Raw genomic sequence first — 60,948 nt, 5'->3', positions numbered from 1 at the left:
GTGATCCCAGACCTTTGAAAAGTCCAGTCTTTGCTACTGAAATACTGCAGAACTAAGGTATTATGACCAGTTTAGGCTATACACTTTCATAAAAATGCTACTGTTGAAAAGCATTTTCCCGAATAATTTGAAAAATGTTTTAATAGCATCAGCAAGAGCAACAACCAAGAATAACCACGGCACGGGCCTACGCTACAAACAAAACCAACAGGCTGCTAGAGAGTGAGCAAGGCCAAGGAAGACCAGGCTGCATTCAAGATAAAGCTTTTTGCTTCTGTGTTGGCAAGTTACTGGTTATTTTCCCTGTGAAGAACTACTGTATGTATCAATGTCCTAAAATTATTCTCCCAATATCTCACTGTTCCAGGAATGTTCTAGCAAAACCTCCTAAGATGATGTGAAATGCACACTGGAAAAATGCAGTTTAAGATTAAAAACAAACCACATCTGGAAGTGAATGAACTATTAGGAGTGATTATACTTTCCAATAAACTTAAAGTAATGTATAAATCGAAAGATGAAGCATTTAAGCGAACTAGAAAAGGTACCTAAAAGACAGCATAGCTATTCAGATGTACAGAACAGTTTCTTCACAAGAAACCACTAAACAGATTGGGAACCCTCAGGCTTGAAACAGAGAGGTCTATAAAATCACGTGTAGCATGAGAGAGATGAAGATGGTATGATTATTCACTACTTGAGACTCACACAAGGAAATCATCAGATTTAAAATGCAAGCCAAAGGAAATACTTTTCCCAAACAAGGCACGGTTAAATTGTGTAACTTATTGAGTGTTGTGGATGCCAAGTATTTAAATGGGTTCAAGAGGGATTATACAAATGCATGTAGAATACTTCCATCGGTGGCTATAAAAAATAACAGAAGTTTTGATGCAACGAGGTGCTTCAGAAGTCCCTAAACTGATGACTGCCAGAAACTGGGTGGATGAAACAGCATGATACTTCTCTCAGTCTCACATCCCTTCCCTAGAGGGCCATGAAGACAGTGCAGCATGTGGTCTTCTGGGTTTGTCCAGAACAGCAGCTCTTTGCAAACAAGCCTTACAACTGTGGAGACAAGAAGTCTGCCAAGCTCCTCTGTAAGAGGAACCTCCAGGGTTAATCATGGTTTCTCTCACCTTTCATTGCAGCTCATTCTCATGACTTCACTGACCTGTGGGGCAGAGAAGGGGAAGAGGGGAAGGGGAAGAGCAGAGAGAGTCGAGAGAACCACTGCACCATTCATAACACATCTAGAAACTACACCAACATTTCCATCAGCTCCTGAAAAATTTTCCTCTAGAAAGCTTCAGAGAGTTTTCTTGACAGCACAGACAGTTTACAATGTCTGAAAGTTTTTTTATGGCATACTAGGAACAAAATTTAAATACCAGTGCCAAGAGTTAGAATGATTTACATCATTCTCTCCAGGGTGGAGCATATTCCATCCTCTATTCAGTTAGAGGTTCCTAATATCCCCCACGGTGCTGAGTGGAGTTTATTACTATAAATTAAAAGGTTTCAATTTCAAATCACCTAAGTTCTTGAAGCAGGGCAGACTTGGTGGTGGGGAAGTGGGGATACGTATTTAAATCCTGAGGGAATCAACTGCTTCCAGCACAACCATTGCTCCTGGCTCCTGATGCATTCCTGCAGGTCTTAGTGCAGCCATTCATCTCAAAAGCAATAGCCAGAGCAAGAAGAGAACGCTTGACGTTGTACCTTCTCAGTGTGAACACCGTAAGTCTTCTCACCCATTTCCAAATGCATTTCCAGAGATGTGAAACCACACAAAATGACTTTTTGCACACCATCTGTCTCAGAGGTCAGCATAGCAACACTGGTGATCAGGCCAGTCAGATACTCAACCTGGCGCCAGCAATTTAATGAATTACAAATCAAAGCACATTTACAGCTCATAACATGATTCAGCCATCTCTTTGCCATCTCTTACCAGGATTACCCAAATCCAGATGTTCAGGAAAATTTTGCCCAGACTCCACCAAAGTCTCAAGACATTCCTGAAGGAAAGCCATATTTCTTATTATTCTTCCAGAGCTGGATTACCCTGCACTGCAATGCTTTCCAGCAGCAAAAGCAATCCTAGTGGGGCCCAGAACAGGCAAAGCCAGTGCACCATGGTTTTCCTCTGGGCAGACTACGGTAAAATCACCCCGAAGACAAACAACAGAAATTAGGGTATCGCACACCATTTTCCTGTGTCCCCTCAAGCCTCTTTCTTCTGTGTAAAATGAGGCATACGCTAAAGGAGCGAGACATTTCATTATTGAAGGCAAAATCTATAAGCTGCAAATTTTAATTTATATTTTCTTAGAAGCTGCTTTAACTGCTGCACACAAAGTTTTCACACAGCTCCTACAGCTCCTAGAGACGTCCATAAGCAATGGTCTCACAAAATAAGGGTCTCCTGTTGACAGCTAAAAGCTGAGATCTCTTTTCTGTGCAGGAAACAGTTTTATAAACTCCTCTAACAATGTAAGAAATAAGTGGAAATACAAAGAGAAGGCTTTCTGTACTTCCCCTTATTCACCTCCAGGAGATTAAGCAAAGAAATCAGCATCTCCCACAGCTCTGCGTACTTGCCTACAAACCTGAACACAGCCAGGAGATGTAATCTGAGGCTTGCTTTCCATTCTCCAAACTGTTTTTAATCTAAGATGTTGCACTTTTGGACTAAGATAAAGCTTTAAAACTGAATGCCTGCTCTCTCAACCAGAAGCAAGGAAGTAGCTTCTGGCCAAACCAGGACACTGTCCAAGTCCTGCAGAACATAACATGGCTTTTATTACTGTGTCACCACTGAGATCCAAAACGACAAGGATTTGTGTCTAATTTAATTCGATGCTCTGTTTTATGAGTTCCAGCAGAGATGCTACTTAAAGGGAAACAAGTCGTTTTTGCTGAAAGTGCAGCAAAACCATGGGCCTCTATATTTATTTCTGCTGGCTACCAGACACACAGATTCAAACACAGCTGGCACAGACTGTGGTGGCCTCTAGTGGCTGTTTTTCCCACATCCCAATCTCATCACATGATTTGGCTCATGTACCTGTATTAGATAGATCATTCTGAAAGCGGCAGTAGAGTGAATTGGTATTCGGAGAGATGCAGCAGGGGAAAGATGAGGTGGGACTTGTCACAGTCCCCCTAGATGCCATTTACGTATCAGTATCTGCCTGTCCTCATCACCAATGGTTGCGTTAGTTCCCTGAGAGCCGTGGTCATCGCTAAGGTAGCTCTGGTTCTTAAAATGTGGCCAGTAGGTCGAGGGAGTTGATTCTGCCCCTCTACTCCGCTCTCGTGAGACCCCCACCTGGAGCAGTTTGTCCAGTTCTGGAATCCCCAACATAAGAAGGATATGAAACTGTTCAAACTGGTTCAGAGGAGGGCTATAAAGATAATCAGAGGGCTGGAGCACCTCTCATACGAGGACAGGCTGAGAGAGTTGGGCTCGTTCAGCCTGGAGAAGAGAAGGCTCTGAGGAGACCTTGTAGCCACTTTCCAGTACCTGAAGAGGGCCTACAAGAAAGGAGGGGAGGGACTTTTTACAAGGGCACATAGTGATAGCATAAGGGGTAATCACCATAAATTGGAGGGGGGAAGATTTCCATTAGTCATTAGGAAGAAATTCTTCACGATGAAGGTGGTGAGCCACTGTCATAAGTTGCCCAGGGAAGTTGTGGTTGTGATTGGCTGCCCCATCCCTGGAGGTGTTCAAGGCCAGGTTAGACAGGGCCTTGGGCAGCCTGGTCTAGGGGCAGGTGCCCCTGCCCATGGCAGGGCATGATCTTTAAGGTCGCTTCAACACAAACCATTCTACGATTCTATGATTTTCCATGGATTTTTTAACATAATTTCTTTATAAGCTACAGTTTGAACTAAATTGTCTAATAACAACAAGCCAAAAATCAGATGCATCTTCACGGAAGACTAATCTTCACTTAACATTTTCTTCCAATTAATTTGAGGATTTACAAGTAAGGAATTATTAAGTAGTACAAGAGTTCTTCAAAAGCAACAATCTGACGTATCCAGTGGTGAACTGAATACAGAGATCGTGGGGTCTGTAGTCAACCCTTCTGCTATGCAGCAAATAAAACCTATGGGAAGGTAATGTTCGCAGCAAAAGTTTCCTAGAAGCAGTGCAAGTCAGGTGACCTCAGTTCTCTACTACTTTGCCTATATCACCAATGGATCAATGCAGAGGTTCAATTTCAGGCAGAATAAAATTTTTCTCTTCTGTATCGGTGAAGTAGAAATCTATGAAGGCTTTAAAAGTTCCTTAGCTGAAGAGAGTGTGGACACTTGAATTTGAATACTAAGCTCCCAGACCACACTGGGCACTGTCTAGTGCAGTTCTCGGTATTCTCCAAGTTTGAGGTGGCTTCTCTTAGAAACTTGAAAGCACTACTTAAGGAAGAAAGCACTGCACGAGCACTACAGCAAACAAGACCCACCTAGCCGAAAGGGCCACTGCAGTTTCTCAAGTTGACAGAAGGTGAGACACTCAGAATTCCTGATAGTTTTGTGTGAGCTCCAGGTGGAGTTAGAAGGCATTGCTCTTCAGCCTAAGAACAGCTCTTGGAACGGGTCCAGAGGAGGGCTACAAAGATGATCAGAGGGGCTGGAGCACCTCTCATAGGAGGACAGGCTGAGAAAGTTGGGCTCGTTCAGCCTGGAGAAGAGAAGCCTCCGAGGAGACCTTATAGCAACTTTGCAGTATCTGAAGGGGGTGTGCAAGAAAGCTGGAGAGACTGTTTAAAGGCTTGTAGTGATAGGATGAGGGGCAATGGGTATAAACTGGAGAGGGGCAGATTTAGACTAGATATAAGGAGGAATTTCTTCATAACGAGAGTGGTGAGGCACTGGCACAGGTTGCCCAGGGAAGCTGTGGCTGCCCCATCCCTGGAGATGCAGGTTGGATGGGGCCTTGGGCAGCCTGATCCAGTGGGAGATGTCCCTGCCCATCACGGGGGGCTGGAACTGAATGATCTTTAAGGTCCCTTCCAACTCAAACTCTTCTATGGTTCTAAGATTTCCTGGCTCTGTGTTCATTGGTTTGAGTGAATACCCCCAAAGTGAATGCTGCATTTGTCTCTGACCAGTACCTCCCTGTCATTGATGCTGCTGTCCTGCGAGCAAGGCCAGATGCAATTTACATGCCTCCATTTTTTGTAACAGACTATTCAAGCACAGTTTAAATTTGATACTCTTTATTATGATATCCAGGAAAACAATAACAAGGTGATTGTTTATTACAGCTTCCACAGACTGGGGCTCCAGGCCTAATTGTCCTGGGTACACACACCCGCACGCGCGCGCACACACACACACACTAGACAACCCTTGCCACAAAGAACTTACAATCTAAATAAACGAAACAAAGATAATGATTACTCAAGAAACAAAGAGGAGGAATCACCTGCATGAGAACACAGGATAGTCTTGGCTTGGCTTCTAGTCTGGAGTTCAAGAGTTGAAATTCCTACCCCATTACAGTATTCTTATCACCATGGGCTGAATTTTTATCTGTTAATTACAACGCAAGATACATTCTTCAACATGTATAACTGACATAAGAAGACACAAAGCTCAAGTTCTAGACCATAATTTGTCAAGCTGTATACAGCATCTACAGTCTAGAGATTCAGAGATCTTAAGTGCCCAGTTTCCTAAATGAGAAAGGCAAGGATAGTGAACTGCAACATAGAAAACAAAACAATCTGGGAATACCAATTTCTGCCAAACCAGTCAAGACTTACTAATATATTTTTTCACTTCAGTATATCCAATTTCCTAACACTTTTGTGCTTGGAATGAGTAAGTAACAACTGTGTTGTGCTGCATGCCTGACTTGTAATGTTAATCACAATAAATAAGGAGAAAGAACAAACACTGAAAAGTTATCAAATTATGAAGCTACAGTTCAGCTGCTCTGATTATGCAAAAACTTTTGAACACAAAAAGAAGAAAAAGGAGTCGTCATTTCTGGCACTCATGTCACAAATTTGCCACCTTTGAGCTGGATAAAAGTAAAATATTTGCAGAAACTTAAAATAGAAGTGACAGGACAGAAAGAGATCAAGAGCAGGTGCACTGGATTCAAAACTAGGTAGCATGTTTTATTTTTTCTTAAACCTGATATAAGAGTTGTTGCCTTTCATAGTATCAACATCAAAAGAACTTCTCTAAAAGGCAGAAAGAAGCCTACTGCAGGTGCAGCCCAGCACTCTTCACCCATCGTTTACAGAAGGGAAACTGACAGTTGTGGATGCCAACAGCAGTTCCATTTCACTGACAGAAAGGCACTTGCTATCTGGGTGTGTGCTATATCCAAACACTACATTGCAATGCAAGTTGTACCGTAAAATATTCGTCCTAAAGAGTTTCAGTTCCCATGAAGCGGGTTCTGATAACACCCAGCATTATGGGTGTTCTGATAACACTCATAATTGATGGGCTTATTTCTTGCATGTCTGATCCAGAATCACTCCAGCACTGCTTCTATTTTAGTTCTGTGAAGCATTCCAAACTCCTTAACGCATACAGAACTAAGCTTATCAGATCTTAAATGGAATAGTTTAGGAAGTAGTAAAAGGGGATACCCACCAGACACCCACCACAACAACCTACAGTATATAAGTAAGACCCCAAGCATTGGTGAATCCAGTGCTTGAAAGATAATCCATAACTAACAATGTGAGAAATTCAAACACAACAAACAGATAACTGATGTCAGTCCTTTGAAGTCTTATTCTTTTTAAAGGATGTCCTAAATTTTCCACAAATATTTATTTTGTGGGACATTGTTATACCCTGCACAAGTAGTAATTCAAGTATTTGCATACCAAGACAACTATTACTACAGCCTCCAGGCATCAAACCACAGCCCCCTGGAATGCAAGATCTCCACACACAGGCTTTCACCATCCCGTATATGTTACAAATATCACGATTGCCTCTACTTCACGTTCATGTTCCTTCAATATTAACATTTTTCACAGAGAACCATTAGGACAGCAATGACCAACACTGCATAGGGAGCCTATTGAAGCTGCCAGTCTCTGTCTTCTACAACACAGACCCAACTAGCTGAGTCACAAATGGAACCAAACCAAAGTATGACCTAGGAATCAGCTGGTGAACTTCTTGAAAACAGGAAACAAAATGAGAGAAACTGATCCTCCCCCCTCATATACCTGGACAGGCATGCAGTGCAATTCTTTCCAAGCTCTCTGGAAGAGCTACTTCTATATATAAAGGGTTCACGTGGAGATAAACACAAAAACGCCACACCAAAAAAGCTGTAGTTTCCTGGCTGTTATGTAAGTAATGTTTTTCTAATCCAAGAAAAACTACGTTTTCAGAATTCCTATTTCTACACCACCAGTATCACCTTGCACTGCTTGGAAACCCCCAAACTGTAACAAATAAAATGTAATTCAGTACAATACAGCATATCGAGTATCTCCCTTTCACCTACAATATCTGACAAAAAGCAAATAACAGTTAAAACAATTTGGCATGTAGGAGCAACAAGACACACCAGATCCCTTCTGGTATTGATGACTAGAAGCCCTCCGATGAGATCTCCCAACTGCTACTGTCATCTAGAGTGATTTTCAACACACAAGTGAAAGGGGTAGCTGCCTTAGAGCTCGATTCAGCTTTTCTCTGCATCTTTGCTTTTTGCTTATATATAAATACTTGAGTACCTCCAGGATTACTATCAGGCAACTAGTCCAGTGGAAATACAACTAAGCATACAAGCCAGTTTTCTACCACACCAGCTCCCTCATCTAGCTCACCATGCAACCAAAAATGGTCTGTGCTAACCAAGGTAAGAGACAGAACCCCAATTTTGGCAGTGACCTACATTATTTTCAACTTAGCACGAACATGAAAACACTCCCTTCTCTCATCAGGTTTTGCCATCTACAAAATCAAGTGCAGCTAGTCAGAAATCTGCAAAGAGCAGGAGGACTGCTGATGTGTATTAACCCTTTTTATGGAAATTTGATTACTTGTACTGAAATACCATGCTGCTTATTACAATTCTGTATAACTAACACAACTAAAATTTTCAATTAAAAGAATATTTAGGAAAATTGACTGCTTACCAACAACTACTGATTTTCCAAATGCATTATCCCAACATACTTAGTTTAGTTTCAGCATATTCTAACATCAGCAGAAATAGCCTATGTCTTTCCTCTGCACGGCAAATCCCCTGATCTTTCCTAAGTTTGTGCATGGGATCACGCAAAAAGCAGTATTTCCAAAGAGCCCCATTCATGAATAATTCACACACAATAAATCAATCTTTGCAACTACGCAAGAGGAAAAAGTGTCCAGATAAAAGCAAAAACTTGGAAAATTAATTTCAGCTGCTCTGCATTCCTTGTTTGTACTTTGAAGTTAATAATTACTTGGTGAAGTACTGGTTTTGATAGTAGTTCCTGGCACGCAAACCAAACATACACGTGTGTTTGGGGGAAGATTTGGAATCATCTGCTCTAAGCCTTGGAAAGTTCTGACTAGATAGGGCAGGAAAGAGGAGGTTTAAGAAAAAAACCAAATCTAACAAGCCTTATCCACAGTTTGTATGAATTACTCAATTAAAATCCATCTACATGGACAAAGCCTTCTCTTTGCGGGACCTGGTAACTGACCAGGATAAATTACCACAGCCTAAAGAAAAATTATTTTATTAAGCATAGAAGTATAATAATGAGCTCTTCAGTCATTTCCATGTCTAATTTTCCTGATTCCATAATTAAGAAAACATGATTAGACAACTAATCTTCCTCGAACTTATGAATCCCAGATTACAAAGAAAGCCAAAATGCAGTCACATTTGAAAATCAGTTTTAAGCAATTCAAAAGAAGTCATCCAAGAAAACAATAATCTTATGCCAAAACAAGTAATGTCAAACTGGAAATAGAAGCCTGAAAATCTTCCAAATCCACAGGGGTTTCCACCCCAAGGTAGAAAATTAGAATTTATCGTTTCTGCCTCATCAAAATAATTAACGTATTTTTAGTTATGACACAAGAGACAAAAGAAACTGGTTTTCAATACTCTATCCAAATTCGAGACCAACTGAAATTATTCTCTATGACTTGGCAGAAAGCAAAAACTCCTATAAGGCAAGGATGAAGATTAAGTCATTGTGGAAACAAAAGTGCTTTTTTCAAAGTCGAAAGGCCGAGAATGTCCATAAGGCCAAAAGGAGACAAAAACCAACATCAGAATTAACAGCCAATAATACATTCTTTTGAAGTTTTTGAAAATGAACCTGGAGTTTACATTTCAAGACTCCTATGCCAAACAATGAAGTTTGCATGAAACATTTTGCCTTGGGGAAAAAACTAGTACAACCCTCAGACTCCATTAAGTCCTAAAGACCTTGAGAAGTACTTAAGCCTCCACTCATAATTAGTTTCTCCACCCTTCATCACTTTGACAGCCTCAGGACAACCAGATATTGCAAACAAACTGATTTAGAGTCAATGTACCAGACTAGAAACTTGAAAAGTTTGCCCCTTTCAGCTTAAGGTACAACTCGAGAGCAAGGCACACAGAATCTATGAAGGTAAAGCAACAGACATAAAACATGATGCAGGGAGTATTTAATGTACATAATTCCCTCAAAATATTCTGAGTTCAAATTTTCCAGTTTCATGGTCAGATGAGAGAGATTCATTTTCACCACCTGAGTCTTATTTCTTCAAATCAAGATATGGAGTAGCTATTTCCACTGAAGCAGACAGGGCGTATTACAGGGCACTCTGCCCCAGGATACTCAGGTTAAGCAAGTAACTGTCAAGTCTGTCAAGTCTACCTCAGGAGCTGTGAAGCAAGCACTTGGGAACGGTGACTGAAATTAGCCAAAACATGTAATAAATTACACTGCAATAAGTCTAAATAGCACTAAATGTTTGAAAATATGGGTAGTTACTTACAATCAAGATTTTGTAATAGAAATGTTTATTCCATATAGCAACTGAACTGTAGAAGACACAGAATGCAGATTTATTGTTTTGGTTGGTATGAACACCACTATAATGATAGGTTTTAATTAAAACTATTTAATCAGCTTGATTGCTCATAATTACTCCTCTCAATCAATAAGCAGTCCAACACTTGGTTTAACTTGGAAGACTAATTTAGCAACTTCTTAAGACTGAATTAAATCTCCAACTCATCCTCTCAAGTGAAATAGGTTGAACTATACCCACTACAAAAGGGTACAGAGGAAACACTAACTGCATATTAAACTGGAAAATTAACTGGACAAAGCTTCACATTTAATACAATTATGAAAGACGGATAATGGAAAAAATCTTAAATTAAGATTTTTCCAGTTGTAGCAAAGGGCATAATCAATAAATTTAAGAAGTTGTAGCTTTTAAATATTTTTCATAAAAATATATATAGGAGAAATCAAACTATTTTCTAACAGAGGTGAAACAAAGCAAAGCAGTTAGAATAAAGGAATGTTTCTTATGACTTGATCCATTTATCTAACACATTCCCTCTTCATGGAGCATTAAATGCCTCCTAAAACAATCACAACACATTGCAAGAACCTTCACCCTTCCAAAATCAGACACACAAGTTTTCAAAGAAGGTCCAACACACACTAATTTTCCAAGATATGTACACTTTTAAAAGCACAGACAGGAGTTAACAGTGCTACTCAAATCAACTCTTTCTATGACCATACACACCTCCTTCTAATTTTCAAGTGCTAAAGCTATATCTCAAAAACATTTTTTGTTTCTTGCAAGAGATTTCTAACCAACAAACAATAAGACTCTGCAACATTTCCAATTAGTTCAGTTTTGTTTTAATGATATGGGGCAATTCTTTGAGCAGACATTATGTAGCTAATAATCACAAAATAAAGAGGTTTATCGGTGTGGTCTTAGAATCCCATTTTGAACTGTAAATTTGAATCACGGTAATTAACCGAAAAGTCAGAGTATCTGAAAATGCATACTATGTTTTTACTTCAATTTCGTAATACTTCTTGAAGAACTTGGAAAACTCAAGTTGGTAGAACAGTATATATCACCCAGATTACAAAAACTGGAAGGAAATAATACATTGCAACAGCGTTCTTCATTAAGTGAAGTTATTTCATCACAATAAGTGTTTAAAAAAGTGTCAATGTTATCTAAAAAGTGTTGCACCCCCCCAATATTTGAAGACAGATAAACTTTTTTCCATAGTCAAAATGGCTTTTAAAAAAAGTTTCTCAAAACAACAGCAATAATCAAAAAGCATGAGTTGTATTTTCTTTAATCCATAACATTTCTACTGCTGCAGGGCCATCCATGTAAAAAGCAGATTCTTTGGGGACATTAGTCAATTAACTTAATAAAACCCAGTTTTACGAGGATTTATCCTTCCTGCTACGAGGCGAGTCTGCTCCATTTGAGGTCACTGTTCCATTTACTCCATTTTCTAGAAAAAAAGAAGAAAACATTTTTTCAAATACAATGAGATCCTTTCTATTTCATTAGTTTCGTAGATCCTATACAGTCTTTTAACTTCTTTTCTGAAGCATAATGATGAGGTTTAACAAAGATAATTCATAATGCAGCAGTATAATGGCTTCTTTACTAAACGCAAAATTTCAAGTTTACTATGATGAAGTCATTTCTTGACATACACAGACAGACACTGAGAAATGTGTGCATTGTATACACCTAGACTGAAAATCAAGACCAGCAGCTATATTTCAGAAGGTTTTCTCTTAAAAAGTTAAATAGTCAACCTGCAAATGAGACTGTCCTGAAATTCTGGATGCACACAGTATATACACAGTTCCCTGGTATATGTCTTTATTGTTATCCCACCTATTCCACATTTTAATTCCACACTCCTTCACTTAACCATACAAGTTTTTCAAGTATATAAGAAATCTTTATATACACATACACATTTTTAAGTATATACTTGAACATATAGTATTAATTTATGTTCTGATGAAGATATTTACATGGTAAGAGTGACAGAAGTAAAACATTAGTTAGACTGGAGATGAGTATGTGTACATGGAAAGAGTAAGAACAGAAGACCAACAAGCACCTATCTATGAATACAAAGCAACAACGTGTTACCAGCTGCAATTCTCTACTTCCATCCCACTTCTGGGACAACTTAAAGATCTCAAGAGCTTTAATCTCTTTAACTACCACAGAGACAATTTGATAGAAGTCTGCCCTAGAATAATGACCCACACTCTGTGGATTTATACTATTACGTACACAACTTATAATACTAAAATGATGCAACATAATACCACTGTGAATTAAACATATCCTCTTTATTCAGTGTCACCACAACCCAAGGAAGTAGAGATGTTGCCTAACAGTGACTATATTTATAAATCAGATCTGGACAGCAGAGTACATAGCCAGCTGCAATGATTGCTGCTTAACATCTCTGCTCCAACTTGCAGTACTGTTCATACTTCAAGGAACCATTGTGAGTTTCCTTCATAAAAACAACTGGGTAAGTTAATGTTTTCCACCTGCAGATGTGTTGCAGATCACCACAGACCACGGCCGATCCACAGAAACAACTGTTGATCTCCCCCATTACACTCAAATGGTCCCATTTATGCAAACAACTAAAAAAACCAATCAGAAACATACACAAGAAGGAGAGGAGACAGACGCCCAATCAGATACTAGGAACAGTAAAAGCTAACAACTAAATACACTGAATAAATGACACCACTATTTTAGGCCTACAAACAATGAGCCAGACTCAAACTAGCTAACTGAAATGATACACTCTTAAACAGTTAAGTCAAAACAAGTGAAAGTAAAACTAAGAACAAGAATCAGAGTGTGCCTGGGTCCCCACCTACATCACCAGCTGGATTTTTCTACTGTCATTTCTTGCTTACTGCATAGCCTAAAAGCAACACATTTTATTGTGCCTTGGCTCCCAAAAATCCATCCAACCAGAAAAAAAAATAAAGAAAAAAGAAAAATGGCTCTTTTAGAGAGCTTAATTGCATAAATTACTCTTCTAAAACCACTGTATCACTACATTCTTTGCAAGCCTTCTCAACAAATAACATTACAGGAATCTTCAAAACGGAAGAATTTGAAACAATATTAGCCTTTCAGATTTTAAAGTTATTTTCTTTCCATTTATAATTTCACACCTAAAACAAGCATTGCTCAGTTGTTTTGTGAAATAAACCATAATTCCAATTAACTGACTTTTTCACTATTCGTTTACCACTTATAAGCCTCCACTGAAGTTGGGTGAAAACCAGCAAATTCACCAAATTAAATGAAATTGTTGAGAGATTTTTAAAAGCTACTACATCTTTGACTCACTGATTTAAGTGCCACTGAAGTTTATGCTTTAAAAATATTTGTCATAACAGATTTAAATTAATTCCACAAAACCAAGTAAGATGCAATGAACGTGAAGCTCTAATTGAGTAGGACACCTACGTAGGAAGCTACCTTTACTCAATTAAAAGTCCAACTGGATTTTCTGACAAAAACAAAAATCCCCAACACCACAAAAGCCAAATGATGATAATTACGAATTATCAAAAGGGAGCACAGAAATATTCTAAAGCATGTGTTTCTTATAAGAGAAACTGAAGAAAAAAAAAAAAAAAATCACTGAATTGACCTCTGACTACAAATCTCAGTTCTCAGTGCACATGGTCTTCACATGTTACATTCAATATATCAAAAAGTAGAACAGGTTTGCAATACATGATTGGTAGCAAAGGATCACCCTGACTTAAGCAGTTTCATATAAGTGCATAAGTTAATCAACCTAGCAATGAACTACACAGAAAAGTAGTAGTTAGTACAACAGAAATACCTTATACCGAAGTATAGGGATTTATTTTAAATGGAGCACATAGTTTTCCTTGGAAGAAAAAGTATTGAGTTAATCTTTCATACTCTTTCAATAAAGAAAGCGTGACATAATCAAGAAGCCAAACCTGGAGTCATTATTTCATTTCCAAATGTTTCTACACAAATTTAGAGTGTAGGTAGTTATTACCTCTCCTTAAATGAATAATCAGAATTCTATATTTAGTTAAAGCAGTTCAGCATAAGCCTATTTATGGGATGGAACAAACCATTTCCTTGCCCTAAACCCTCAGAATTTAGTTGCAATGAACAACAAGCTTGAAATTCATTGCAAGAAAATTTTGAAGTAACTGCCTATGAGAACAGACCTAAAAATATGTCTGCTCCCCTTTTATAAGGGAACAAAACATAAGCACGACACATTTTGCTCAAGTAAAACAAATCGGACGGCACTAAAAACCTCATTCTGCATTAACTAAAGAGACGGTAATTCCTTCATTCAGTCAAGTAGAACAGAAAAAAACCCGAACAATTACTATACAGTGATTTTTTTTTAATATAAAAACCCCCACAATATTCACCAATGCTGTTTCTACATCACTATTCACTAGCAAGTTAAAATTTACTCAGCAACTGTATTAAAAAAGGCTCTTCATCACATAAAGTTGTTTTTGAGAAGTCAAGGCAATAGAAAAACTGAATATACAAACCTCTTTCTTTTCTGTTGGTCTTTCCTTTAGCTGTTACGAACTTCTTTTTCACTGACTGTGGCTGAGAAGAAGAATGCTCTCTCCACCTCCGAAGCTGGAAATTAATGAACTTCCACATCATAAATGCCTGAGCCATGCAGATGGAGGCCAGCACACTGATTCTAGAAACAAAACACAGGCAAAGGTTTATCACCAAGTTTATGTCACTATTCAAATAGAAAAGGAAAGTAGAACATCATAAACAGCCTTTTTACTTAGGTTCCTCAAACACCTTAGAGTGATTCCTTACAGACAACATGAATTTGTAACAGTTCAGTTTTGTTTGAGATATTTTTTCTGTGACTTCTATCCTTCCCAACAACACACATTTTTCTAAGCCATGCAAGAGTTAGCTCGCTCAGGGCATCTGAGCTTAGCACAGCTGAACAGAACTATATATATAGTGAGAACAAAGCCTTTGCCTCTCCATCAAAACTGGGAAGTACTAGATTTCTTTTCTGCGTTCTCAGTATTACTCTCAAGGTACCAGTAGTAATGGGTAAAAATGGTTTAAAGGAGTCTTTCAGTTCTAAGCATGAATTCTGCAGGGTAATGCTGACATTGTCAATGTTTTAATAACTTCCTTTTCTGGATTTAGTTCATAAAAAGCCCAGGTGGTTGGCTGAACAATCTTCAGAACACAGCAGCAATAGGAGCCATAATAAAGGCAGAGGTAGGAATCTTCTAACCAGGACTGAAGATGCTCTAGGCATAATGCCTTGACCTCTACAGATAAACTCACTGCAATTTTATCTAGAATTCAATTCACTAACTCTAAAACATTTGAAACTAATCTCTGTAATTGGATGTCCCTTTTAATTCTTTTCTTTTCTGGGGGGGGGGGGAAGTCACCAGTTACAGATTACACAGTTGAAGACTGTTAATTTCACTGTGCCTTACAAGTTTGTTACATAAGCTATTCCTGTTGATGCCATCAGTTCAGGAAAACACCTAAGCATTCAGAATTCTTAGCATTACTAGCGTATATAAATTACACCATTTAAATTCTGTATTTAACAGAGGTTTACAGCTCATGCTTAAGAATCACACCAAGTTTACTATACCTAACAGCCAGGATATTAAAGTTTCCAGTACTGAAATTCAGCTGCTGATCTTCTGCTCTTGCTAGTCCAAAGCCAAAAGTGAGGACTGAGAGAATCAACGTTAGAAGCCTCGCCAAAACAAAAAGAACTGCCCAGAGTGAAAATCTACAAAGAGAAAGACCACAAACACTGAATTAATTTACTGTTCAGAAGTATTAACAATGCAAATGTTTACTCTTCACCATGTGAATTCATTTGAAATTTAAGAACTTAAAGTCATTATTTTGCATCTATCCTAAACTTGTCTTGTATTTCTAGTATTCACAGAAGACAAAAAGTAAGAAAAGCCCTGCCTCACAATCTTTTTTTTTGTAACACACCAGAAGTATATTCTGTAAACTAACTACAACTCAACGGAAAGTTCTTTCCGTTACATTTAGGACATAAGCACATTATTAGTTCCTACAGAAGTGGCTGTATTAGCAACCTATGCTGTCCTTTTCTCTACAGAACTTTTTTATAAATAGTGTAAGTACACACCGTAAGACTTTATTTCATTTTATACCATAAATATTTTATAGGCCTATAAAGGTAAAACGTAGTTGTTTTAGAGATATAAATACTAAAACTAGTTTGGAGAACTGTGGCCTCTAAGGAAACAATGTGTGACTTCCTTGTATCTTTGGTTTCTGTGGTTAGTCAAAGCTTTGAGATGAAGGTTACATGAATGTAAAAGAAAGACTACTTACCCTTTCTGATATCTTTCATCACTGAAGTAGAAAAGACGAGATATGTGGAAAAGAAATTCAACGAAGTAATGCAATACCAGAAGAACAAGTCCAAGATGGGTCAGACTATCAAAACAAACAAAATAAACATTCAGACATTTTGTTACATGTTTTAGACAGAGAATGAAGCCAGCAAAAATTTACAGTTGACTTACTTCAAGAGATAGGCTCCAGCAATATGAAAGAGATAAAGTCCAATGTAGACAATCTGGCGAAAGATATCTTCCTATTGGGAAGAAAAAAGTAATTGTGCATTATAAATTATGTTATATGTAATTGTATAACTTTACATATTATTACAAACTACTCCCTCATCTTGGAAATTCTTGTCATGTTTATCAGCTGCCTTAATGTGGCCTGCTCTGGCACTGCATTATTCAGCCTAGATAAACTAATTCCACACATACCTAATACTATTGGTAAGTAAGCGGTAAGTTGTCTTACACATACGGTATTGTGAGAAAACACATCAAACATCAAAAAGACACTCTTCAAAAGGGTCCATTTTTATTTGACTTGACTATGATGGATTTGTACAAGCTATTACACAATTTATTTGGCATTAGTGTATTATCAGATAACTTCCTACATTTCTGTGTGTTTGCTGCCCATCAGATTCTGCCAGATTAGTACAGAAAAAAAGTAACAGTCTATGAACCAAAATAAAAAGTTTCCCAAGAGTTGACCGCCATTTTAAAAATTCAAGATCATATAAGATTCTGCCACACTGTTGCTGGCAAATACAGAGAATAATGCTATTAGCCAGGCATGCTAAGCCATGTGGTCACACTTCAAGTTAGGTTTTAGCCAGCCCCATTACATTAAACACTTCATGGAGACAAAATAATGAGAAAGAGACGTAACTTCAAATACAGACACACAGCACAGAAAGCAGAAGTTGCCATCTGTGAACAGAAGAATCACAAAAGGATGCTAGATCACAATAAAAAATCTGGCTTGTAGTGGTATGCGGAGTACATTCAGCTGTACTTAAGACTTCCTACTTTTTGGAAAGATTCCCTAAACTTCAAGCAAGTAGCTTCAGCTTTATCTTGTATACATGTTATTGCTTTTTAAAAAAAGGCATCTATCAGTCCATCCATCAATTCCATCTCTCTTCAGTTTAGAGGTAGGAATATTAGTGGGGATCATATAAAAAGCCTTAATGGTTTAGGCAGATGACATTAGTAGCTCTTCTCTCTTCTACTGATGCATTCACTCCACCATAGAAAGCCACTAATTAGTCAAGCCTGACTTACCCTTGGTCAAGCTATGCTGAAGAGCTTATAACAGAAAAGTTTAAAAAGGAAGCTTGCAAAATGAGCCTGAGCAGAAACATGCGAAGAGACTACTTAAATTGGTTCAGGAAGGCAAAATGCACGCTAATAAAAAATAATCTACAGAAAACTCTGTGTTTTACAAACCCCAGCAGAGAAAACTCTTAAGGGTAAAAGAACGCTGCTAGAAATTGAGTACTGAAAAAAATCTCAACATGTAACTAAACAGAACTTCTGCCGACAACAGCCATATTTAAATAAAATCCTAGAGTTTAATATTCCTCAGAATCATGAAATTATTCACTGCTTATGTTCTACACCTGTATCATGATTCATGAAGCAACTGTTATTTCAGCAAGACTATTGAGACTACTATTTACAAGAAACAAAATAAAAGAGCCTGAAAATAGTTTTAGTAGATGAGAAACGTTTGTCAATTTTTATTTAAACAACAGATATATAGCAATTTTACTGCAATTACAAATACAGCATTTAACTGAACGCAGAAAATCCCTACCTCCTCACATATAGTGCATATCAGTACCCAACATTCCATCAGGAAAAGTGCGTAACACAAATAAGAACACATTACTCTGGAAACACAGAAGTCCAAGTTCTTTCGATTTACACTTTGAACTTACTTTTTTAGTTTTCTGGAAGTACAATTCCGGAAAAGCATGAAACCAGTAAGCCAACTGTAAGATGTAGAAAAACTTCATTTGAAACCTGTACAATACAGCAAGAATTAAAGAATATTACTTTTTATCAATGAACTTAAAACATTTCAGAAGATTTCTAGTGAACACATTTAACCACAGTCTCTAAAGAAAGAAAACCATAGATCATTCCTGCCAACCAACTCAAAAGTAAAACCAAAATCACTAAGATAAATAAAGCCTGCAAAATCATAATTCTTTAAATACAGAAAGAGAACTCTGTATGCTAAAAATAGATAGTGAATCAAGTTCCTCTGTAAATATAAGCAAAAATATATTAGTGACTAATATAGCTTTACAGACTACTTATTCTACTCAGGTGATACGTGACCCTCCCCAAGTTGAAAACACACCCCCATATCCCCAACAATCCTCTAAAGAAGAGGCCTTACGGAATCAGCGTGTGTGGATAGTCCCTCCACAGAGAGGTTGGATCTGATATATAGTTCTCCTAAAAAAAAAAAAAACACAAACAGAAAACTCCAATAAACCCTCAAATGTGCTATTTCCTAGTCAGAAATAATGAATGAACACATATTTATGCGTATGTGCATGTGTACATTCAAACATGCACACCTTTACACACCCAAGTAAAAGCTGCAGATGAACAGACTTCCTTTAAAAAAAACCAAAACACTCTAAAAAAACAACAAAACACCCCTACAAAAAAAAACAATCAACCAAACAACCTCCAAACCCCCAAGCCCCAAAAATTCAGCTGCACTGGCTTAGAAAAATACCAAACAAACCAATCGCTCATTCAAGATAAGAGTGCCCTTACGAGACGCAGGATATTTCAGCATCACTACAGCCACAAATCTGCCTTTGTAAATCAAGCTTTCAGCTTGACTGAGAGCAGGAAATTTTTTTTCAGGAATCATTATGTTAATAAGGAAAAAAAGAATCACTATTCCCCTTTCCTAAAACTAAGCTCATATACATACAGCCACTAGCACAGCGTGCAGCATCTGAAAGCACACACTCACCTGAGCCTACTGCAATCTGCCTATACACCCACTCCCCAGGCTGCCAAAATGCTATGTATGATGCTTTCTTTAACCTTTATTTTACACTAATAAGTCAACACAGAAAAACTACAGAGAATGAAGCACTATAACACAGTTTAAAAGCTTTACCTTCAGTTGACAGTAAATCAACCCCAACTGAGCAACAGTAACACTACTGAGCTTTATACTCAGTTATGACTACCACCTACACAGAATCCCTAAGCTTGTTCCCACTTTAACATTAAAACCAGAAAAATAATCCAAAAACTTATTTACCATCATCGTAAGTGAAGGTTTTTAAATCTCATGATACAAACAGAAGAGAAAGCATACTTACAGAGACAAGAATACTTGTTCCCCAAACACAGGAGAAAAGGTAGAATGCACTAAGTTGCCCAGATTCATTGAACTTGCTGTGCTTTGTTTTTGAAAAGTGCATTTTCCTGTTGATTTTCTGAAATGAAAGTTCACTGTTATTTATGTGCCGTAGGTACTTAATATTTGACTGTTAACTGCATTAGAGCATCTAAAAATTTCAATGCTTGCTTTAAGACTTAAAAGCTTTAATGCAAAAATCTACTTTTAAGTTAATAGTCTTAAAGTCAAATTAAAATCTGGCAATTATCTTGATGAAAGGAATTAACAATCTTTACTTACATCCAGTACGTACTCCTGAATTATTGCATGTATGATTATTGCTACAAGCATGTAGAAGAAAATTGTAGCCAAGTCTTTGATGCCGTAGTGATAGAGAGAGATTGTTTCTGCAGATTGTTCTTCTACGAGACAAACAGAAATAAGCGTTAGGCACCAATACAGCCTAATGGTCAATAAGTTCATTTCTCAAAGTGAAAACATTTACACAGAAGCAGTTTGTAGTCAGCTGAACAAACAGAAGTCAAATTAAACTGCCACCCACAAGCTTGGTCACTGGACTGTTTACAGCCATCACATCGCAAACTTAATTTGATTCTGGAAAGAAGTTCTATAAAACGAAAACTTAAGTGCACTTAGGAAGGTTATCCAAATGCATTGAAAGTGCACTGTAAAATCATGTTAAACTATCACTCTGCTTTGACTAGTAAAGATTGTCACTCGCAAAAAAAGAGTAAGAATTAATGTGATATACCAGTTAGATGGTGGTGTAGTACCAATGATGAACCCAGCAGAACAGAAACATCATCCCTAACCTAATTAATTAAAATGGAGTTTTACTAAAAATAAAGTGAAGTCCTTGAAAATTGCATCTTCTATACTCCAGCTGACAAATTTACTTACCCTCAGCCTATAAAGTACAGCACATTAACAATATCTAAATACAGTGCCTCATAACTAACCTCCTGCAAGATACATACCTGTGGCAGGAATGGTAACATTATACTGAAGTGTAACAAAAATAACAGCTGCTTTTGCTGTGATCTGGAAGAAAAAAAAAAAGCTCTATAAGTTCTTACTGAAATAAACTATACTAAGCTCAAAACATTTCCCCATAGTTTTAAACATCCTTCCCAAGCATGTTTGGCCCCTCCCATAAAACTGATCAACTCACATTATCACACCACTTCACCTGATTTTTCAAAGGCAGAACATAGTGTGTTATCTCTGTAGGTTTCTTTACAGACTATTTAATCTCCTGAATGAAATGTCCTCAAAAATGCTACTTACAAATGGTCTTTTCTATGACATCCGAATAAAACCATATGCTGTAATCCCTCCTCCAGTCCATACTGTACTATTACATAAACAGAAAGTACAAAATCATGTAAGCCCTAGACCACAATGCATGTAGCAATGGCTGAGAATAAACTTCATTTAAAACTACCTTCTTTAATATTACAAAATTGGACTGTCAATATCATGTCCATAAATATGTGGGTGATTTGGAAAGCATGGACAGGAGAGGAGAAAAGGCATAAAGAATGGAGAATGCTCTCTGGTCAGCTGCATACCAACTCAACACAATTAGCATTCTTTTGACTCTAGGAATCCTCTGTCAAGTGTAAAATAAAAGAAATTAAATTTAGCAGTAGTGGTACTACCCTTTATGACAGACAGTGAGAAAAAACAGAATGAACAGAAGATGAGGGGTGAGGGGAAAATTTGTTCTAAAAGCTTTTTTTTGTGTGGGGTGTGTGTGGAGTGCGGTGATCCTATAAACCCCTAAATAAATAAACAGAAGCACAAGCTCTTATCTGTCAATGATGATAAATTAACTTGCAACTCTTAACATATCTTTGTTGAATCTCAACATGAATCAATGTCTTAGCAGAGAGGGAAAAATAACCACACTTTACAATACTTATGACCCGATCGTTTCTCATTGCTATAAAACCCTAACATCCTCGTTGCATTTACAGGACCGACAAAAAAACTCCTTTATGAATCCTGGAAGGATACTCTTGAGTACCTGAAGATACCAACTAGGTTACTACCAGCATTTATTATCATTCACAAGAATTAAGACTTACAAAGTGCTAGTTTAAAAATAAATAAACAAACCCTAGATTTTCTAGGAACCCTTGAACACACAGTGGGTCATTCACTCCACGTAACTTGCGGGAATCCAAGCAGTTTGCCTGAATTAGTGAGTTTGCATAGGGCTTCCTATTCATCCAGGGAGCCTTCAGAGGACGAGTCAAAATGTCACTCAATTCTGAACCACTCTTTGAAGGTTCTGTCAGCCACTCACAGTCCTAACTTAGCTACATGAGCAGTATAAACACCTTACTATACCAACATTAACCACAGCACTTGATTTCCTGTTTCGAAGACCTATATCAAAGCATTTAAAAAACGGCAACCAACTTTCCAGCTGTACCACATCTGCACCAACAGAGCATATGGCCACTCTGTGTTGGGGTAGAAAACATCTTAGATGAAAATAAAATGGAAACAAAAGACTTCAGCACATCTGATCCCCTCAAAACTCTCAACCTTACCAGTAATGCCGTAAATACAGTAAGCCAGAAGCAGATGTAAAAGGTAATGGTTTAAGTCCACCTCTTTAACCTTGATCCCCAGAAAACCACCATATAAGGGATGTCGTGGTGATTTTTGAGAGTAAACTATAACATAACGGCTTTCTTGGTCTGCTCTGTTTTTTCTTTCCACTTTTTTTTTTTCCCCCTCCTAGCTCCACCAGCTTTTAGTGCTGAGCAGTATCAACAGCTGGATAAAACTGTTCTGAAAACCAGGCGTATAATAAAAAGGCCTACAACTCCAAACAAACGGCTAAAATATCAAAAAGCCAGAAACATTTAGCCAACAAAGATGGAACTGTATTACTCTGAGGAGACACCACTGAGAATGTTTTGCAAGTTATACATGTAAAGTACCTTTTCAGTTCTCTCTGAAGGTAACTGAGAAAAGCCCCAAAGGGGCTGTTTTAGATCATCTGCATCCAACATGAGGGCTTAACGAGAGCACCTGGCCAGCCATCAAACCCGAGCAACAGGGCGGGGGGAGGCCGACCTTCAGCCAGGCCTGAGGCAGAAGCCAGAGCTCTCTTCAGCTACTGTCAAACTCGGCCCCATTTCCACCGGCACAGGAGGAGGTGGTGGTGGGGTAATTGTGGCACCAGCTGAGGCATCCGGGTGGAACCCTGCGAGCTGCTTGGAGTCCCGGGAGACTTGGCCCCAGGGGGTGGGGGTGTGTGTGGGTGGGGGTGTGTGTCTGTGTGTGTGTGTAGGAGGCAGGTTTAGTGAGGGGGGTGTGTGGTGGGGGGTTGTGTGCAGTGGGGAGGGTGTGCATGTTGGGTGCGCGGGTGTGTGGAGAGTGAATAGTGTGTGGAGGGTGTGAGTGTGAGGAGGGCGTGCATGTGTGCGTGGAGGCGGATGGTATCTGTAGGAAGGGGGGTTGTGTATAGGGGTGTATGGGTGGTGTGTATAGGGAGGGGAGTGTGTGTGTGAGGAAGGGGTGTAGTGGGGGAAGAGTGTGTAGGGGAGGAGGGAGCAGGTTTGGTGAGGGTGCGTGTGTGGCAGGGGATTGTGTGCGGTGGGGGGGGTGTTGGGACAGGGGTGAGTGGTATGTGTGTGGGTGTCGGGAGGGGGGTTGTGCGTGTGAGGTTTGGAAGGGGTGTGTGTGGGTGTATGGGTGGTGTATGTGGTGGGATGGAGGGATTGTGCGTGTATGGGTGATGGGTCGAGGATCCCGCCCAGCAGCGCGGGGGGGGTCGGTGCCCACGTCCCCCCTCCCCGCGAGCACAAAGCGCGGGCGGGCGAGCGGCCGGGCCTCCCCCCGCCGCCCCAGCAGCGCGGCCGCACACCCCGCCCCCGGCCGCCGCGCTCCGACTGCCACGTAACCCCACCGCCCGCAGCAACTCCTCCTCCTCCTCGAGAGGAAACGCGCCGCCCCGCTCCCTGGCCCCTCACGGCACCGGGGGAGACTGGGGGGGGCAGGGCGGCACGGCCTCCCCTCAGAGGCGGCGAGCGCGAACAGGAGCCGGGCGTTCCCCGGGGCGATCGCGCTGCTCCCCGGGCCTGTGGAGAAAGTGTGTGGGGGGGCGGCTCCTCTCCTCGCGCGCGGCGGGGAAAGAAGCGCGCGCTGGCGGGGGGTGGGGTGGGCGAGCAGCAGCGCGGGACCCCCGTCCCCCCTCCCCCGCCCGGCGGAGGAGGATAAGCGGGACGAAGCCCCCCCTTATCTCCGCCTCACCTCGAACATGAGCCCCAGCAGGAAGATCATGGCCATGCAGGACACGATGTCCGCGTGGTTCTGCACGATGAACTCGTGGCTCAGCACCGGCGGGTTCTTGTTGCTCTTCTTGCGGATCGCCATGGCAGGCAGGGAGCTGGGCGCCGCCGCCTCCCCGCTGCCAGCGCGGCTCCTCTCGCCGCGGCCAGGAAGAGGCGGAGGGGGAGGAGGCGGCCGCGCAGCCGAGCAATGGCAGCCGCCGCGCCTCGCCCCGCCCCGCCCGCGGGGAGCAGCGCCGCTGCCCGCAGCGCCCCTGCCGGCCGGCGGACCCCCGGCTGCCCTGCCTCCTTCCCTTTCGCTCTCCCTCCCTGCTTCTTCCTCTCTACGTCTTTCTTTTTCTTCTTTTTCTTTTCTTTCTTTCTTTCTTTCTTTCTTTCTTTCTTTCTTTCTTTCTTTCTTTCTTTCTTTCTTTCTTTCTTTCTTTCTTTCTTTCTTTCTTTCTTTCTTTCTCTCTTTCTCTCTCTTTCTCTCTCTTTCTCTCTCTTTCTCTCTCTTTCTCTCTCTTTCTCTCTCTTTCTCTCTCTTTCTCTCTCTTTCTCTCTCTCTCTCTCTCTCTTTCTCTCTCTCTCTCTCTTTCTCTCTCTCTTTCTCTCTCTCTTTCTCTCTCTCTTTCTCTCTCTCTTTCTCTCTCTCTTTCTCTCTCTCTTTCTCTCTCTCTTTCCTTCTCTCTTTCTCCCTTTTTCGCTCTTCCCCTTTTTTAGTTTCTCCCTTTTTCCTCTCTCTTTCCCTTTTTTCTCTATCCTTTTCTCTCCCCCTTTTTTCGCTCTCCATCTTCTGTCTCTCTCCATTTTTTATCTCTCCCCTCTTTCCTTCTCTCTCTCCCTTTCTCTCTCTCCCTTCTTTCTCTCTCTCCCTTTCTCTCTCTCCCTTCTTTCTCTCTCTCCCTTCTTTCTCTCTCTCCCTTTCTCTCTCCCTTTTTTCTCTCTCCTCTTTCCTTCTTTCTCTCCCTATTTTGTCTCTCTCCCCTCTTTCTCTCCTTCCCTTTTTTTCTCTCTCCCCTTTTCTTTTCTCTTCTCTTCTCTCTGCCTTTTTTTCTCTCTCCTTTTCTCTCCTTTTCTCTCCGTTTTTCTCCCTCTCCCCGCCCCAGCCCGCGCTCCTCCAGCCCCGGGATAGCGCCCGGCTGTTCAAACGAACCAAGGGCGGAGAGCCCCTCGCCCGGCGGGACACGAGTCGTGGCTGCAGCGCGAAGCCCGCGTTGGGCACCGGCTCAGCTTTCCCACCCCGCAGAAAACGCCGTGGGACGCCGAGGTCGCGGCCGAGCGGGGCGCGCAGAGCCGGGCCGGGCTCCGCGCCCCCGCGGCAGCCCCGCCGTCCCGCTAGAAAAGCTGGCCGAGAAGCAACGAAGGGAGAGTCATGAAATGCAGGCTGAAGACATCTAACCCCCAACCCGCTTCCAGAAACCTGGTTAAAACAGATGAGGGAAGAGGTGTGAAGAACCAGCTCTAGCGAGGAGCGCACTCAGCTGCTCTTCAACGCCCCGAAATTAATGCTATTTTTTATTAAAGCTGCTGATAGATACTCCCAATGGATGTATGGAGAAGAAAGATCAAGAAATAAGAGTAATTTATTTCTGAAGTTTAGCGTTGTCAGAATGGGTTTTGCTGCCAGCAGCTAACAAATACGGGGTAAGACTTTAAGATGCAGACATTTGATACGGCTTTGCCTTGCCAGAATTGAGTGCGCATAACATACATTGTATGAAGTCTTTTTGAACAGGCTGGTTTCTTCCTACTCTGTTGAGCGGTGAGTGAGTTATGGAGCAGACTGATCAGTGTAGGATCAGGTTTTTCAACTATGAAATGCCTTCATCAGCTGCAAACGTTCTGTATGAATTTATTAAATCAGGGCATGGTGATATTCGGTATCTGGAGATGATCTGGGGTACTTGAAAACACAGAAAAGGCTGCACATTTTTTTCCCTTCACAGTTGGGGAGATTTGCTTTTAAAAAATATAAAATAGAAGTTTGAACAGAACAAGCATCCCTGATGTCACTGGTGCAGTGATGGTATGCAGTACACTGTGTTGCATAAAAACTAGACTCCTTTTTGCAATGTCGTCTGCCATCTATTTCCCACCTCAGCCTTAAAAGAAATCAGGTCATCTCACCTCCACAGAACATAACAGGACTTAACTGGGACAAGACACCCTTTTCTCAAGCTACTGCCAGCAAGTGCCTTGGGTGTCTGGCTTATAACTCCTCTCACACAGGCACAGAGCTCCTCGATTTCAACTTGGCTTTTGTGTTTGAGGATATAGTGCAAACTGCTATTCTAAAATGGAAAACAAGGCAACTTTTTGCCTCATCTAAACTGTTCCCACACCTTCTTTTATTGGACTTCCCTCTTCTGCCACATGATGTTTCTTATGGCTTTTTAGGCAAAGTGTGATGATCTGAAACACCAAGACTGTCAGCCCTCCGTAGGCTTCTTGCCAGTGGGTTGCTGGTCTATGTTTGCTAGGTTTCTTTCCAGATGTCTGTATTTTGAAATATAAGGCTTCAAAATGATCACATCACTGAAGAAGGAAGTTCCCAACAGTTTGAATTAGGGGAAGTTTCTGGCATCTTCTCCCAGAAGCCATCCCTGTAGCTCCCCCCGCTACCAAAACCTCGCTACACAAACCCAACACACCATTTCAGGTGCCAGGACCGTGGAGGATTGGGATAAATGGTGCTGTCTCTCAGGACAGGATCTTAAAAACAACTGGCAGGAAGACTGGAAATGCAATTTGTGCTTCTTCCAGCTTCTGTCCCCAGCTTTTTAGAAATTTAATGCATCAGATGATATTTGCCCTTCTAGCATGATGAAACAGAAATTGACTCTTCTCCTGTTTTCATTCTTAAGTTTTAATGCATTCTGCACAGATGAATGTATGCAATACAACGGATGTAAATAGGCTAATCCTCATTTTTATACATATAAGACATACAGCTTACATTACCACTATTTTTAAATAAACAAACATTCCTTCTGACTTACCACCTCACAATCAACAAGGAGTCTTAAGACAACATGTCATAGCCATTATAAGCACCCTTTATTGCATAGACATTTTAGTAACAGTGCAATCTGCTTCTAATATTTCAGGACACCATACACAACTGTAAATGACAAATTTGGTTAAACTGCAATTTCCCTCACTTTTTTTGAGAATGCCACGTGTTTGCTGCAGCACAACATGGAACATGGAATTCTCTGAGTTGTAGCCTCTCGCTGCCTGCAAATTCCAATGATACTTTAACTGAACTCTAAAGGCATTTCTGTATTTAAAAATGAAATATAATAAAACAGAAGAAAAGGGTTCAGTGACATTTTGCCCACCAGTAGACTACCTCTTTAGCTCAGAAAGGTAATAAGCCATTTCCTCTTCATACCAGCTTCATGATATCAGCTCTAGCCTGCTGGCCTAGGTTCTCAGACTTTGTGAAAAAGACTGTGCCATTTCACTGCTCTTTCTGTTTTCCTGAAGCAAAATTCCTGTGCTCTGAATGATGTCATTATGTTTTAAAACAGAAACCACAGATGATTACCTTTTTAACCCTAACAATGGAAATGGTACCTATAAATTCATGAAATAGGTACAGGAAATGAATTATTATTAATAGCAAGAAGCCCACGTGAAAGCTTCTAAGTAATTATGAAGACAGAAAAAATCCTAGAGGAACTGAAAAAAACAAGGTTTGCGGGAGGAGGGAAGAAAAAGTGTCTGAAACGGAAAACTGCAAGTAAGCAGAAAATATAAAAGAAAGAAAAAAACAGGGGACCTGAAAAAGACCCCAGAATGGCACTGCACAGAAAGTTAAAAGCGAAAAAGAGTCATGATGTAGACAAAAGTCAGATCAATGAAGTTTGCAAAAAGCATCATTTTGTAGAGCAGAAAGTTATTATTTCCCCTCTTCAGGTGCCTGGTTACTACTTCAGAATACGATTTCATTTTTGGATTGCTGTTCCTGAGAATATTTTTGTATTGGATTTGGCTCAGTTGATCAGAACAAATGCCATCAACTTTATAAAATAATGCAAGTTATTAACTCATGCCTTAAATACCCAAGCATATGCATGTTTCACAAATGAAGGTGCAGGACTGAACAGTGAAAGGTTTTCAAGGACATATTTGTCTTCGGTACATTCAAACATCTCGTATCTGATTTTTTTGTTTAAGTTTTAACCAGCATTAAAAGAAGCATACCTATCATAAAAACGTTACACTTTGAATGCACAAAGTAATGCAAATATTTATACACTATTCTGAAAGTTTAGGCTATGTGGAGAATTGAACTGGCAGTTTAAATTAAACTTCAAACACCGCATTTTAATACGCTATCAAATACAACCTTTAGCTGAAATAGTTGTAGTTTAAATGGATTTAACTGCAAAACTTGAAGCTTATTATTATTTATAAAGTGACAAACATAACTTCCTATGGTGTGTAATGCATATCAATTTATACAATTTTTTTAATCACATTCTTGCAGAATCTTGTAAGATAAAGAATAATTTAAGAGTCTGCTCCAACTCTGCGTTTTTTTACATTAGTTAGACATTAGTTAAAATGTCAAAAATGAATGAATTCCACAGGAATGGTGTTTCCACTAGAAAATAGAAGTCTGGAATTACTTTCAGCGTTTGTTAAACCTATTTCAGTGAGCAAGCAGCAAAGGTGTGCAAAGGCAGCTAAATTAAAAAAAGAATACAGACCCCAGTATTTACATCTGTTAATAAAAATAAGTTGGTTTTTAGAATGTACAGATAACATAGTAGAAAAGCACTTTTTGAAAAGCATTTAAGAAAGTGAAACCAGGGTTAGAATAACATCTTTTCTATTCTTTTTACTGCAGATTTCTTTATATATATATATATATGATATATTAACTTTATAATATTGCTTTATAATATTGTAATATGAAGTTTGCCAGATCCTGATATTTGTCTTCTGGCCCCCAATGGCTTAAAATACCCAGGTACTTTATAACAGAAGTAACATTCGGTTCTTCACACTCATTCTGTTTCATTAACTCAGTGCCTATCAGCTTATTATTAAAATTCCTATAAAGTAGAATATGAAAAACATTACTTAACTGACTCTAAAATTGTTTATCTTAACTGCTTTAAAATTGTTATCACTTTTTTTTTAAAAGAAAGAATACTTATGTCTGATCTCGTAATTGTATTTTTTCATGCAGCAACCCTGAAGATTAAAAATACTCTTCAGCAATCTTGTGTAACTTATAAATTGCTTCTCCATTTTAATTCATCAGAATCCTCAGACACTGTTATGAAAAAAGACCAAATTAGTCACAAAGTAACACTTAGATGCTGTATATAAACATTAGATTACCTCAAACTTAAACTGTACATGCATATGTATGTCTGTACATGCCACTTTACATTAAAACTATTGGAATACTTTCCTTCAGGGCAGTGTGGAATTTTAATGGAAGGTCATAAACGTTAACTGTTTCACAATGTAACCTGGCAATATAAAGAATGACTAATAAAAAAAGGGTTTACTACTCCTACAGTTATTTAAAGTTCAGAATGTTAAAATTTCTAGATATTAAGAAATTTGAGGTAGTGAAGCACCTGTTGCATTTTCTGAAATTTATGAACTTTAAAGAAAAAAGCCCCTGTCCTGCTAAGTTAAGAACAGTGAAATTATTATTGTCTTCATCAGCTTTGTTTTAAAGATGTGAAAAAACAACCAAAGTATTTATATTTAAACATAGGAGAAAGCTTACATGCGTGTATTGTGCCACGCTCCTGTATACAAGACATTATTCTTCTTCTGTATTAATTGAGAAAAGCAAATCTGTAAAGGCACTATCACTCCTAACTGAAGTTATAGAAGCTATGTAGCAACATAAACTGCAATCCCTAGAATGAAGTAGTGAATTAATAACTGAAACAGACAACATATGGCCATAATTTGCATGGAGTAGCTCCTTTGTAACATTGTAATATGCCTGTCACATTCATTAATGGTAATGACAACATGCTTCTTTGGAAAAATATTTTGTGAAAATTAAGCAGGCAGTGTTATGACTGCAACTCTAGTCTTCCATAATGAGAACAAAACTTGAAATAGAGCAACTCAGACTATGTGGAAAGGACATACATCAAAATCAAATGAACAAGTAACACGAGTATGCAAACATTTGTATGCTACGTGCTCTGAACCAACAGAATCAATTTTCCTTAACAGACTTCCTTAATCTGAACTGAAAAACTGACAAAGGCCACATGACATTGTTTATCGTAGATCTGGGTCTGAGCTTGTATTTAAAAAATTAACAACTGTTTCCACACTGCAGATATCAACACAGAAAAACCCAAGAGTTCTGATGAGGCTCCTTTCCTGCCTTCCTCCCTCTCCAAGAGCAAAAATTGAAGATTAAAAACTCCACATCTGCAGTCTCTTCAAAATTCAAAGGTGATTTCTGAGGAGAGCTGAGCTAGTTTTGCTAAGCAAGCAGGAAAAGATTGTTCTGGGAAAAAAGTGCCAACCAACCAAACCCACCCTTGCTCCCCTGCCCCCAGTCTAAGAGAGGAAAGTCATTAGCTTACTCAGACAAAATAATTCCTGGACATTTAAGATGCATACACTCAGTCCGTGTAGGAAAGACTGCAAGTCTACCTTTAAAGAGAAAGCTAATTTATCCACTACTTCATCTAAACAGAAAACACTGTTGCTTGAGCTGCTTTGGCAGTGAAAGGAAGGGGTACATAGTCAACAGTGCCTGACAACCTAGAGGAATCTAGTGGAGCCAAACTGGAGAAATGTGTAGGTCAATAATATAAATTTCTAAACTTCAGTAATGACTGATTTTGTAGGATTAGTGTATTTTCTTTGAATAAAAGAGCAGGTTATTATTGTTACAAAAATTAAGTCTCAATTGTTCTAGTACCTCGTAGCCAATTTATGATTTAAACAAACAGAAGGTCTAAGTTGGAAAAAATACACTAATTTCATGCAGTTATTCAGGTTGGCATACACTGAAAATCTGAAAGAATTTTCATATTCATTTGATTATTGACTTAAAAGTAGACAGTTCTGGCTGCAGTTATGCAATGTGCAGAAAGATATTTTTTCCTTAGCTTCTGGCGGAATAACATTTCCAAACGCATATGCCACTACAGAAACAGAATGCCTCACCTTTTTCACTAAAAGTAAAGGCAAAATGTAAAACCAGTAAACTAAATACATTTGCTCTACTTAAGTAATGTATTAATCAGAAATGGTAAAAATTTATACTGAGTGATTTTAACCATCTCTAGAACACTTATATAAATGATACACATTTAGGAAAGGGAGAAACTTAAAAGGTAATCCTATGAAATGCTATGTACATGCATATGTAACTACGAATTTCAGAAAATACACAAAGGCATAAATAACAGCATCAGGAGTGTTTTCCAAGGTATGTTTTAAATGAAAATTTAAAGGTATATGCATTGCAGTAATCTCTGCTCTAAGCATGTCAAAAATACTTCTTAAAATATTTTCTACATTAACCACTTACTGTATATAATTCTACTTCAAATTGTCTGAAAAACAGCTGCTGCTACTAATTGCAAGACTTTTTCCCCAGGAAACAAAAAATATAATGCTCTAGAATAAAATGAGAAACATGGCACAGAAAATGAAAATGACCCTCCGGGTTCCACCCCTCTGTCTGCAACTTACACACTTTCTTTTCTTTTTCCAACTTCTTCATGTGGACTAGGAGGTTCATTGATGCTGCTGAAACTAAACTTTCAGGGATATCCTAATGGGAACACAAACATGCATTTTATATTTGTTTAAGTATATCCAAATTATTTGTTCAATATACAGAACTCATGGCTAATTAACATAGTTTCTTTTTCTGACTTGCTATGTTGAACACTCTTTTGGTTACATAATGGCAAACTGAAAGGAGTAAATCAATTTTATACCAGTTAAACTATAACACATTTTTGTTTACTTTGCTCATTTTTTGCATTTTGCATTTGTGTTATGCAAGCTTTTGCTAACACTAAGAAGACTGTGCTGGTCTGCACTGGGTTGTCAGTGTAGCTGAGCATTTTTAAAGACAAATTTAAAGATGCTTTTCTCCACAGATAGCTACCAGTTCTATTCCATTACAATATTTGCACAGCTTTAAATATCCTTTAACAATTAGCATCTGTAAATGAGTAAAGAATTTAAAAATCCAACAGCTTTGGGAGGACAAAATGTGTCTTTAAAATTTTTCCAGTACTCACCAGGAAAAACCCAATAACTTTTCTCAAAATGCCCCTCTCCAGTGCTGTCTTCCTAAAAGCAAAGCCTTCTCTTTGAAAATTACAAAGTTCTTCTCCAAATAACACAAATCTGGCAGGAAAATCTACTAGAACACTAGCTCAATAAAATGTGAATTTAAAAAAACTCTTTAGTTTAGTTGAAGAAATTCTTACCGTAAGTGACATGACAAGTGCTTTGTCATTTATACAAACACGTTAATGGCTGTATACTTAAAACCCATAGTTGTTCAGCAGGGAAACAGCAGGAGCTAAACAGCTAAACAGCCACAATGTACATCAGCATTGCAAAATGTTCAATGTGACGTAGTCATTCTTTTGGAAAGTTGGAATCAGCAGAAACATGAAAAATAGGCTGCAAAGCAGTTACAGACCTGCTCACAAAACACAGCCATTGGCAACTTCGACATCCTCCTCTGAAGCAAATGCTGTATCTTTTTTATCTGTACTTGCTAGGAGGAGTAACCTCCATACCACATATTACATATTACATGTTACTGTACAAGCTACCCAACTTCTGAGTGCAATATTCACCTCTGTGAAACTTCATCTGCACCCTCTTGCAGGCTGATAAATCAGGAACTAGAAGCTTTAACCAGTCTTTCAGACTCCAAATACACTTTGACAAATAAGAAAATTAACAGTCATCCCATACTTTTCACTTAGAACCAAGGACTACAAATCTTTTTTCGCTTGGTCCTATGAGACTGTGCTTAGGACCATCTAGACAGTGAAATAAGTTTCTAAGAATCATCTGGCCCTCATTCCAATGAAGTGCTCAAATACAATTTAAATGCACAGTCATATATGAATTCTGAAGAAACAGAATTTTTTTTTTTTTGCCTCTTTTTAAAAGCCACCCTGGTCACCATTCTAATATTTAAACTCTTACAGACAATTTTATGAGCATAACCTCAATTTTCTTTAGTTTGAGCTAAAAACTTTTATTCAACAATTACCTTGTATACTAAGTTTAGAAGCTCCGAGGATGTATATGATTTTCCAGCATTCTTCTGGAAAACATTTAGAATTTGCTGTTCACGTGCTTTTCGGTGAGAAATGTAAGTTTGGATTCTAGCACTTGCATCGTGTACTACTGGGCCGTGACCTAAATCAAAACACAGGTACCATAGCACTATTACTTACATTTGGAATTAAGTATGCTACTGAATAATTGAATCATTCTTATGTAAAGTCTGGTACACGTAACAGTTATAAGATGGGAACAACACCTGTATGTACCACCCTGTCAGAGTATCCTTGATGTTAAATTGTAAGACATCCTTTTTTGTTTTGAGTTGGGATTTTTTTTGCATATAAATAGCCCAAAATTAAGTTTGAATGTCTGCATCACAGTCTACAATCGAAATGCATTAAGATGGAAAGATGAATTAGGATCTGAAAAGTCTGAATGGGGAAAGGCAGTACTTCAGGTGGAATATGGAAAGAAAGCCGTTTAACACAAAAAAAGGAAAACAGAAGTTCACTGCTGAACAGATTCGTGAGATTCAGGTTATTATATTACCTGTGTCTGTCTGTCTCCCTCTCCCCAAAGACTATTGATACTGATGACTTTAACTGATACTGGTCTTTGAACAATAGTGGCTGATGCAAAGAAACAACTTATGTATTACTGCCTTGCTGTGGGGCTGGAAAGTTCGGTGGAGAGAAACCTAATGAAGTTCAACAAAGGTAAGTGTAGGGTTCTGCACCTTGGGAGGACCAGCCTCATGCAGCAGCACAGGTTAGGGGCTGACCCGCTGGAAAGCAGCTCTGAGGAGGACCTGGGTCATCAAAGTGTGGCCAGTACATCGGAGGAAGTTATCTGCCCTAGTGAGGCCCCATCTGGAGCACAGCATCCACTTCTAGGCTCCCAAGTTCAAGAAAGACAAAGAACTACTGGAGAGTCCAGCAGAGGGCCGTGAAGATGATTAGGAACTGATGCATCTCTTTTATGAGGAAAGGCTGAGTGAGCTTGGTCTGCTTAGCCTGGAAAAGATGACTGAAAGGGAACATTAACCTTATCAATGCTTGTAAATATCTAGGGGACATGTTTCAAGAGGAAGGGGCCAGACTCCTCTCAGCAGTGCCCAGTGACAGGACAAAGGGCATCAGGCACAAACTGGAACACAGGAAATTGTACTTTGACATGAGGAAAAGCTCCCCTGTGAGGGTGACAGAGCACTGGAACAGGGTGCCCAAGGAGGTTGTGGAATCTCCTTCTCTGGAGATATTCAAGACCTGCCTGAATACATTTCTGTGCAACCTGTAGGTGAACCTGCTTTAGCAGGGGGGTTGGACCAGCTGATCTCCAGAGGTCCCTTTCAACCCTGACCATTCTGTGATTTTGTGAAATGAAGATATTTTTCAGACATAAAAGTTACATGCACAGAAATTAAACTTAATCTTTTACTTATAGAGAAATTTATTTGCATGAATATTCTCCACGTGCTTTTTATAGCAAGGTTTCCTATTTCTTTGCCTGTATTCATCACCTGAAGTAGTGGCAGCAACTTTCAGCTCTGCCAGACTAAACTCCAAGCAATTTATAAAATGAGTAGAACAGGAACTACTTTCTGTATTTAAAAAAAAAAAATTACCATATTCTTCACTTGTACTTTTGGGTTAACTGACTAAATGGGTTTTTTGTTTTATGGCTTTTTAAATTAAAGCTTATTTTGCCTGTGGATAGACAGCTTATAGCAACCAGTTTTTCATGAATTATTTGTGAAATAAATAAGTGTCAAAGGAATCTATCCTTCAGCAAGTCAAATATTTATGCATATCTCAACTTATACATTCACTTCAGCAGCTTTGCAATAGCTAAATGCAGACAGAGGCTTACCTTGTATAAAGATAGTATTAGCAATAAAAGACATGTAACATGTAAATGTAAAACTATACAGTCATACACACATATATTTAATCTGAAGCTATTGTTCCTTACAAAATAAATTACATATTGTAATAAATTACATATATGTAATTTATTTTCTATATAATCTATATATGTTATAATAGTACATCTAGTAAACAAATTACTATTTATAAAAACAAAAGTTTAAATTTAGGAGAAAAACATATTAAGATATAGAGCAGAATCTATAATAGTAACTCTCCATCCTTTTGCATTCTTTAATGACAAAAGCCACATTGAAGTATTCAAAATTAAGGCTTGCAGATGGAATCACAAGGCAGTCTTAAAACCCATCCCTGCTCTTCCAAGTGGTTTAATTGACTTATACTAACAGACCGATGTCAATACCTGGAATGAAACCCATATTTTGCAAAGTTAAAGGCATTTCATATCCATTACATCATATGATCCATAGCCATTGTATATGCATACCTTAAAATTATGTCTGAAAGTTTGGAACTAAATACAAATGTAGATCTTTCCCACCCATAATTTTTCAAGGACAGCAACACAGTTAAATTCCCCAATAAATAAATATATAAATATCTGCACAAATGTGAAATGTTTCTGAGCATATGAAACACATCTCTTAAAATATGACCGTCTTTCCAGTAATTCAGACTTTATATCAGACAGCTTCACACTATTTCAGACCTACGTATAGCCCGGATGACCAGAAACAGTAAGTTTTAATTCTCTTAACACTCTGTGAAGTAATATAGATTCTCTTACTTCACACAAAATTTAAGCACAAAGGATAAAATTTAATAAAATAATTGGCTCATGAAATCTTGCAGAGACACTTTAGTACCTTTTTTTTACCCCGTTTACCAAGGAACGTCTTTATTACAGAGTGGGGAGCCCTCTGCTGGCTAAGACGCCCTTTTCTGCCACCAAAGATCCTTATCAACTACCGGTTGTAAACAGACTGTGATGAGTATTCTGTCTGAAGTCATTTCCACATTAAAGTAATAAAAGAAACACCGAAGGGGAAGGATTGGCAAAATTCAGCTACTCACACTCAGCCAGCAGTCAACTTGTTACAAAAAAACCATGCTCCCCTAACATCTAATTCCGAGTCTGCAACGTAAGTGCGGAAGCATGTATGGGAACAGAGAAACAGTTCATGAATAATGAAGACCTAAAACTGCAATAAAGTCAAAGAACTGAGCTTATATAGAATGTACTGGTAAGGCAAACTACTTTCTGCTATCGTTACCATTTTACTGTAGCACATACCAATAACAAATAATTGTTCTGACTGGGCAATAGTTAGTTTATCTTTTACACAACTGCACATGCATTTTGTGATGCACGAATAGAAAGAAGTTAATTCCAAATCATTCCAATGCTTAGCTACTCATCACTAAAAATGCATAACACCCTAACTGCTTCCTAATAGCAAGTACAGCATGAACATACTTACAACAGTGTAATAAACAGTTACAGATATATGGCACAAATATTCAGCCTTGGTGATGTGTAATTTAGATAATGATTAAGGAGAGAGCAAAATACAACAGATAAGATTGATAAACTCAGTAGAATTTGGCATATATGGGATTTTGGAAGGCATAAATTCGATTAGAAGAACAGTTTGTGTTTTGTAGGTATTTAACAAAAGAAAGTAGAACATTCGATTGATTCTGGAGGCTAAAATGTATTTAGTTTTACCAGTAGTTAAGTCAATAACTATGAGCAAGTAACTTTCCACATCAGCCTCTAACGTCAATGGAATATCTATAATGACATTTTTCTTAAATAGCATTTTTATGCTCAGATCTGAAAGGCATTGAAAGAACACTTACTTCAAAAGAAATGTATTTTAAGGATGAACGCAAAAGAGATTTGGTTATGTAGACTAAATATAGATGGTTAATGAAGGAAGACAGAACTGAGAAGATACAGTTGCTCAGAATGCTAAGCTGAAGAAGATGAAACAGAAAAATTCAGGAAAAATGGTGAGATGTACCTCTGAAAGAGCAAATGAGGAGCTTAAACCTTAGTTACATAATAAATTCTTACAATCCAGTCTTGTCAAATAGACATGGTTTACATGAAAAGTAAAAGCATTCCCAAAGTTTGGGGGAGATATAGGAAAAAAAAAAAATCAAAGCAAAGTCACATATTGAACGAATCGGCCATTTAGTTTTAGAACATGATGTTTGGCCTCTTGGCTTTTGTTCAAATTTAAGCTAAGGCATTAACTAAGATAACCATTTCACAGTCCTACAGCTTTTCAAGAAGAATTTGTGATTAATCAGTGCTGCAAAGGACAGATATATCTCTAAAAAACATTACTACGTTACTCAAATGGGCAGTGTATGTGGGGATGCAAAGGACCAAAAGAACAACTGTTATTTTTTCTTCCAGGTTAACATTAAGGTGCACAGATAGAATAATATAACAAAAAAAAAAATTGCTGCATGATTCCCACATTAAAAATTCTGGCCTTCGTAAGCTTTGGGCACAGAAGCATAAGATTAACCCTCAAATGGAGAAATCTTAGGAAGGAAAGATCTCTATTACCGTAAGATTTTCGAGTCTTGCAAACCACCGTGCCATAAAGTCATCTTAGGTCAGCACTGAACATAATATTAAGTAATAAACTTGAATTGTTACATCAGTATTGGTGTTCGATTGTAATAAGAGATCTCAAACTCACGGAGGAGATATTTAAAAATTACACGATAAAACAGAGCAACTAAAAATAGAACTACTTACCTGGATATATTAAATCTAGTTTCATTTCTAACAAACTTTTCAAAGTCTTCATGTATTCAGACAGGTCTTCAATTATTGCTGTTCCTTCCCCTAAAATACAGTCACCGGAAAACAAAGCATTTTCTTCTTCTAGGTGTAAAGCCATATGGTCATCAGTATGCCCAGGTGTATATAAAACTCTGTTTAAAGAACAACAGCAGAAAAGCATTTTTCATACAGAATATATGCCTCATTTTCAGAAGCTAGAAACAAATAATGATAAAATCACACACTTAAAAAGTAGCCCACAACAACGAGAAAAAAAATAGACCAAAAAAAGCCTGAAATGCCGATGAAAACTTATTTTTAATTCCAGTCCATCTTCCTATACCACGCAGAGAACACAGATCATCATCTCTAACATGCATTTACTTACATGACAAACCATTATAAAAGTGCATTAAGGGAGCTGGCTAGCCTTGTAGAATTTTCATTACAGAGGGATTTACTCTGAAGGTTTAAAAAAGAAAAATCAATATGTTATTTGCAGATTGAAATGGGTGAAGTTCTTGACATACACCTTGAACTTAGCCAAAGAGGATAAGGATGATGTTATCAATTCTTCTAGAAATTAACTATGAAGTTCTGTCTTCCAAAATTTATTTTTTCCTGAAAGCCCCATGACAGTGGAGTGGAGCTGTCAAACGCTGCAAGGAATCATGGTCTTTTAGCTGTTCTACATGCAGCTCATTAAACACCTGAATGGTAAGGATTTAGGACCCCACAGCCTGAATGAGTACCTCATTAGAATGTAGCAAAGGGTAAACAGGCAATTGACATGCGTACATTAACCTGAGCTACTAAAAGCTGCACTGCAACATCCTTTCACTATGATTTTCCAAAGGCAGAAGGCCTCACGCTGAAGCTGATTCAAACTGGAAGTAACACAACTCAGCCCAGCATCATTGCTGAAATTCACCGGAATCGCCTAGCTAATGGCAGATGTGTCAAAGCAGTGATCAGGAACCCACAGAGCTGATGCCAGGCATGATGTACAGGCCAATGCTAAACAGCACTCAGCCACATCAGCACAGGGCTGGCAGTCCAGAAGCACAGCACCACCTGATACAATGATTTTTCACTCTTACTGAATACTTAGTTCAGCAGAAAGCAGGTGAGCCATTGCCCTGTGGAAGCAACATAAAAATCAAGCTGCTGTGTTGCATCTTGCCTTTGTAGAATGCGGTCCCCTCCAGTTCTTGACAAAACTTTTCCAGGAAAAATAAAGGAAAAAAGAACCATACCTGTCTGGCACACCTTGAAAATTTGAAAGGTCCTAAGTAAAATTTAACATGCAGATACTACTATTTTGGAAACAGTGCTGTCAGACTGTCCTTGAATTGCTTACTGAATTAACCAGGCAAGAATACATGCTTTTAACGAAGCATAAAGTTTGGCCGCATTACTCCAAACTTCAAAATGTGCCACCCCATCTTACTTGGATTCAAATTTAACAAGTTGTTTCCCATTTCTAAATTGATTTTGTCTAAACATGGGCCACTTAAGGCAGTGACAGGTCTTCTATATTCAACATAATATTATCCATGCTTTTTTTTTTTTTTTACTCCAACGAAGTATAATGCTTTTGGTCAAATACAACCTTCATTTTCACATCTTTTTCTTCCAATCACGATAGCTGGCATATTCTACAAGTGGGATGTAAAAAACATCCAAAAAACAAGCAAAATTTATCCTTAGAAGATTAACAAGTAAAGCCTTGTTAATGAAAGAACTCTGGAAACAGGACAGGTCTTTTTAGCATGCTTATGTGAGGCAGAGTGGCTTTCTGTTTCAGACTCATTCAGGCTAACATGACAGACAATATGCTTTCTGGGAAGAAGCTCTCCCAAACTGGTACCCTAGAACCTGACAGGTTATGTGTTTAAAACTTAACATAGTAGGTATTAAATATAATACCATCTCCCTGGAAAATATTTTTAAAGTAAAAAGAAAGGCATGCTAAATAATCCATCCAGACTACCATAAACTTCCCCAAAAGTATCAATTTTAATAATAACTACTTATCTAAGAGTGATGAGAAATCTAGTAAAATCCTTTTTGATTTTCCCAGAAGAAATATTTTTCAAAAGGAAATATTCTTAATTTCTCTACTGAGGCTAAAAATCAGAGGCTAGTTCCTAATAATCCTCATTCATCAAAATAATTTCTTTGTATAAATATACCCTGATGGATTATGGTAAGAAGTCTACATGCATAAGCCCTGAAGTGAATGGATATATGGATTGCCAATCACTAGAAGTTAGGATTCTAAAGAAAAAAGCAATCCAGCAAACTTGCAGAAATTGGTGTTTACCTCAGTGTGGCTCCCTCAGTCTCTATCACATCTCCCTCTTTAAGATAAAAATATTTATATCCTCCTTCTATTGTTTCATCACGGTGAGGGACACGAGGAAGCTTAGAGATGCGATATTCACGGTCTATTTAAAGAAAGCAAAGAAACAAATGTTTTGAATTTGTCACCAGTAAGCTAATTCCACAGAAAATCTACTTTTTGAACAAGTACTATTAATTATTACATAGAGTGAATAAGAAACTAGAAAAAAGAAATTCTGTACAGTTACTTTATGTTTGTAAAGCCACATTATTCCAGGGTCACAAACACTACACAGTGAAAGCCACTGATTTTGAATACTGTACTTTATACCAGCAGCGATTCTGAAGACCAAAAAACACAGGTGAAATCAATAAAGAAATGTCAAGAATTATCAAATTATACAAATGTTCCTTCTTGACTATCCAAGAGACAGAACCCTCAAGTTTCTACAATAACATTAAGATTTCTGTGCTTATGTTCTGCATTACGATTCATAGAAGCACCATTCAATATTTGCCTGACACTGGGTGAAGGCTTTTTAACCTGCAGCTTCCCTCAGCATCTATCATTCTGAAAGGTATTTATATCTCTTGCTAGTCCTTATAATCATGCTCATGGGTTGACAAGACCAAAATCCTCCCAGAGGCACCAATGTTGTTTTCAGTAGTGCCTAGGCTTCTTTCAGAAAAGCAACTGGTAACTTTATAAAATCTGACAGGGCGTGTGACGAGGCTTTTGACGAAGTCCAGTGATGCTAAGAAGAACCGCGTTATCCATATTCGCTATTCTCTTCCCAGATACTAAAGCAGAAACATCTCTTAATGTTTATCAACATGAAATATACATTCTTAAATCAGAATTTACCTGCAGACTGCCTTACCCTCTTTCCCCTCATGATCTGAGGCTTTTGTATTTATCAGCAATTATCAATGGTCTGGAGTAAGGAACCTCAACGTTATGCATGTTTATTTTTCAGACGTTATTTATTGTTTTTACACAAGCAAAAGTAATTGTCAAATTGTCATTACTGTCAATGTAGAAAGGAACAAGGATCAAGTTTTTCCCGCATCTCTTGGTATCATGTAAACTGCCACTGGTGATCTAGTGTTAAAGAGTATTAATCTTTATTACTATTCTATTTTACAATGAAATATGCTAAGTTGGACACAAAAGCCCCAAGACTAACCCTAAAGCTCTGGAACCAAGAGTAGGAGAGACAAAAGGATGGTTACAGAACATGTTCTAATCTGTCACAGTGAGACAAGGCTCAACTCTACTGCTTCACTCAATATGAGTGGACATGTGTTCAAAAATAAACACTTTCTTACCTTCAGTCAGAAAATGGTCAGTGTGGAAGAGTGAAGAGCAAGTTAACACCAAGTTTCTTATGAAACTGAAGAAATTCTGGAGGGAAACTTTTCAGTTATTGACTGAGGCTTACGGTGAAGAGATCCCAAAGACTGAGCCAGTGTTCAAAGAAACTCATTTTTAGTCCCTAGATATGAAAGCAAAAGCCCTCAGCAGCCTTTCAGAAAATGATCTGTGGAATTGCTTTGAACTTTGGCAACATTGCATGCAGCTGCGCATCAAGTCAGTAGGGAACTATTTTGAAGGTGATTGTAGTTGACTTTCTTAGTTTGTTAAATAAACAGAGTTACAGGCACAGTCTCTTTTTTTTTTTTTTTTGTGTCAGACCTCGTAATCAATCCAGCCTTTTAGATCCAGTTACCCAGCATTAGGCTGTAAAAATGCACTATATATGAAGCCTCTTGAAACTGCAGAGAAGCATGACACAGCAGAACTTGCTTAGCATTAGTAGCTGAATTTGTGAAGCCTTAGATTGCAAGCTGTGAACTTTCACCCAGATAAAGCTGAACTTAGGTTCAACTTTCACCGAGTAATACAAAAGAATTGGCTCTAGAGCTGGTTCAAGCCAAAACATAAGGAAGCTACAACCAGTTGCAAACCTTGGAATATAAGAAGACTTGGCTTGCCTAGAAATAAGAAAAGCACACAATAAAGAAGACCCCAGCCCCTAAAGCACCGTTGGACCAGCTGTTGTGTGGACAAGCATGTGAAGAGCGCATGGCAGGTGGGAACTTAGATTGTACTGTCCTGCTTCGCTTAACAACATCCCAACTAAGACACCCTGCTTAAACAATGGAGCTTCCATGGAGATGTAAGCAACACAGAGTCCGTAAACAAATGTGGATTGATAACATTCTCTTGAAAGTGCTCTTATATATACACCTTATTTTCATTCAATATGGTCTCTAAAAGACATCAATCACTTCTACAAGCAGTCCTAAGAAGCAAAGGAAGTGTTATTAAAATTGTCTGCAATCTAGGTTCAGTGCACTTGATGAGAAAAGAAATTGTGCCACATAATGTAGTACAGTACAGTATTAAATTTATATAAATTATTTTGAAGACACCCTGCATTCTGATGGCATTGAGTTGTCTTAAACATTTCACAAGAAAAGATAGAAAACTTCAGCTCCATAATGCAGTTGGTAAGTACAGTATGTTACACTATTATCACAGTATTATTACAACTGTATTTCAATAATAATTATTAACTTACATGATATATGTATTATGCTAATGTTAGCTTGGGTAATTTGTGGTTAGGTTAGCTTAGGGTAGGTTATGTCACGTTGGGTGTACGCATCATCTCACTAAATGATAAAATCTACTAACAATGCTCTGGTCAGATCCACATACCGCTGTTAAGCAAGGCAGGACAGTAAGAGTCTAACTGCCCAGGGCTTTCTTTGTTCTTGGTCCTTCTCCAGAGGCACCCAGTTCCAGCTGTAACCTGACAATGCACCATCAATGACTTAGTCTGAAGTACTTTGCATATGGGACTTTCCCTTGAGAAACCTAGCACTGAGCAAATAATTTTTCACTTTAACACTAGGTTCTCATTATTCACGCATAAGAAAAACTCACTATCAAGGTATGAACAGGTATGGAAGAAAAACTGTATTATAATTATCCAACTGCAATATTCAGATTATTCATTGCTCTCATTTTACACACACAGTATCAGGAAATTGCATGTAGTTTATATGGAGATTCCAGGAAAATAATCCTGCTGATTTGCACAGAAGCACTCAGTACAAGCTTTTTCTTGCCACATATCTAACATTTTCAACAATATTTGAAATTTCTGGCCTACCACTAGGGATGGATTTGCAGATATCAGGTATTCCACCAGTATGATCACCATGCCAGTGTGTCACTACAACTTCTTGAATTGCGATGTTGAACTCTGACAGTGCCTGCTTTAAACAGCGAATATATTCAGGAATACTTGGTTCTCCAGTGTCAATAAGGACTCTCCTACACAAAAAAAAAAAAATACAGAGAGAAAAAAACCCCAGAGGATTTAGAGCGCTCATATGACAGCTGAGTAATGTTAAAAAATAGAACCCAACACTCACTGCCTCCTCCAAGGCCTGCGTCAGTCTGCCCTCACAAAGAGCTGACCTGAAGTAGCTCTTCTATAGATACAGGGCCTCAGCAATGGCAATGGAGTACCAGGCTTCTTCCAAGGAGAACAGGGATGTTCAAAGATGATGTTCAAGGCCAGGCTGGACAGGGCTTCGAACAACCTGATCCAGTGGAACATGTCTCTGCCCATGGCAGGGGGATGGGAACTGAATGACCTTTAAGGTCCCTTCCAACCTAAATCATTCTATGATTCTATGATTGCATGGAAATACATTAATAATGGATGTCCAAATTCCAGACGCCATCTCTTCCCTCCGTGTATTCCCCCTCCTTATAGAGGAGGACAACTAATAAACTCAGCGCACATGCTCCCAACTCCTGGCCAAGCAGCCACCAGGGAGCAGCGAGGACCAAGGCAAGGCTCCCTCACAGATACCCTGTCCATCCCCACCCGCTCAAGCCCCCTATGGGTGTCACCAAAATCGGGAACAGAAACTTCTGAACACTAACTGGGGAGGCTTAAGAAGCAGGCATTCTCTTTTACTCGGTACTGTATGCACGGGGGAGATCGATCATCCTACCATATATGCTGGTGAATACAAGTAGCAATTTTTATGCACTGATTTCATACATATGCGTTATATTTCTCATTAAAATCATGCATATGAATCACATTTCCCAATACTAATTGCAATAGGTGCCTCCCCCTCACGCACGCTCCCTGCAGCCCCTAGTACTGAGTCTGATTCTGCACAGCAGCATCTGCCCCACTGTCAACTTTTCACAGAGGGCTCGAAATAAGGGTTACCTTGACCTCCCCACTTTTTTTTTTTTTTTTTTTTTCCCCCGATGAAATGCTGGCTAGATGTCGCTCTTCTGCAGCCTTCGTTGATTTTATTCCTTAAATATCAAAATACGAGGATTTACTGTGATTTCTATAAACTGGAGAGGGGCAGATTTAGACTAGACACGAGGAGGAATTTCTTCACTATGAGGAGGGTGAGGCACTGGCACAGGTTGCCCAGGGAAGCTGTGGCTGCCCCATTCCTGGGGGTGTTCAAGGCCAGGTTGGATGGGGCCTTGGGCAGCCTGATCTGGTGGGAGGTGTCCCTGCCCACGGCAGAGGGGTTGGAACTGGATGATATTTAAGGTCCCCACAGCAGCTCACACCGATTTGCTTGGGAGCACAACTCGCCCCCTCGTCCCGAAAACTCTTTCCCCCCCCACCCCTTTTCCTTCTCCACGGGGCTCCGCACCCGCTCCCCAGCGCTCACCTGGCCCCGGTGCCCACCAGGTAGGTGTTGGTGCCCTGCAGGGTCATGGGCCCCGGGTTGCAGCCCAGCACCCGCACCACCCGCGACGAAAGCCTCTCGATGCGTGGCAGCAGCGACATGGTGGCACCTCGCAAAACCTCCGCCTCCCCCTCCCCGGCTCCGCTCTCCTCATACCAGCGCGGCCACCGCCGCGGGGCAAAGGAGCGGGGGGGGAGGAGGGGGGGAGAGGAAGACGCCCGTCCCACAGCTCCGCCCGCCCCTCCCGCGCCGCGCACGCGCGCCGCGCCGTTGACCCGCGTCACCAGGGGGGGTGGTTCCGCGCGGCTCTGCGCCCGGGGGTCTGCGCTGGGGCGGCTTCGAGCCGGGTGCGGCCCAGGCTTCGGCTCCGTGCTGGGTCCAGCTCTGTGCAATGTCGTTGTCGATGGCCCGGATGAAAGGATTGAACGTCCCCTGAGTAAAATTCATATGTGATGCTAAGCTGGGAGGAAGTGGATAAGAAACTGGTTGGATGGTCGTATTCAGAGAGTAGTGGTCAATAGCTCGATGTCCAGATGGAGATCTCTGACAAGTGGTGTCAGCTTCACCTCTGTGCCTGGGAAGGTCGTGGAAGAGATCTTCCTAAAAGCTATGCTAATGCACATGGAGGACAGGGAGGTGGTTAGGGACGGACAGCATGGCTTCACCAGGGGCAAGCCCTACATGACCAACTGAGTGCCTTTCTGTGATGGAGTAACCACAGCAGTGGACATGGGAAAAGCAACTATGTGATCTGCGTAGGCTTCTGTAAAGCCTTGGACACGGTCCCCCACAACATCCTTCTCTCTAAATTGGAGAGAGATGGATTCGATGTGTGGACTGTTCGGTGGATAAGGAATTAGTTGGGTGGTCACATTCAGAGAGTAGTGGTCAATGGCTCGATGTCCAGGTAGACATCATTGACAAGTGGTGTCCTTCAGGGGTCTGTACTGCGACTGGCGCTGTTTAATATCTTGATCAATGATATAGACTGCGAGATTGAGTTGCACCCTCAGAAAGCTTGCAGATGACACTAAGCTGAGTGGTGCAGTTGCCACACTGGAAGGATGGGACATCATCCAGAGGGACCTGGACAGGCTGGAGAAGTGGGCCTGAGTGAACCTCATGAGGTGCAACAAGGCCAAGTGCAAGGTCGTGCACTTGGGTCGGGACAGTCCCCGATTTCAATACAGAATGGGGGATGATGTGATTGAGAACAGCCCTGTGGAGGACTTAGGGATGATGACTGACGAAAAGCTTGATATGAGCTAGCAATGTATACTTGCAGCCCAGAAGGCAAACCATATCCTGGGCTGCATCAAAAGAAGCGTGGCCAGCAGGTCGAGGGAGATGGTTCTGCCGCTCTATTCCTCTCTTGTGAGACCTCATATTGAAGACTGTGTCCGGTTCTGGAACCTTCAGCATAAGAAGGATATAGAACTGTTGGAACAGGTCCAGAGGAGGGCTACAAAGATGATCAGAGGGCTGGAGCACCTCCCATACAAGGACAAGCTGAGAGAGTTGGGCTTGTTCAGCCTGGAGAAGAGAAAGTTCAGAGGAGATCTTATAGCGACCTTCCAGTACCTGAAGGGGGCCACGAGAAAGCTGGGGAGGGACTGTTTACAAAGGCTTGTAGGGATAGGATGAGGGGCAGTGGGTATAAACTGGAGAGGGGCAGACCTAATGGAAGATGTCCTTGCCCATGGCAGGGGGATTGGGACTAGATGATCTTTAAGGTATCTTCCAGCCCAAACCATTCTATGATTCTGTGAATTTGTTGTTGTTACAAATGCATATCCTGTATCTTCTGAGAACATGCTCACAGTGTGTATAGGAGCTATATATCCTGTCTGGCATTAAGGAGCTATCTAGGATTCTGCATTTTTAAGGAAACTGGGGAGGGAGTCCAGCAGATGGCCACTAAGGTGATGAAGGGACTGAAACATCTCTCCTGTGAGGAACAGCTGAGAGAGCTGGGACTGTCAACCAGGAGAAGGCTCAGGGAGATCTTATCAATGTCTATAAGTACCTGAAAGAAGATGGAGCAGACACTGGGCTGCTGTCACAGGGCCCAGTGACAGGACCAGAGGCAATGGGCACACACTGAAACATAGGAGGTTCCCTCTGAACATCAGGGAACACTTTTCAACTTTGAGGCACTGGCACAGGTTACCCTGAGAGGTGGTAGTGTCTCCATCCTTAGAGATATTCAAAAGCTATCTGGATGTGGTGCTTGGCAGCCTGCTCTGGGTGCTCTTGCTTGAGCCAGGACCAGATGACCTCCAGAAGTCCGTTCCAGCCTCAGCTGTTCTGTGACTTGTGAAATTTTGTCACTGTCATCCAAGTAGTAATCCTGTGTTTGGAAACAGCATTAATTCTAGATCTTGCGTGGTGCTGAAACTCACCTGTTTGCCTTTGCAGTGTCCCCTGTGAAACCCCTGATTAATCACCTTTCAGCTTGCATTGTTAGGGAAATTACAGTAGAATTCTTCTCTCCTTAAAATACCAGTAAATGACGAATAAAGATAAATTAGGCTGAAATTAGAGCAGGTAATATTACTATGGGCAACTTTACCCATATTAGAATTTCAAATATCTGGTTTATATCTATGTAAGACTGTATTAATTACCTGTAACAAATAAACATAAATTTATAAGGTTATCATAGCAATAAAAAGCACAAAAAAGTGTAGCATAGTAGTAGCATATTCTTTTGCTTAAATGATTTTTCATTGCATGAAAACAGAGTTGCAACCCTTATATGTGATTTGGGGCTATTTCTAGGATTTGCATGGGCAAGCACAATGGATTCCCAGTGTTTTCTAAAGGGGCAGAATCCCTGAACATGATTTTAAGCGGCAAACTTCCGAAAGACTTATTAGATTAAAACAACTCAGAGTGTGGAACTGAAAAACAAAACTTCATGGCTTCAACAGAATTTTGTAACTTCATGAAACCTTGAAGGTTTTTTTGTTCGTTTGTTTGATTAAACTCTAATGTATACAAGTAATATGTGCAATACCTTCCAGGAGATGAGCTGTTAAAGACTTCAGCATAGTGTCAAAGGTCTACATCTTGCCGTGCATGACGAAGTGGTGTTTCCCTCTCTAGCACTGTGTCCCTTTCCTCCGTTCCCCATTGCTAGTTCTCAGTCTGCCACAGATCCACCCAATGCCTTTGGCTTCCCGGGCAGTGCGAGGCAGAGGACGGCACGAGGCTGGGAGGCAGCTCTGACATTGGCCCTGGCAGCCGCCTAACCACACTGCTTTTGCTTGTGTCGTCTCATAACTCTAGATTTTCAGCTGGCCTCCAAGTTCAGAGAACAAAGCAGTGCCTTTCAGCTGCCTGGTCAGACAGGAGCACTGATTTTTCACACTGTCCGGGGACTAACAGCATGGTCTTGCCTCTAAGCTGTTTCATCAGGGCTAATTTAGCAACGGTTGGTACACTTGAAGTGCTGCTAACCCTTCAGAAATGCAAACGGGTTGCATTACCTTGCAGACACCCGTTCAGCCGAGCAGTTTGCTCTGTGATACCCAAGAGGCTTGCTGACAGTACCTTGTGCAGTAGCAATTATGTATTATGTAGCAATTAAAAAAATCTACTCTTGGGCAAGGAACTTTGATTGCAGCTGTTAATTGCCAGGCATCACAGAAGCCACAGGCAGAAACTGTGCCATAGTACAGGTACTGGCCATCCCTATCTCTTTACGCCTACAAGCCAATCTCTTTTATTTAGCTGATAAAACTAAACTTTATTTATTTGATATATGAGCCCATTACATTTAATTTTTATTTCAAGCTCATCAAAGCAGGAAATACAGACAACAGAAAGGATGTTTCAGGTCAAAGGAAAGAAGCCTTTTTGTGTACAGGTATGTTGCTCCAGTAAACAAGAGGTCCCTATACACAATATTCCAGCCTCTTCCCATATAATTTTCCTGTCTATTGTTTTATAAGACACTGTGACTAGACCTGAACTTACTTACCTAATCATAAAGTATCATAATGTCCCCTGTGATTTTGTAGCTGATTTTGTAGCATGTGTGTATACCTATTTGGTGGTACCTATTTTCAGTCCTTAGATAAAGTTTAGTTACTGTGTCGTTAGAAGAAGGTACTGCTTAAACAAAGGCAAATTGTGTATTTTAGTGGTTTCCCAGTTCTAAGAAAATTCTGAAAGTTTAGAGATATCTGAAATGGATTCCCTAAGAAAAGTTTTACATCATTGGTAACTCAGAAGTAGTGAGGTACCAGCTGTTTTTGACACCACAAGACTTTTTTTTTTTTTCCTAAATTAAGAATTGTTTGAGGAACTGTAAACTTATTCCTCGGGAATACTTTTTACTGCTAGTACTGTCCTGTGAATCAGTTTGGTCTGTAGGTGGCAGCAGTGGGTGTTTGCGGAGAGCGAAGGGCAGGTTCTCTCTTCTGCTGTCTATCTTAATTCCCTGTGCAAACCTATCGATTTGAGAAGTCTGTTATTTCTCGTGTAATACAAGGGTTATAGACACGTAGTGAAAGTCTTGCTCTTACGCTCTTTAATGCAGTACAAGCAAATATGAGTGTATAGCCTCAAGTTCTTTTGGTTCACTGACTGGTTTATGTTGTCAAGATAAAATTTTGAGGCAAAAAAAAATTCCGAAGCAGGGAATATTAGAATACAAGTAACACAAAACAAAACAACCTCTCTGAGTTTCATTAAAGTGAAGTTGTTGGTAATATACAATGGGATTTTTGATGGAGTATTAATTTTCTACAACTCTGAGCTACATAAAATGCAATTTGCTATTTTTTAAAATCCCACAAGGTCACTGTTTGCATTTTTAGAAACCTTTGAGTATTAGCACTTAGCTTTCTTCCCCATTTTAAGCAAAACTGTTGAGGACAGATGCCTCCCCGCTGTGGCCGTGTAATAGCTTAATAGATGTAAGTGCAAGCATGTAATTTTGTGATAATTAGAATCAGTTCACTAGTAGATAGAAAATTTCTTGAGATATTTATCTTTGTAGACATTGGTACATCTTGTTGAGAGGATTTTTGGTTGATAGGTTTTCATGTTGTCTTAATACAATTCTTGTTGCTATTTATAAAACATTTTTAAAGTAAGATATGTATATATTTCTTGGTACTTCCAGAATTTCTCTTACTGTGTTTTTATGCTTGTTGCCTGTTACAGGGATCAGTAAGGAATCCTTAAACAAAAAAGATGTGAAGCAGATTTCACAGAGGGAATGTAGACTGCAAGATTCCTACATTAAGAGGCAGTATTGCGTAGAAAATGTAGAAAGCCAGATCAGTTCATTTGCAGATGGTTTCAGGAGGATGATGAAGGGACTGGGGCATATCTTCCACGAGGAAAGCCTGAGAGAGCTGGGACTGTCTGTCCTAGAGAAGATCCAGGGAGATCTCATCAATGTCTATAAATACCTGAAGGGACATGCATAGAGGGTGGAGCCAGGTTTGTTTCAGTGGCGTCCAGTGACAGGACCAGAGGCAACGGGTACAAACTGCTACACAGGAGGTTCCCTCTGAATGTCAGGAAACACTTTTTCACTGTGAAATATGCAACTACATTTTTGATTAGTGCAATCATGGTGCTCACAGCCATTAGGAAGGGCTCGTTGGACATGCTTGCAGTAGTCCTGCTGTCTTTGAACCATAAGCAAGATGATTCTGCACGGGCAGAAAGGCCTCTGCTGCACCTGCTCAGAAGGCTGTTATGAGTAATGCATTGCTGCACTGGTTCTAAGTGTTCTCCCAATGTGTTGTCTCGCAGGAATGAACCACTTACAACTGAAACAGGAATTCTTTAGCACGATTCAGAAACTATAATTTTAGCTTTGGAAAATTAACTTCATCCATTGTTTCTGTTCTACAAGTGATGATATTAAAATAATAGTATTTCATGCGCTGCAAGAACCACTTAGGATTAGGGTGTTTCTAACCTCTAAGGGAGAAGCAGGAAGGAGCACAAGAAAAGGCAAACACTGATACTGTGTTCACTCTGAAGACACCAATAGAATTATATCTCCTGTCCTAAGAGCTAGGAAAGCTACAGGCTGCTGTGGCTGAGGGCACGCATCATCCTGTGCAGCACAGTCATAGAGGCTGAATCACAGCACTTGCTCCTTGTACCTTGCAATAAAACACGCATAAAAATTGTGTTTTGAGTGCCGATAGCTCATCTGGAGCAGACTCTCACAAACACCCGTAGTTTTACCAGGGGAAAACAACTTTTATCACTTATCCCTGGACACATGCAGTCTCTTTGGGTATCATTGCATAGAAAAACTTTCTGTACATATTTTAAAGTGTGTTGTACTACAGGTTTCAACTCTAGCCAAACCAGTAAATAAATGAATATATATATAAGAACAAACATACACATATAAGCACAAACATATAAACGTGTATGTTTCCACAAATAGATATTTGATTTACTGAACAAGTCAAACAAACTGAAGTCAAAGTGTGAACACGCGTACACAGATATATAAACATAATATGTATTCATAAGAATGACAGTTCTTGACAGCTAGCAGATCATTAACTGCGTCACATGGTTTCTGTATGATTGTACTTTCAGTTTGTGTTATTTTAGTAAGCCCTTTAACTTGTCTTGGGTTGCATGTCTTGTAAAGGTATGGCTGGGAAACTCCGAACATGCAAATCTACAATTTTTTAAAGTGAAACATTTCTGTCTATGGTCAGTATTAAGGTAAGTCTGCATTTTATAATAGCATTTTAAAAGCATTGTGAGAACTGAAGGCCTTGCTGATCACGTTTTATTGTTTCTGGTTTATCACGAAATGATTCCGTAAAAGTTTTTTAGCTTTTAGAGCAAGCTTATAATATTTATGTTTTCTGACAGACACTTCACTCTTCTTGCTCCTGTCATGTTAGATTATCATATGGTTAATAAGACTAGGGACAATATAATTATGAGTGATACAAGACATTCAACTGTGGTACTTGTTGTCCCTCACCTGGTACATGAGACCATGGTGCTCTTTGGAGTGCCATCATGTATAAAATATAGGGGATATTAAGGATCCTTAACAGAGATTTCATGTACACCTGTGAGCAGGCATTTGTGCTTGTGCTTGGAATAAAGACATTGGATATTCAGGGATACAGATTTGTGAGCGTCTGATAGATCTTTTTTTTTTAGGTTACCGTGAAAATCCTGTGTCTTACGAGCCATTCCAAGGCTTTTTCAAGACTAGATTCCTGGTTCAAGACAGTTATTAGTCTGTGAGCAAGCTGACATGCTTGGTAATGTGTGGTTCCTCATTTATCTCGGCTTACCCCATGGCTTCATATACAACCAAGATGTCCAGACAGGTCTGCAGGCTGCTGGCATGGCAGCAGTTTGGACAGAATGCACGTCAGAAGTAGAAATTATGTGGCTCACAGCTACTCTTTGTGCTATTGTTTCAATGAAGTCTGGGTATAAATTGTAAAGCTTCCTCTTTTATTAGGGATAATATGATGATGAGATAATTCCTCTTTGTGAAGTGCTCTGCTACAACAGGATAGGGAGGTTGTAAAGAGAGAGGAATCCAGTTACCATGTTTATTCATTTCAGGTAGAAAATCAGAGGCTACTCCTTGACACTCAAATGCCTAGTACAGTATTACTCATTAAATGTGAACCTTAGTATACCGTCAACTTTGGCCATAGATTGCCTTTCCAAAGAACTTTCTGTTTGGATTCAGTTATTGACTTGCCTTTAACTTTTGTGTTTCCTGCAACCATCAAATAGTGAATCTGTTCTTTTTTTTTTTTTGCATCATGTTTTTCTCACAAAATGTTACATTGACAAAGGTGCTGTATCCAGCTGCAGAATGACAGGATGTTCTTGTATAGAGTAAATACAGATTCCTTTGGAATTTTTTTTGAATGTACCCTAGTAATAATCTCCTAGTCTAGGAGACTCATAGAGTGCATTGAAGGTAACTACTTAATGCAGGTAATGGACACCTCTACCCGAGGGGGTGCAATACTGGACCTGATGGTCACCAATGTAAGTGAGCTCATCAGTGACATCAAGATTGGAGGCAGCTGGGGCTGCAGTGGAGTTCAAGGTCCTGAGAGATATAGGACAGGTGAGGAGTATAGTCAGGACCCTAAATATTAGGAAAGAAAACTTTCAGCTCTTCAAGGAGTTAGTCAGTAGGACCCACTGGGATACAGTCCTCAGAGACAAGGAAGCTATCAAATATTTAAGGATGCTTTCCATAAAGTGCAAGAGCCCTCAGTCCTCAGATGCAGGAAATTGGGCAGGGAAGGAAAGAGACCAGCATGGCTGAGTTGACTAGACATTAGGAAGAACTTCTTCATGATGAGGGTCGTGAGGCACCGGCACAGGTTGCCCAGGGAAATTGTGGCTGCCCCATCCATGGAAGTGTTCAAGGTCAGGTTGGATGGGGCCTTGGGCAACCTGGTCTAGTGAGATGTCCCTGCCCACAGCAACGGAGGTTGGAACTGGATAATCTTTAAGGTCCCTTCTAACCCAACCCAAAGCATTCTATGAGTCTATGATAATAAAATCTTAAGTTGGTTCATACATTATTTTTCAGATATGAAACATTTGTAAACACAGAGTATGGTTTATGCTGCACTTTGTACCAAGATCCACTTCTCCGAATCTGACTGCGAACTGTATATAAATTGCATTCGTGATTTGAAAGAGATTAGTGGTATTTTATTGGAAAGGATAGGAAAGAACTGTGAAATATTCCAGCTCTCCTAGCTGTAAGATCACTTGATCGTTCTTTCCTCTTCTGAGCCAGCATATGAAACATAATAGGAAACAGAACAAGAGGCTAGAAATAGTTAAGGCCTAAAATAATAATAAAAAAAAATGTGTTTAGGCACCCAGCACCATTTTTAGGCTGTTATTTTCCCACTTGTCTTCATTAGGAAATTAAAAGCTTAAGTTGTCATTTTTGCTTTTGTACCTGGGTCACAGCAGAGACTGGCCTAGCCAACACAAGCAAAGAATAGTCATTACTATACAAAAGCTTTGTTTATTTGATATTACCCAATTGTCTCATTTCATTCCCTTGTGGCAGCGTGCTTAAATTCACAAAAATCTAAAGAAGACCTGCCTCCATGTGCCCTTCCCCTGCCATGACTTCCCTGGTGCAGCTCTTCCCTATGTACTCTGTGCTGCTGTTTGGCACTGGCATCACCTCAACCCCAGTGCTTTGGCATGTCTTGGATGCTGTCCTTTGGGGTTGTTACCAGCAGCTTTTTCTTAAGTTTTGCAAATGAAATAATGGATTTTGTAGTTTTTATGTTTGTAAATTTGCACAGATGTGAATGAATGAGACAAAGAATGTACTGCCTTATATCTTTTCTGTTTCAACCTGGCTAAGTGTGTAAGGACTACTCAAAGAGGTCATACGAATCCTTGCAATGTTAGGTAATGTAAATGTAGTTTGGACTAGGAATTAATTCTATTTGTAGTAGACAATGTGGTTAGGTAATTTGTGTGTGGCTTGGGAGACATTTCCCAAAGAGGTATAGACTGATGCAGGTCTGGCTCCTTACAAGTCTCTCTAACAGGAAAACTGAAATCCTATTGACCACTTCCTTGCTGCATATGGAAAAACAAGCACAAATGATAAAACCACTAGATGCAAGCACATAAATGGATTAACACAGTTGGAAATTGTATGTGTACTCTGTTACAATGTTGTGTACTCAAGACAGGAGTTTTCTCAGTTCTTTGTGTTATGCACAGTAAGGGAGAATAACTCAAAAGTTAAGAAAGTTCTGGGAAAAAAATCTAATATTTTTCTCCATAAACTGGTTTTAAAAACTAGTAGAGGTAACCTTGTTTCTTAGTATTTTGCAAGTACTAGGAATTATTTTAACAGCTGCTTGGTAAGTGGAGAGTCACTGTGTTTGGGAGAGTGGGTGACTGCAGCAGGCTCAGAGGTGCAGCTCCTCTTGGGCTGATTGTTCACAGATATCTCAGTACTTTCTGCATTTTGTACATGCTTATTTAAATGGTCATATGAATTGCTGTATGAGTCTTTAAATCAGAATATTTTTACTGCTAATCTTCGTTTTTTCTTCTTCTCTTCAGGAACCAGTAATGAAGGACAACTCCACCAATTAAAAAGACAATTTGCGTTTCTCTTTTCCAGAGAATTGGTGTGGTTAATTTAATATTTAAATCAAGAATCCAGAAAAATACCAGCTCCTGTGCCATAATAAAAATGCATAAACCAGCTTTCCTTTGTATAAAGCACTATGAGCAGGTGCTATCCTCAGGAAAAAGGCTGCACTGTAGGAAAGATTTAGCGTTTAGATTATTTCTGACTTTCCTTTACATGAAATGAGGATGGAATGACAACAGTGATAGCCTTATGCATGATGAAATTTAGTAAGCAGAACTTTATTTTTTTAGCTGGTGGAATTTTAATTTATGTAGTTGATGTTGGAGTGGACTTCTGGGTGGCTTGTAAATATTTCTGCCAAGGACACTATTGTTGGGGTATATTGATACTGTGTTTTAGAGGTCTTTCATCATTAGTAATTCAGATATTCAGTTATGAATGGTTTAAAAATGACTGGGAAGGTACTGATACTGGGAAGCTGAAATGGATTTTTCTAGTTCATCTCTTCCAGTGTGGAATTTTTATAAGGTAAGCACATTTTAAAATTTCTTTTAAAATGAGCAGTCATGTTTCTTTAAGATAGTTTATTAAGAAATGCTTAATACGGCTTCAGGAACAAAACTACTTCTGGCCTTATTGCTCCATGAAAGCAAACGAATTTTTATCTGCCTATGCCAGGGGTAAATTAAGTCAGGTTTTGATGGAAATGTAGATATGTTTTTCATTTTACCTGTAGGGAATATTTTTTGTCATTCATAGCCTAATTTTATTTGATTCATCAGCCTTTTGATAAGGCATATTTAATAAAAATGCTTGCTTTACAGAGTAGTACTGTTGTACCTGTTAAATATAAGTCTTTAAAGTGATGTTAAGAAGGGAATTAATTTGATTACACTAAGTAGGTGAGACAGTTGGAGTAAGAGGTAATTTTTGAACCTGAGAGTTTAACCATGTGTAGAAAACCCACCAGGATTCAGTAGAGAAATGAATAGTTGAATAGTTAGTAAGAATACTCAGCAGTACTTCTCACAGGAAGTGAGATAATGGTGGCGGAAACCTTTGTTTTTTGAAAGAAACATGTCCAGGAACAGTTTAAGATACCACATGCTTAACATTCTGTGGTGGCCTTGCTATAAAATTATCATTATAATTTTACTTCCATTTTAAAACTGAGATGAAAGATATTGGCAAAACCCCACAAATTTTAATTATTTTGGGTATGTGAGGTGCAAGAAATGTAAGTGAATATAGACTTATTGGAGGCACTTAATAAAATACTTATTTAAAATGCCTCCTTTAACTTCCTGTACTATTCTACGAACCGTGATTAAAGATATATTTAGGCCTATGTAAGTATTCCCCTGAAACACATTTTATTCACTTGAAGTTATCATGGATTAAGGAAAATGATGGAGCTTTTAGGTGTCACTATTAACTTTTGTCTCTCAATATTCTTTTTCCTTTCGTCTGTCAGCTTTAATTTCCTGTTTTTCCTTCCCTTACAGTTTTGAAGTTTTAGACTTCACAGAGGAGTATTTATTGGAGGAGGTTTAATTTTTCTAGTGTCAGGTATTAGAAAAACACAGAAATACTACATTTTGAAGAAAAAGAAAATCCCTCTTCAATTTCTCTGTACAGTTTCTTGTTCACTAACCAGATCCATGGACATGGGTTGGTTGACGTGAAATGTACCTGCCCCTCGTCACAGGGGCTTTACCAGGTTCTGGCTTTTAGAGGCGATGTCTTGGGACCCACTGTGGCACTCTCCTTTTTGTCTGCCCTCAACGCTTTTCATTCTTGTGCTTGTGACTTACAAACCTGCCCCTCGGAGTTTGTTTCTTCCAAAGGAAATAAAAGTCATGACCTCTCTTTCTGGTAACTGATGATAAATGTTAAGCCAGTAACTATGGTGTAGAATGGTAAAAGCTGCTCTTTTAATTTCTGGCTGAAAACCTCCCTTCTTCCCCTTTCTCTTCTGTGACCTCATTCTCTTTAAGAGTGTAATTCTGATTTCATTTTTGGCTTGGTTTTACACTCCCAGGTTGCCCCTAAATTTCTCTGCTGATTAATGCCTGTCTCTATGATCTCACCTTTCAATGGACATTCAGAATTCAGATTTAAGCTCCAATTGTCTGCAACTGTAGGTACCGTAATCTTTACTTAGCGCTTATATCTATTCAAAATGCTGCTTTTATGGGCAAATCTTAATGGATTACTTTAACTCTAAGGTAGTCCACAAAACTCATGGATTTACCTGAACTCATAGCCTTTCCAATGAATACTTCTCACCTTGAATTTCTATAATTTTGAAGCTTCCTTCCTGGAATTAGTCTCATCTTCTCTGAGTGGCATATTATCTACTAAAACCAGTTTTGCTCTTTGCACTGACAGGGTTGTCAACTTGGTCATTTATTCTCTATTGCATATCTGATATTTTCTCCTATGCTGCCACTTATACTAGGAAAATTTCCAAGTTGTTATATATAAATTACAAAGTTCTTTCAGCCACTCCTCAAAATTAAGCAATGTGATGGTGCATACTCTAAAGTATGAACTGATAACAGCAAGCTGACATCTCTGCTTGTACCTTTGTAATCAAATATTATGTACTTCCTATTATATGTGTTTTCTTAGTTGTACCCATGTACAACTCCTTCCTGCCCTTCCTCTTAGTCATCTGGTTTGTTCAGTTAATTTAGATAATGAGCCTCTCAGGTTTATCTGTACAGTCAATGGGTAAAAATAGATTTTGTCAGGAGTCAGGTCATTCTTGGTAATATGAGCTTCTCCAGAAGGTCATTTGAAGCAGGAACCTGTATTCTCCAGTCACTACTGAGGAAAATAGGGGCTTATCCAATAAATACAACTTGGCCAGTGAGTTTAGGATGCCTGAAATTATAAGATGTGAATACACTGTACCAAATTATCTTCCTTAATTTCTTCCTTTCTTTCTTCCCTTCTTCCCTCTCTCATATGTCTTTTATACCTCTTGTTCCATCTTTGAAATGGGAAAGTCCATTATGTTATGTTTGTACAGTGCACAACACAATGGGCATCAGTCTGGTTATGTTATCACACTGCCAATGCTAAGTGATAAACAGGGAAATCATATGTACATATATATATTAAAATATTAATATTATTTCACATCTAATAAGCCTTTAGTTTCTTTTAATGGAAAGAATGTAGACCTGAAATTATATTTCATATGAATAGTTATTCTCTGCAAGGAGGCAAAATTAAGTATATATCGGCTATGCTGACTACAAGTATTTTCAGCCTGACCTATTTAAATGGGTCACACAGATGTTTCTAGAATTAAGAACAGACTGGAACATAACAGCCAACATTAAGAAAACAACACAGTCAATGAATGTGGAAAAAGGAGACATTTCTCTGGGGCATGATATGAATTCTGGAGTCCATTGATGTGATGCAGTTTGCAGCATCAGTCAAAGACACCTGCAGAAGACTAAATTTTAGCAATTAATAACCTTCACTGTCAGAATAGAAGACAGTGAAGACACAATGGGCAGCACCCATTGTAATATTGGCAGTTGCTATTGTGTCACTTGATGCTTAAATGCAGGCTCAAGATGCCCTGCATCTATGAAAGGGAGCAGATGAAAAAGGGTTTTTTGGTAGTTGTAGTGCATAAATCCAGGAGACATCAGAGGAAATGTGAGCGTTTTGCTGAACCTGGGATTATTTTATTACACATTTTAAAAGGCAATGAGAAAAATTCAGGGATAAGATAGGTGATGTTCAGTTTATACTGGTACAGATTCAGCACGTAGTGAGTCACACCTAAACCAAGAGTGGATTAAAAGTGAAGACTGAAGCTGATAACATGCCTCTAGCAATTTATGTGTGTAATGAGATGTTCCACAGGACAAAATAAATAGAAATGTATTTAAAAACCAAGTCAGTGAGGTACATAGAGTCAGTTAAAATGAAAGGTTTGTAATGTTACCGTAAGCGCGTTAGAGGTTACATAATAAGACTTACATGATTACATTTTCTTAATATATATTTACTGACCTAAGTATTTAGTTAGTTGCAGCAGTTTGATGCATTTAATCCAAGTCTTTTGATATTTAGAAGATTAAGTTTAACATGCAACAGAGAATAATTTTCTTTTGATTAAGGATTTATACGATGATACAAACTGTGACTGTGTGACCATAACTTAGACAGAACAATCACTGTTGCTAAGTCTCTCATACCCTGCATGAACTTCTAAATGGCACACAAATCTTTATCAGTGTAGTTTGATGAGATGGGATGTGCAGTGTAATACTGGGATAGTGGTGGAATGTCCTCAGTAGAAATCTGAGGGAAAGCAGCAGATATGGAAACACTGGCAAGGCAGCTTGTCTGTGATGTGAAGGCTGTGAAGCTGTGAAGCAACAAAAACAAATAGCTGTCACCTCTGTGAATTCCCAGTCAGAGCCAAAGATTTCCTAATTTTACAGGAGGGCAGGAGCAAACGTCATCCCTTATGAAATGTTGATGAAAATGTAGGAGTATTTCAAGAACAAAGAAACAGCTGTATTTCAATAAGTGCCTATGAAAAGTAGGAGTCCTATCAACTGCATTCTTCACAAAGCAACACTACAAGGGCAGAAACCTTTTTTTCTAATTGAAATGAATGTGATATTTGGAAACATGAATCATTCTTTACTGTTCACATATGACAATTTCAGTTTTAAAGAAATTGTGATTGTTTACTCTCTTGTCTTCCAGGTATCTTATATATTTTGGATTAATGAAAAAAGGATCCTCTTTAATGAGTTTAGAGTGACAAAAAGTAAACCTTAAATTTGTCTGTATTAATGACATACTCATTCACCTTCAATTTGAGTTGTACTTCTACTTAGAATACATAACCAATCCAATAATTTTAATTAATGTAATTAATATAATTTTATTCCAGTTGAAGTAACTTTTTAAAAACCTTTTTTTTCAGTTTATGAAGGTTGGAACATATAATTTCTATAGCAATATGTATTTTCTAGGAAAATAGACTATAGGAATATAATTATGATGTGTTCAGAGCAGGCACGGTGCTTAGGTGGAACCTGACCTACCCTGTAGTATAGACTGAACTTTGCCTTTGCCTGTGAATGCAATCGTCCAACACTGGGCCTAAAAGTTGACTATGGGCCCTTCCTAAAAAGTCCTATTATTACTTGCCAAATGGGCAGATGGGAATGGTAGTCTAAGCTCAAAATACTCTTAAAAGTTGAAAAATTTGTCACAGTGCACTACAGTAAGTGATAGAGGCATGTGGAGCTCACAGTACATAGTCAAAAAGCAATTAAAGTATTTGGACTTTATTAGAAAAAACAAAGTATTCTACACAGTATTCAAAGTCAGAAGTGGGCTAATTGAAATAGCTACAACTAGTGGAAAACACTATAGCATACCGTCTTATAACAATATAACCTTAGTATACCATTCTCAGTTTAGAAGGAATATGCTTCCAAAAACTGGCGAGTGATTTCAGGCGTGCATCCAACTGAAATATTCCTTTTACAACACGTTTTGTTCTTGCCTTCCATATCTTCTGCCATTGCAGTTGTGGGTTCTGCAGCTCAAGATTTGTGCAGC

General features: G+C 39.2%; 3 protein-coding genes across 4 annotated transcripts in view; 1 reads left to right on the top strand and 2 right to left on the bottom strand.

Annotated features, from left to right (window-relative positions):
* Positions 1–5,228: 5,228 nt before the first annotated feature.
* TRAM1 (translocation associated membrane protein 1) lies at positions 5,229–24,373 on the bottom strand. Its single transcript, XM_009570895.2, has 11 exons — positions 24,121–24,373; positions 20,826–20,889; positions 20,128–20,249; positions 19,808–19,924; positions 18,856–18,914; positions 18,389–18,473; positions 16,626–16,696; positions 16,432–16,536; positions 15,704–15,847; positions 14,601–14,761; positions 5,229–11,494 (listed from the first exon to the last, which is right to left on the bottom strand). Exons 1-11 carry the CDS (start codon positions 24,241–24,243, stop codon positions 11,421–11,423), a joined length of 1,125 nt encoding a protein of 374 aa, XP_009569190.1. The 5' UTR covers positions 24,244–24,373; the 3' UTR covers positions 5,229–11,420.
* A 4,636-nt stretch (positions 24,374–29,009) lies between these two features.
* LACTB2 (lactamase beta 2) lies at positions 29,010–45,420 on the bottom strand. 2 transcript variants are annotated; one of them, XM_054059332.1, is made up of 7 exons: positions 45,186–45,415; positions 43,637–43,800; positions 40,435–40,558; positions 38,082–38,260; positions 33,400–33,548; positions 31,845–31,926; positions 29,010–29,430 (listed from the first exon to the last, which is right to left on the bottom strand). In XM_054059332.1, the coding sequence occupies exons 1-7, from the start codon at positions 45,302–45,304 to the stop codon at positions 29,387–29,389; spliced, it is 861 nt and encodes a 286-aa protein (XP_053915307.1). In that variant the 5' UTR covers positions 45,305–45,415; the 3' UTR covers positions 29,010–29,386. The 2 variants fall into 2 exon arrangements, with proteins under 2 accessions (XP_053915307.1, XP_053915306.1); XM_054059331.1 differs by lacking the exon at positions 29,010–29,430 and having other exon boundaries at positions 29,437–31,926; positions 45,186–45,420.
* Positions 45,421–55,588: 10,168 nt separating this feature from the next.
* The window catches only part of XKR9 (XK related 9), a 10,807-nt gene continuing 5,447 nt past the window's right edge, over positions 55,589–60,948 (top strand). Inside the window, exon 1 of the mRNA XM_009570897.1 lies at positions 55,589–55,863. Coding sequence (XP_009569192.1) covers positions 55,589–55,863 — 275 coding nt within the window. The remainder of the gene's footprint in view (positions 55,864–60,948) is intronic.

Source organism: Cuculus canorus, chromosome 2 (genome assembly GCF_017976375.1).
Source record: "Cuculus canorus isolate bCucCan1 chromosome 2, bCucCan1.pri, whole genome shotgun sequence".
Lineage (NCBI taxonomy): Eukaryota > Metazoa > Chordata > Aves > Cuculiformes > Cuculidae > Cuculus > Cuculus canorus.
This window is presented reverse-complemented; position numbering and strand designations above follow the sequence as displayed.

Coding starts and splice junctions, on each gene's coding strand:
- TRAM1 (XM_009570895.2), bottom strand. CDS start 24,243: ATGGCGATCCGCAAGAAGAGCAACAAGAACCCGCCGGTGCTGAGCCAC. Junction 18,915..19,807: donor GAACAAGTATTCTTGTCTCT/GTAAGTATGCTT, acceptor TTTTTTTTTTAG/GAGAACTATATATCAGATCC. Junction 15,848..16,431: donor GATGAAAGATATCAGAAAGG/GTAAGTAGTCTT, acceptor TTCTCTTTGTAG/ATTTTCACTCTGGGCAGTTC.
- LACTB2 (XM_054059331.1), bottom strand. CDS start 45,304: ATGTCGCTGCTGCCACGCATCGAGAGGCTTTCGTCGCGGGTGGTGCGG. Junction 43,801..45,185: donor CTGGTGGGCACCGGGGCCAG/GTGAGCGCTGGG, acceptor TTTTTTGTGTAG/GAGAGTCCTTATTGACACTG. Junction 38,261..40,434: donor ACTGAGGGAGCCACACTGAG/GTAAACACCAAT, acceptor TTCTTTAAACAG/AGTTTTATATACACCTGGGC.